Source organism: Pelmatolapia mariae, linkage group LG10_11, assembly GCF_036321145.2.
Source record: "Pelmatolapia mariae isolate MD_Pm_ZW linkage group LG10_11, Pm_UMD_F_2, whole genome shotgun sequence".
NCBI lineage: Eukaryota > Metazoa > Chordata > Actinopteri > Cichliformes > Cichlidae > Pelmatolapia > Pelmatolapia mariae.
Genome location: NC_086236.1, coordinates 65,263,128 through 65,334,832, shown reverse-complemented (window position 1 = coordinate 65,334,832; position 71,705 = coordinate 65,263,128). Strand labels below are relative to the sequence as shown.

Here is a 71,705-nt window from a genome sequence, read left to right as displayed (position 1 = left end):
TCAAAGGAACCTTGGGTGATTTAGCTCTTTGTATTTTGTTCTGCACAGACAGAGGCCACTGCCGTATATTTGGGTTTTGTATTTTATTTCATTTCCTTTATTCCTCGTATTGTACTGGCGCATCTTTTTATTTATCGCTTATTCTGTTACTCTGCCACGTTACCTCTCATGCTGTCGATGTTCAGTACAAGTCCATATGGCTGCTGCTTGACAAAAGGAAAGGTCAAAGGACATTTTTGTTTATTCAGTCGCCATTTACAATAAAAACTGCACATTAAGAACCCCAGTAATTGTGTAATGTGTTCCATTTCCCAGGCTACACAAATGACAAGGAAGGCATCAAATTCAGAAGAAAGGCAGTTTGTTGACTTGTATGGCACAAAGCAGCCAATCTTAAAGGACCTTGAGGTGAATGATGATGATTTGACACTATATGAATATATAAAACTTGTTAGAGCACCATTACTGGAATATCAAAATCTCAAGATAACAGTATGTTTTAAAAAGGTAAATTATTTAATAAACAATGAACATTTTTATAATTATATAGAGGAACTTGAATGTCAGTCTGTATATTTAAGTGGTTTCCTGAGAAACTTCCTGAAATCTTGTTGCAAGAAGGAGGAGGAAGACAAACAGAAGACAGGCGAGGATGAAAAACTTTAGTTTAGAGAGTCAGCAGACATCAGTGAGAAGAGAAGCTTGAAGAATAAAGTAAAACAGGTAAAATTAAAGGTTTAATGTGTTTCAAAATAAGAAATGTAAAGACTTTTTCACATCTGTAGCAGTGATGGTGAATAAGACCATTATTTATGAATTAAATATTATGAATGACCTAATGCTGTCCTCTTATTTGGCAGTTAATATACATTTATTATTACAAATGATTATTTTTGTAATGTATTATTCTATTGCTGCTATTGCTGCACTGTAAGGATATTTTTTATTCATTAAATAATATTTAAGAAACAGATGTCACAAAGGTCTTTATCATAACAACTGTTAGAGTATTGGTATATTTGTGTCACAGTTGGTAAAGAACACATCACTATTAGGAGCTTGGAAAGAAAAGCGTCTGGACTTCTTTAAGTTGCTTAAAGACGTTTCACCTCTCATCCGAGAAGCTTCCTCAGTTCTAAGTCAAATGGTGGAGAGTCCCAGATTTAAACCCAGTGGGAGTTTCCCCCCAAAGAGGGACAAAGGACCCCCTGATGATCCTCTACCTAATCACATGAGTCAAGGTGTGAAAACAGGTGTGGGTCACAATCCCCCCAAAGAGGGGGGAAACTCCGACTGGGTTTAAATCTGGGACTGTCCACCATTTGACCCGTGTGTTCACACCGAACGCGATAAAGGCGTCCAGAGCGTCAGGTTCACATGTAAAGTCAATGGAAAGAGCGCGATGACACGCATTAGAGATATTGCGGGTCCCGCGAAAATTCGGAAGCAGATTTGCGCCGCGAAAACGCGTGAAACGCGAGGCAGTGTACCGTGTCTGACTTGCGAAGAAAACCACGCGCATAAGTTTTTGTGTTGCATTTTGTGCATACGCGCATATCGCGTCAACCGCTCGAGTTGGAAAATCTGAACTCCAGCGTCAAATCGCGCCGCGACAACCAATCAGGAGCCTGGTGACGTGGCTCTGACCTAGGTACTGACACGTACTGTCCTGCTATTTTCCCACTGATGTACAAATACCTTTCCGCTAACAAGATAATGTGTTTATTCAGAGGACATCTGCAGGAGAAAGTGGAAGAGCCTCAGGGACACATAATAAGGAGAAGAGGACAGAGCAGGAGAAGAGGAGTGGGTCTGCAGCAGGATCGGGGAAGAGATGGAAGTTCTTCGCGGTCATGGGGTTTCTGGACCCCTTCCTCACCCCGCGGGAGACTAGCGGCAATATGGTGCGGACCGTGGAGAACTTCCCCCCCGAGGACCAGGGACAGCCCGGAGAGGCAGCAGGGGAACTGAAGAAGCTTCTCGGATGAGAGGTGAAACGTCTTCAAGCAACTTAAAGAGGTCCAGACGCTTTTCTTTCCAAGCTCCTTAGACTATGATGACCTGGATGACTGAGAACCTTCACAGACAAACACATCACTATGACTCAAAGCTAAGCATGCAATATTTTTCATTGAGCTGTGTTATGTGAACTGTTGACTTTTTGTTTTCATTTTTGTTTTGATTTCTGCATGTTTGCTTCATCTGCTGGATAAGTTATTCTGTGGAGGAAGAGACTGAACGTCTCGAGCATCGAACATGTTTGTTCTCATCTGGTCGGCTCTGTTTGTCTCTGTAAAAGGCAGCATTGGTGACACAGGTTTGTATCTTCTCCTTTCCTCTAATTCGGCTAAATTTGAATTTGACTTTTTAAAATATTTGTATGTGACACTCTTTTTATGAAATTTATCCAGATGATAAGGATTCATTATTAACCACAGTTCATCATAAATTCGTACCTTTACTAACATCTGTTGACTTGTGTGCCATTTCAATTTAATCTTTTGCTAAACACATCCCAAGATATTGTTAATCAATATCAGGCAGATTTCATAACCAGGATATAATAGTGAACATTATACTTTTTGTGTAGACTACAGCACAAACAAGCAGCCTGTGTAAAAAATTAACATTACTGTAATATCTTTAATTAGGTATAATTTTTATTGCTCCAAACTAAATATTCCTTTCACCATATATATCTTTCCCTTTGCATTAACAGGTGCCTCAGTCTGGGGACAACAACACTGTGTTGGAGGATACTGTGTTACTCTGAGTGAGCGACAACTAACAGCAGAGGCTGGACTCTGCGTTGTAATCCCGTGTTCTTTCACTACTGCTGATGAGTTTACACCCAACCATACAATTTGGTACAAATGTGAATCTCCAACAAAATGTGGTGATAAAATAATATTTCACAGCAACAAAACCACAGACAAAAAAGCTCAGTCTGGGTTTGAAGGACGAGTGTCACGTTTGGAGCCTGATGTGAGTCAGAACAACTGCAGCGTCATCATTAATGATCTGAAAGAGTCTGATTCTGGATCATATCAGCTCAGAGTTACTGGTGTACAGAATGGACAACAAGATGCATTCACATTCATTCAGATAGTAACTGTCTCTGTTAAAGGTATGAAAATCTATTCCAAGGACAATCATGTAGAAAAAAAAAACATTCAGTCATGTACAATAACACATTTAATATTTTGATGGTCTTATTGAAGTGTTCATTCTTTTGGGGAATTGTTGACCTCTATGGTAGCCGGTAGGAACTGCAGCAGTTCCTGATACAACTTGTGCTTCCCATTAACCATTTTCATTAAATATTTTAGTATTTGAGTCCAGATTAATGATGTGCTAGACCAGGGGTGTCCAAACTTTTTTCACTGAGGGCCACATACATAAAAATAAAGGAGGGGCTGGGCCAGTTATTAGAAATTAGGTATATAGCCTTAACTTTAGTGTATTAAAGTTAGAAAAATCACTTAAAAGTGGTCAAATATGTTATATTGTTGAATATAATTAAAGACAAAACTGCCTTCATCACAGCTTTCCATAAATGGATCATTATTGATTTATTCAGAAAAAGCTTTGGACAAAAATCTGGACAAATGTCACTTGATCAAGGAGCAAATCTGCATGCTCTTGTAGCCTTTTCCTGTACTGTTGCTGACCCTGCAGGATAGCTACCATTTGCTTTACTTTCTGCTCTCGCTCAGCACCAGTGTAAGATGCACAGGCCTGATGTTTGGTTTCATAATGACATTGTACATTATACTCTTTCATAACTGCCACGGTTTCAGTGCAGATCAAACAGACACACTTCCCCTTGAATTCTTTGAAGAAATATTTACTCTCCCACCATGTCTGAAATTTTCTGCTTCTCACTTCTCACTTTCTACCTTTCGCTTCCTTGGTTCTGCCATGTTTAGTAAGTTCGGGTAAATTTCTTCTGTGATTGTCCTCTTTGGTGGAGCAACTGCCTTGATCAACCGTAGCACCCCCTGGTGTTAAAGCTAAGAAGTGCAATACACTCAAGCAAAAGTTGAAGTGCGGGCCATGTTCAGTTGTATTTATAAAATTTCTTGTGGGCCAATTAAATTGGACACCCCTGTGCTAGATGAACCTCAGGTAGTTAATCTGGTTTCATTAATGCAATTTATTTCCAGTAATCAGAAGCCCACAGTAATGATTCCCACACTGACAGAGAGACGGCAGGCCACACTGACCTGCACTGCTCCTGGTCTCTGCTCTGGATCTGTTCCTGAAATCACCTGGACATGGAGAGGAGCAGGAGGGACTGAATCTTACATTACAGGAAACAGCACTGATTTCAAGACTGAGAAGCTGACTGATGTAACACAGAGACACATCTCAACTTTAACCTTTAAATCTTCAGCTGAACAACACAACACCACTGTTACCTGTAAAATCCGCTTCACAGGTGAAACAACTACAGAAGAGGCTTCAACTGTGAAAGTAAACTGTCTTTTACAGTCTCAATGTTTTTGTTTTTAAATCTACTGATGTTAAGAAAGTCAGAAAGTTAAGGAAACTACTGTAATTTATATTTTTTGTCTCACAGATGTGAAGAAAGTTAAAATCACTGGGGTGACAAGTGTGAGGGAGGTGACAAGTGACCTGCAGTGTTGAAAGTTTCCCTCCAGCTCGTATTGTGTGGAAAAAAGTTCCTTCCAACACAAACCTTCAGACCACAAACACTGACCTGTGTGTGTATCAGTGAAGGGTTTCCTTTACCTACCATCAAATGGCCACTCCTAGAAAACCACACTCAGTACACTCTCATTACTACTGTGTCAAACCACACAGTCAACAGCACTGTCAGTCTAACTGTAAAAAACCATGGCAACAGCACTGTTGAATGTGTTAGCAACAATGGAAATGGAGAAGAAAGAGAAAATCTGCTGGTCCATGAAAACTTGTTTGAAAAACATGGTATGTGCTTTTCATCTAAACACGTTCCAGTTTCACATTTTCAGATTTCCGTTGTATGTACTACAACGTAAAAAAAACAACATAAACATTAACTAACGAGTTCAGAGCAACCGTCTAGTTTTAAGCTGGAATTCCTGTAAGTCGTCATTGCCTTTTTGACTGGGGTACTTTTTTAAGTAATCGTGCGCTGTTTGGTCAAAAATTGCCAAAGGTACAGCGTTTACTTTAGTAATTATATCAGGTTTTCTGCTTAGATAATTTGAACATGTATTTGTAAAAATTACTTTTTCTCCAGAAAAAAGGAGCTCCAGAAATTCTGATTAGATTTTGGAGATGGATTTTTTTTTGTTGTTGAATTTTTTAATGACTTGAGTGAATAATAACTACAATCTTCTTTTTTTTTTCAGTAGACCCTATAATTTTTAAATATTTATCTCTACCAAATGGTTGAGTTATCACTTAATTAATCACTTACTTATATGTTATGTAAATACAAGTACAGTAGATAATACAATTGCAATAAATCAAATAATATACCGAATTAAAATGTAATTAATAACAAAAACAAAAACATTCCAGCAAAGGAAAATATTGTATCAAAAATAAAAAAGTGCATTTCAGAATTTTTTTTTTTTTATCTTGACTGCATCTGCCCTAAACTGCAGCAGCAGAAAAGTCTCACATTCAGGACAATGGTGATTGAATCTGATGCTGCAAAATCATTTTTACTTTCAAAAACAAAACAAACAAAAAAATAAAATATAAGAAACTATTTGAAATTATATGGGGGAAACATACAAAGCTAGGTTTGTATCTGTCATCTGTCTGTGCCCCCACATCATTTTAGTCCCTCCACGTGTGTGTGTGTGTGTGTGTGTGTTTACATATATAAAATATGCATGCGCATCTGGTCTCTTCTGTGTTACAGCAGCTCGTGTGAAACCTTGTGGTTCTTACAGTACAGTTCTTCCCTGGATTGTTGCTGGTGTATCTCTCACCTTGAATGCCTTCTGCATAACCTACATATGGTTCCTTTGGTATGTTTCTCCACATGTATTTTTATCTATTTTTGACTCTTTGAATGCAGTCAAGACTTTTAGACAATAATGGACTTCTCTTTCTTCCTATTGAAGGAATTCAAGAAAAAAGGTGAACCTACATCAGGAGGAGAGAACCTACATGTCACTGCAAAAAGCGGATGTGTCACCAGATTATGATGTTATTGCACAACATACAAACTGAAAAGTCAGGTTTCAGATAGCTGTGTGATTGTAAAGGCAGCCTGTTGTCAATACTTTGGTGATGTAATTAATTAGTTTCAATGTCTTTATTAAAGCAGATACTATAGTATTACAAATTTTCATTTAAATTATCTATTCAATTAAAACTTACTATTTGTTAATTATTTTTTACATCGCGTTGTAAAGAATGAGATTGTTTTAAATGTAATATATCACACTTTCTATTTCAATTCATACATAGAGTTTAATAAAATTTTTCACCTGTCTACAGTTGCAAATAGAGCTCTGTCCATACTCATTTTTGTTCTTTTGTTTTATCTTTGAACGTTTAGCAGGTTGTAGCTAACAAGCCTACAGTTATCCTACCTTTTTATCAGCACTTTTTATCAGATCAATTCACTAGCTCTCTGGGGTCAGTCAGTTACAGCACAGTTTTTCTACTGTTCATCTTTGCCATTGTTGTAAAATGTGGCATGGCGGAATAATTGACAGAATCTTCTATGAAACACTGGGTTAGGAATATTTTCCTGTTCAATTATTGCATGCTTTTGTTTTTATTTGTGTTTGTGTAAGATATAAGCCACACACTTGTTGACTGGTGTAGATTTTGGCCCTTCTCTATAAAAGGGAGAGAAAGAAGAAACGGTCAATCCATGGTTCCTAGGTTATTCAGTTAGTTTATTTGATTTCCCCCCTGTGTCCCCCTCTGTGTATCTGAGTTCCCATGCCTTATTTCTCCTCCTTGTGTTTTATTCCATGTTTTCCCCCGCCCGTTATGTCTGTGCTCTCCCCGTGTTCTCTCTCTCCCTCCTGTCTGCATCTCTGTGTACTTTCTGTTTTACTTTGATAGTCTCCCATCAGTGTACGTCACGTTATGTTGCTCGTGCCCTGTCTTGTTGTAATTATTAGTATCAGCTGTGCTCCCTGTGTGCTCCCACGTCCCTCGTTATCCTTCTGTGTATTTATGTCCGCGTCTCCCTCAGTTCTGTGTCACGTCCTCCCTCTTAGCTGTGTGACCTTCCCCGTGAGTTTAGCTTTCCCAGTTTAGATTGATACTAATGTTTGTATTGCAAACATTAGTAAACCTTGTCAATATTCAGTGTTTCACAGAATGATCCATCCATTCATCTTCTTCCGCTTATCGGGGGCTGGGTCGCGGTGGCAGCAGCCTAAGCAGAGAAGCCCAGACCTCCCTCTCCCTAGCCACTCCTACATCTTGTCAAGGGCAGCTGAGAGATTTAATCTCTCCAGCATGTCCTGGGTCTGCCCCGGGGCCTGCTCCAGTGGAACACCTCACCCAGGAAGCATCTTTGTCAGATGACTGAACCACCTCAACTGACTACTTTTCGATGTGGAGGAGCAGTGACTCTACTCTGAGCCTCTACTCTGAGAATTTTCTGTTGTAACCCTCATACTGTATGGTAATGTAACAACACTCATTTTTCACTTTTTCACAAAACTAAAGCATCACTCCTTTCACGTCTATTTGTCCTTAATGGAGGCAGAGCAAACTGGATCCGCACTCGGTGCCCAGCGAATGCTCGCTACGCAGGGGGAACAAATTTTGTCGGTGATACCTACCTTGGCACAACACTGATCCTGCCACAATTTGCTCCTCCAGTTTAAATCACAGACGAACAGTATCCCACAGGAACTTATCCCTGATCTGTAGTGGGGACTCCATCCTTTTTCGGCTGATGACCATGGCCTCCGATTTAAAGGTGCTGATTCTCATTCCCACCCCTTAACACTTGGCTGTGAACCATTCCAGAGTGAGCTGGAGGCCATCACCCGATGAAGCCAACAGAACCACAAAGCAGAGATGAGATTCTGAGACCACCCAAGTGGAAGTCTTTCATCACTTGGCTACACCTAGAAATCAGATACATAGAAATTATGAACAGAATTGGTGACAAAGGGCAGCCCTGGCAGAGCACATCACCCAACAGCTGTGTGGAGTCTCTTCTCCTGGCTCCAGGTGCAGTGTGTGTGTGAACCATATGTCTGGGTGAGTGGCAATGTGTCCTTCAGTGCTATGTGTCTCCTTTTCTGGGCGGAATCTGACCTTGTTTCTCCTCTGGAGAAACTGCTCTTCACACAACTACTCTTCACCCGATCGTCAGCTAACCAGTGTTAGTTCTTACCTATTACCATCCCAGCTACAGCTCCTTCATGGACTCCCCTCTGCACACTCACCTGCCTCCCTCCCCGCCACTCCACCCTGGATCTATTTGTTCACTAACTCACCCAGACATCCACAGTCTAGCTGCCTACTTTCACGTACCTCCACCTGCAAACAAGTAAGATGTTGAATGTTATCTGTTTGGATCAGTCACATCAATCCCCTCTCAACGCTTTCACTTTGCTCTCCCTCTGTGGGTTTGTTCTCCGGCTCACTTACCCCTGTTCCCTCGTCAGGTCCGATACCGTCTCTGGCTCCAAGCTCTAGGTCCGGAGACCCCTTTACATCATGTTCATGGTTCTTCTTCTTCTTCTTCTGACATTTGTATTGGCGGTTGGCAAACAACTGAAAGGTGCATTACCGCCACCAACTGGTATGGAGTATGGTCTGGAACCATGTTCATGGTTATCAGTCCCTAGGTGTTACATCCTATGAGGCTGTGGGAGTGTGTGGGCGTGGTGTTGTCCTCTCCCTCTCCTCCTCCTTCTTTCTTGCCCCTCCCCTTGTCTCTCTCTACCCTTGCCTTCTCCTTTAGGACACACCTGCTGCTCATCTGCCCTGGTTTACCACCAATTACCCTCCATAGGTGATATAAGCTGGAGGAGAGCACTGTGTGGGTGTGGGATAGGCTTCTGGTGGATTTCTTCTGTGCTGGGCAGTGTGTGAGTCTGGTCTAGGTGTGGAAAAGACCTGCTTTGTGTGGCTCTTTGTGAGTAGCTCTGAACTGAGCAGTGGTTTTTCTTAAGTGATGCGGCCTTCATTTCTTAGTTTGGCCTGTCTGGTTTATTGCTAATAGCAGCGTTGCTGTCTTTTTCTGTTGAATCCTTATAATTGTTTTCTTAGTTGAAGCGGCCACCATTTCTTTGGGTTGGCCAAAGAAATAATTTTGATTTATCGTAAGAGCAGCGCTGCTGCCTCTTTGTGTTGATACGGTTTATATGGTTATTGGTTTATTGGTTATAATAAAGACTTATTTTGTGTTAAACACCTCTGCCTGGCGTCCTTTTCATTACAACCCGGATCCAACTGTTACTGTCCCCCACCCTCTTCGCCTAGCCTTCATGTGGGGACGTAACACTAGGTTATGTTCATAGTCATTGTGTATTGTATATAGCGCTTAGCTCACGTTCACAGAATCTAGGTCAAGTACTTGATTTTTTGGCTCTAGTTCATGTTCATTGTTTTGCACCTAACCACGTACTTGTATTTAGCCCCATCCATGTTATTGTTAAACACTGTTATACTCGTTCTTGTAAATAACTTTATTCACATCAATTTGAGTCACAGTCTGAATCTGCATTTGGTTCCATCTCGGGTTCTGGCTTTTCCAGCTGTGACACCATGCCTATGTAAGTTAATTAATGGTAATTATGTAATTTATCAGCTCCCTTTTATCTCAGGGACACTACAGCAGAGTGATCAGCATAGTTGGTGCAGTCTCCTCCATTTATTTGAGCTCAGAACAAGGCTGTGCATAAGACCCGGGAAACGTATTCATACAGTGTTAGTAAGTGTTGCTGAAAGAGTTGGTATAAAATGTTTACATTTAAGTATAAGCTTCTGACCTGCAGTTGAGCCATGTGAGAAAACTACTTCACACTGACCACAAAGACAGAGTACAGTAGAGCTACTTAAGAAAGAGGAAGTGTCAGTTGAAAGCAGAGAAATTCTGTATCATAGTAAAGGAAAAAAAAAAAAAGCACATTTTAATGAATGTATTTAAATATTACATATAAAATATAAACTTGAACTTAAAAAGTACACCCTTGGTTAATTTTAAGGTTTTACATATTAGTACATAAATCCTTGGTCTTAAAATGTTATAATTGCAAGTTGAGATGAACAACACTACACATTACAACATGTCATTATGCATTTAACAAAAAATAAACTGAAGAAGCACTGTTTTTAAAAAAAAAAAAGTATCAAAATATCTAAAATGAAACTAAATCTTAGTAAATCTGTCACATATACAGTGATAGTTTGGCACCTTCAAGTGAGAACAGGAAATTATCAGAGATGTCGTCTTAAGTGATGCCACATGTGAGCATGTTTGAGTAAATTCACTGATCTAGAAGCAAGTATTTAAAGGTATATTCTTAAGAGGAAAACATTTTTCTACTTGCAACAAAATGATTAGTGTTTTAAACACACATCGTCCTTTTATTTTAACTTTAGCTCAACGCTAATTTTGCTTTATTGACTTTTATTATAGTTGGCATTTGCAGAGAGGCTGCAAACACTTCTGCATATGTGGACATGAAATATGCAGAAGTGAATATTCTTAAGCTCTTTAATGCATTCAATCTTTTAATTCAATCATTTATTTTTTTACACTTAGTAAATAAGGAAGTACTTTGATAGCAATATAATCACACTGTAAAGGTTGTATAAAGCTGAGGTAATATAAAAATAAGCTATGTCCTATACAAGTCATGTTTTCATTCTAATATTGTGGGGTCTTTACCTCACAGTGTAAAGTGCCTTGAGTTAAATGATGATGACTTGATGCTATATGAATATATAAAACTTGTTTGAGCATCATTACTGAAATATCAAATCTCAAGATAACAGTGGGTTTAAAAAAAGGTAACTTATTCAATAAGCAATGAACAGTTTATAATTATACAGGAGGAACAAGAATGTCAGTCTGTAAAGTTGAGTGGCTTACTGACAGACTTCCTGAAATCTTGTTGCAAGAAAGAAGAAAACGAGAAGAGAGGCAAGGATGAAAAACTTCAGTTTAGAGAGTCAGCAGTCATCAGTGAGAAGAGAAACTTGAAGAACAAAGCAAAAAAGGTAAAAATAAAGTTTAAAGTCTTTCAAAATATCTTTTTAAAATAGGAAATGTAAAGACTTTTCCACATCTGTAGCAATGATGGTGAATAAGACCATTATTTATAAATTAAATATTATGAATGACCTAATGCTGTCCTCTTATTTGGCAGTTAATATGCATTTATTTATTATTACAAATGATTATTATTGCATTGTATTATTGTATTGGTGCTATTACTGCACTGTGAGGATAATTTGTATTTATTAAATAATATTTAGAAACAGATGTCACAAAGGTCTTTATCATAAAGAATGCTGGAGTATTAGTATATTTGTGTCACAGTTTGCAAAGGACACATCACTATGACTCAAAGCTAAGCATGCAACATATTTTATTAAGCTGCGATGTGAACTGTTGACTTTTTGTTTTAATTTGTGTTTTGATTTCTGCATATTTGCTTCATCTGCTGGATAAGTTATTCTGTGGAGGGAGAGACTGAACATCTCGAGCATTGAACATGTTTGTTCTCATCTGGTCGGCTCTGTTTGTCTCTGTAAAAGGCAGAATTGCTGACACAGGTTTGTATCTTCTCCTTTAATGTAATTCTGCTAAATTTGTATTTGTATTTTTTAAATATTTGCATGTGACACTCTTTTTCTGAAATTTATACGGATAATGAGGATTTTTTATTACCCACAGTTCATTATAAATTTGTGCCTTTACTAACATCTGTTGGCTTGTGTGCCATTTTAATTTAATCTTTTGCTAAACATGTCCTGAGATACTGTTAATCAAAATCCAGGAATATTTCATAGCCTGGATATAATAGTGAACATTATAGTAGTTGTGTAGACTACAGCACAAGTAGCTTGTCTAAAACATAAAAGTTACTGTAATATCTTTAATTAGACATCAGGTTTATTGTTGTAAACTAAATATTCTTTATCACTATATTTGTCTTTCCCTTTGCATTAACAGGTGCCTCAGCCTGGGGACGACAACACTGTGTTGCAAGATACTGTGTTACTCTGAGCGAGAACTAACAGCAGAGGCTGGACTCTGTGTTGTGATCCCGTGTTCTTTCACTACTGCAGCTGACTTAACACCCAAACATACAGTTTGGTACAAATGTGAAACATCTCAAACAAGATGTAGTGATGATGATTATCCTTACATAATATTTCACAGCAACAAAACCACAGACAAAAAAGCTCAGTCTGGGTTTGAAGGACGAGTGTCACGTTTGAAGCCTGATGTGAGTCAGAACAACTGCAGCATCATCATTAATGATCTGAAAGAGTCTGATTCTGGATCATATCAGCTCAGAGTTACTGGTGTACGGAATGAACAACAAGATGGATTCACATTCCTTCAGAGAGTAAATGTCTCTGTTAAAGGTATGAAAATCTATTCCAAGAACAATCATGTAGAAAAAAAAGAAAGATATTCAGTCATGTACAATAACATATTTAGTATTTTTATGGTCTAAATAAAGTATTCATTCTTTTGGGAAATTGCTGACCTCTATGGTAGCTGGTAGGAACTGCAGCAGTTCCAGATAAATCTTGTGCTTCCCATTAACAATTTTCATTAAATATCTTATTATCTGAGCCCAGATTAATGATGTGCTAGATTAACTTCAGGTAGTTAATCTTTCATTAATGTAATTTATTTCCATTAGGTCTTAACCAGAAGCCCACAGTAATGATTCCCACACTGACAGAGGGACAGCAGGCCACACTGACCTGCACTGCTCCTGGTCTCTGCTCTGGATCTGTTCCTGAAATCACCTGGACATGGAGAGGAGCAGGAGGGGCTGAATCTTACATTACAGGAAACAGAACTGATTTCAAGACTGAGAATCTGACTGATGTAACACAGAGACACATCTCAACTTTAACCTTTAAATCTTCAGCTGAACACCACAACACCACTGTTACCTGTAAAATCCGCTTCACAGGTGAAACAACTACAGAAGAGGCTTCAACTTTGAAAGTAAACTGTGAGTTCTTTTACAGTCTCAATGTTTTTGTTTTTAAATCTACTGATGTTAAGAAAGTCAGAAAGTTAAGGAAACTACTGTAATTTATATTTTTTGTCTCACAGATGTGAAGGAAATTGAAATCACTGGGGTGACAAGTGTGAGGGAGGGAAATGTTCTGAATCTGACCTGCAGTGTTGAAAGTTTCCCTCCAGCTCATATTGTGTGGAAAAAAGTTCCTTCCAACACAAACCTTCAGACCGAAAACACTGACCTGCACAATGATACTGGATCTGCTACACTTGTCACCCTGAATGTGACAGCAGAACATTCTAGGCAGTACATCTGTATGGCAAAACATCTGGACAAAACACTGACTTCCTATGTCAATGTGACTCTGACATGTAAGTGGATGATATGAATATTGAATGTGAGTTTGCATTTGCATTAAAATCATACCTTACCTTGTTTATATTTCTGGTTACGTGTTTACAGGGCATACAAAGATACAGAATGGCTCTGGATGTGTGCTTCAGTCAGATGTTTTGACCTGTGTGTGCATCAGTGAAGGGTTTCCTTTACCTACCATCAAATGGCCGCTCCTAAAGAACCACACTCAGTACACTCTCATTACTACTGTGTCAAACCACACAGTCAACAGCACTGTCAGTCTCACTGTAAAAAACCATGGCAACAGCACTGTTGAATGTGTTAGCAACAATGGAAATGGAGAAGAAAAAGAAAGTCTGCTGGTCCATGAAAACTTGTTTGAAAAACATGGTATGTGCTTTTCATCTAAACACTTTTTTAGTACTATCTTTAATACAACCTCTGTATAATTGTACTATATTTAATCAGAAACCACGGACATTAACTTTTGTCCTTTTCTTTATTTTTCCTTTCTACTTTATTTCTCTTGAGTTCAGAATAACCATCTAGTTTTATTTTAGGGCTCCTGAAAGTCTTCACTGACTTTTTGACTGGGGAAATTTTTCAGTAATCGTGTGCTGTTTGGTCAAAAATTGCTGCAGGTGCAGCATTAACTTATATATTAAAACGTAAACATATTGTATAAAACTAACAACTTCTCCAGGGGAAAAAAAGGGCTCCAGAAATCCTGATGAGACTTTAGAGATGGATTTTATTTGTTTGTTTGCATTTCTTATTGACTTGGATGAATAATAACCACAATCTTTTTTTTCAATAGATCCTGTAGTTTTTAAATATTGATCTCTACCAAATGGTTGAGAAATCTTTTAATGGTTTACTTATATGTTATGTAAATACAAGTACAGTAGATAATACAGTTGCAATAAATGAAATAAAAATAACCAAATAATAATGAAAGTAATAAAAAAAAATCCAGAGTATTTATTTCTGGGTAGGATGTTACTGAATATTGTTGATTTTCATTCTAGCAAAGGAAAATATTATATCAAACAACGAAAAAGTGCATTTCTAAATTTTTTTATCTTAAATGCATCTGCGTTGAACTGCAGCAGCAGAAAAGTCTCACACTCAGGACAATGGTAACTGAATGCTATGCTGCAAAATATTTTTTGGCAACCAGCAGCTCACTGGACATATGTGGCTGTTTAGCCTCTCAGCTGTGGTTCCTGGAAATGCTAAAATAAAAAAAAGAAACTATTTGACAGTACATGGAGGAAAAATACAAAGCTAAGCTTATATCTGTCATCTGTCTGTGCCTCCACAGCACTTTAGCCCCCCCCAATGTGCGCGTGTGTGTGTGTGTGTGTGTGTGTGTGTGTGTGTGTGTGTGTGTGTGTGTGTGTGTGTGTGTGTGTGTGTGTGTGTGTGTGTGTGTGTGTATGTGTATCCATATATAAAATATGTGTGTGTGTGTGTGTGTGTGTGTGTGCTCTCTTCTGTGTTACAGCAGTTCGTGTGAAACATTGTGGTTCTTACAGTACAGTTCTTCTTTGGATTGTTGTTGGTGTATCTCTCACTTTGAATACCTTCTGCATAACCTACATATGGTTCCTTTGGTATGTTTCTCCACATGTATTTTTGTGTTGTTTTTTTACTTTGAATGCAGTCAAGACTTTTAGACAATAATGGGCTTCTATTTCTTATCATCAAAGGAATTCAAGAAAAAAGTTGAACCTACATCAAGAGGAGAGAACCTACATGTCACTGCAAAAAGTGGATGCATCACCAGATTATGATGTTATTGCACAACATATAAACTGAAAAGTCAGGTTTCAGATAGCTGTGTGATTGTAATAGCAGCCTGTTGTCAATACTGTGGTGATGTAATTAATTAGTTTCATTGTATACTCTGGTATTACAAATTTTAATTTCAATTATTCAATTAAAACTTACTATTTGTTAATTATTTTTTATATTGCATTGTAAACAATGAGATTGTTTTAAATGTAATATATTACACTTTCTATTTTAATTTATACATAGAGTTTAATAAAAGTGTTCACCTGTCTACAGCTGCAAATAGAGCTCTGTCTATACTCTTTTTTGTTCTTTTGTTTTATCTTTGTAAGTTTAGCAGGTTGTAGCTAACAAGCCTACGAATATTCTACCTTTTTATCTATCAGATCAATTGATTAGCTCTCTGGGGTCAGTCAGTTACAGCAGTTTATTTACTGTTCCTCTTTGCCATTGTTGTAAAATGTGGCATGGTGGAATAATTGACAGAATCTCCCATAGGCATATTTTCTCGCTTGAGAGTTGAATTCCCAGGATCTGGTGTGGAAACACACTCCCTACTAATGCAAGGCCTATTAAGGTGGGTGAAAATGTCATGTGAAGGCTGTGTGCAGGGAGGAGTGGTGGTAAGGAGGACCCAAAGTGCAGACACTCAGAGGCAAAATGTGAAATCAAAACCAGCTTTAATGCTGAAATAAAAAGTAACAAAACTGAAAGTTATAAAATAAACTCACATAGGCAGACAGAACACACAGTATAAAATGAGGGTAAATCACAACACACACAAAAGAAAACACGGGACTTAAATACACAAAGGGAACAATCAGGGAATGGGAGACAGGAGGGAAACACAGCTGGGGCAAATCAGGGCTGACAAGACAAAGGAAGCAAAACCAGACACGCTAACATGAGACAGGGACTTTCAAAGTAAAACAGGAAACACAGACTGAACTTACAGACAGACTCACAAGCAGAAACTGCAACAGAGGGAAGGGAGACGTGGGACCAGGAAAGACACAGACACTGACTGGACACAAAGCAGAGGGATTATGGAAACCCAAACATTAGAACTACAAACTCACAAACCAAGAAGAACCGGGGAAAATAGAAATGCAAAACAGAAACCCAAACCTTCACAGTAATAAACCAAGATGAGAACACAAATAAAAGGTACAAAACTGAAAACACTCGGTCAACGACCCAGGTACCCTAACAGAGAAGTCTTCCTCTGGAAGATGCAAGACTGATAAGTAAATGACTGCTTGTTCTGATGAGTGACCACCTGTTCCTGTTTACAACCAGGCTGATAATTCTGACCCTGGTGGCACTGGGCCTTAAATTGCAGGCCAGAACTACACCTTCATTCACTCGTCTGCTCTGAAAGAAAAATAAACCTTGTGTGCCCTATTTTAAGTGTGAGCGTGGTGGTTTTCTATTGGTCACTGTTAGAACTTCTTCCTTTCTTGTACCGTGGCTGTTTTGTTCTGAGGCCCACTTCTTAACACCATACTTGCACTTTCAGCATGCAAGTTTATAGTACTGATGAGTAAAATGTTAACAAAACTATTGAGTTTTTCAGAGGGATTGTTACAAAGAAGAAATACTCAAATAAACACAACTTTCCTCAGTTTTGTTGCAACAAGTATCCAAGCTGAAGTAGCTGATGGACACAGATACACAGATCAATTAGTGCTTCATCTGATCCACACTTCAGATAAGATAAGATAAGATAACCTTTATTAGTCCCACACGTGGGAAATTTGTTGTCTGCAGTCTCTGTACACCACTGCAGGTCTGATCCAGACAGCAACAGATTTGAGATTTCTCACAGATAATCACAGTATTATTGCTTTTTATTATGATTTGATTGCATTTAAATGCCAATTTGACACCATTCAAGTGAAGCAGACTGCGTCTAACTTTAAATATCAAAATATCTAACACCAAGCTAAAGCTTACAGTAAGTCTGTTACTTACAAAGTGAGAACAGGAAGTTATCTGATGCCACATGTGGTCATGTTTGAGTTATGTAATTTCATGTGATATGTTTTTGATATTACTTGACAGAGTATTGATCAATAAAAATTCTGCTTTTTTCCTATTATTTACTTGGTTTAAATCCTCTTGAGAACTGTTACGTTCCCCTAAAAGTTCCAGGGGATGAGAGAAATTAACAAAAGGTGTCCAGGTTGAAAAAAGGAGACAGGGAAGCAAAATGGTTAAGTTAACAGGTATGTATTAATGTTTCTATTAATAACTAAACACAGAGATGAACAAGCTGCTATCACCTTTTAATGAAAGAAAACTCAGGTGTTGGTCAGTAAACTGAAAAGTACGTACAAAAGGATTAGTCACCAAACACACACTCATCTCCACAGAGCAGGGGCAATCAATCACCACACACACAGCTCACTAGCTACAAACCAACAAGGCTCTCTGTCACTAGAGCTCACCTTTCTCTGGCCTCAAGTACTTCAAATTGCTGATGGGAGTCAACTGTACAAAAAAGATGGGACCTTAGGCAGGAGAGATGTCAGGACACACCCACACCAGGGCAATTTCAGGAAGAGGCCCTGCTAAGGCCGTAACAGGAACAATAGAGGTCAACACTAAATGTTTTATCTTAGACTTAGACCTTAGAATTCTGCGAAGGCAGGCATCAAATTCAGAAGAAAGTCAGTAAGCCAATCTTAATGTGAACAAAACAGAAGAGATTTTTTTATGACATATATAATGTTGGTGATCAAAATCCTCTGGGTCCAGTTATGTAGACGCACACAAACAACAAACTGCTGCACTGATCTTTTTTTAAGTGGTTAAAAATAATTTTCACAAATACACAAATACACAGATGGTGCAGAATATAAATGGATACAAAATAAGGTTAAACATGCAGAAGTGTTTGCAGAGAGGCAGCAAACACTTCTGCATATTTGGGCATGAAATATGACTAAATATGGAGAAATGGGGGAAATGAGAGAGGAGGAGTTTATTTTAAATTCTTAAGCTCTTTAAAGCATTCAATCTGTCTCAAGTGACTTTATTTGTTTTTTTTTAACTGAGTACATAAGAAAGCACTTATATAGCAATATAATGATGTTGTATCGGTGCTATGATGTTGAAGTGATGTAAAGATAAGCTAAATGTCCTATACAAGTTATGTTTTCACTCTAATATTGTGGGGTCTTTACCTCACAGTGTAAAGGGCCATGTGGTGAATGATGATGATTTGATGCTATATGAATATATAAAACTCTTTGAAGCGCCATTACTGCAATCTTAAAATCTCAAGATAACAGTATGTTTTAAAAAGGTAAATTACTTAATCAACAATGTACATTTTATAATTATATATAGCATTCAGAGGAACTAGAATGTCGGTCTGTAAAGTTGAGTAGTTTACTGAGAAACTTCCTGAAATCTTGTTGCAAGGAGGAGGAAGACAAAGAGAAGAGAGGCGAGGTGAGAATGAAATACTTCAGTTTAGAGAGTCAGCAGACATCAAGAGAAGAGAAGCTTGAAGATTATAATAAAACAGGTAAAAATAAAGTTTAATGTGTTTCAAATTATCTTTTTAAAATAGGAAATGTAAAGACTTTTTCACATCTGTAGCAGTGGTGGTGAATAAGACCATTATTTATAAATTAAATAATATGAATGACCTAATGCTGTCCTCTTATTTAGCAGTTAATATAGATTTATTTATTGTTACAAGTGATTTTTATTGTAATGTATGATTGTATTCTTGCTATTGCTGCACTGTGAGGATTTTTTTTTTATTCATTAAATAATATTTAAGAAACAGATGTCACAAAGGTCTTTACGATTGCAAAGGTTAGAGTATTGGTATATTTGTGTCACAGTTTGTAAAGAACACATCACTATGACTCAAAGCTAAGCATGCAATATATTTTATTAAATTGAGTGATTTGAATTGTTGACTTTTTCTTTGTTTTCATTTTTGTTTTGATTTCTGCATGTTTGCTTCATCTGCTGGATAAGTTATTCTGTGGAGGGAGAGACTGAACGTCTCGAGCATCGAACATGTTTGTTCTCATCTGGTCGGCTCTGTTTGTCTCTGTAAAAGGCAGCATTGCTGACACAGGTTTGTATCTTCTCCTTTGCTGTAATTCTGCTTTATTTGTATTTTTAAAAATGTTTGTATTTGAAACTTCATCCAGATGGTAAGGATTTATTATTACTCAAATTTGTGCCTTTACTATCATCTGTTGGCTTGTGTGCCATTTTAATTTAATCTTTTGTTAAACATGTCCTGAGATATTCTTAACCACTATCCAGGCAAATTTCATAGCCTGGATATAATAAGCTGTGAAATGTAAACATTAAAGTAGTTGTGTAGACTACAGCACAAACAAGCAGCCTGTGTATAAGATAAAAGTTACTGTAATATCTTTAATTAGACATCATGTTTATTGTTGTAAACTAAATATTCTTTATCACTATATTTTTCTCCCCTTTGCATTAACAGATGCCTCAGCCTGGGGACAACAACACTGTGACAAAGGATACTGTCTTAATCTCACTGAGCGAGAACTAACAGCAGAGGCTGGACTCTGTGTTGTGATCCCGTGTTCTTTCACTACTGCTGCTAACTTAACACCCAAACATACAGTTTGGTACAAATGTGAAGCATCTCAAAGAAGCTGTAGTGATGATGAAATAATATTTCACAGCAACAAAAACACAGACAAAAAAGCTCAGTCTGGGTTTGAAGGACGAGTGTCACGTTTGGAGCCTGATGTGAGTCAGAAAAACTGCAGCATCATCATTAGTGATCTGAAAGAGTCTGATTCTGGATCATATCAGCTCAGAGTTACTGGCGAAGTGAATGGAAAACAAGATGGATTTACATTCATTCCAAGAGTAAATGTCTCTGTTAAAGGTATGAAAAGTTACTCCAAGAACAATCATGTAGAAAAAAGTTTACAATAACATATTTAGTAATAATGCAATTTATTTCCATTAGGTCTTAATCAGAAGCCCACAGTAATTATTCCCACACTGACAGAGGGACAGCAGGCCACACTGACCTGCACTGCTCCTGGTCTCTGCTCTGGATCTGTTCCTGAAATCACCTGGACATGGAGAGGAGCAGGAGGGACTGAATCTTACATTACAGGAAACAGGACTGATATCAAGACTGAGAATCTGACTGCTTACACACAGAGACACATCTCGACTTTGACCTTTAAATCTTCAGCTGAACAGCACAACACCACTGTTAACTGTAAAATCCGCTTCACAGGTGAAACAACTACAGAAGAGGCTTCAACCTTGAAAGTAAACTGTGAGTTCTTTTACAGTCTCATTGTTTTTCTAATCTACTGAAGTTTACAGGTCCATGCAAGTTTTTCAAGAAAGTCAGAAAGTTAAGGAAACTACATTATTGTGTACTTTATATTTTTTGTCTCACAGATGTGAAGGAAGTTAAAATCACTGGGGTGACAAGTGTGAGGGAGGGAAATGTTCTGAATCTGACCTGCAGTGTTGAAAGTTTCCCTCCAGCTCATATTGTGTGGAAAAAAGTTCCTTCCAACACAAACCTTCAGACCAGAAACACTGACCTGCACAATGATACTGGATCTGCTACACTTATCACCCCGAATCTGACAGCAGAAAATTCTGGGCAGTACATCTGTATGGCAAAACATCTGGACAAAACACTGACTTCATATGTCAATGTGACTGTGACATGTAAGTGGATGATATGAATATTGAATCTGGGTCTATATTTCCATTAAAATCATACTTGACTTTGTTTTAGGATTCTAGTTACATGTTTACAGGGCATACAAAGATACAGAATGGCTCTGGATGTGTGCTTCAGTCAGATGTTTTGACCTGTGTGTGCATCAGTGAAGGGTTTCCTTTACCTACCATCAAATGGCCGCTCCTAGAAAACCACACTCAGTACACTCTCACTACTACTGTGTCAAACCACACAGTCAACAGCACTGTCAGTCTAACTGTGAAAAACCATGGCAACAGCACAGTTGAATGTGTTAGCAACAATGGAAATGGAGAAGAAAGAGAAAACCTGCTGGTCTATAAAAACTTGTCTGAAAAACATGGTATGTGCTTTTCATCTAAAGACTTTTTTAGTACTATCTTTAATACAACCTCTGTATAATTGTACTACATTTAATCAGAAACCACAGACATTAACTTTTGTCCTTTTCTTTTTTTCTCCTTTCTACTTTATTTCTCTTGAGTTCAGAACAACCATTTAGTTTTATTTTAGGGCTCCTGAAAGTTATCATTGCCTTTTTGACTGGGGAAATTTTTCAGTAATCATGCACTGTTTGGTCAAAAATTGCTATAGGTGCAGCATTAATTTTAATAATTATTATCAGGTTTTCTCCGTAGATATATTTTAATATATATTTGTAAACATATTCTATAAAACTAACAACTTCTCCAGGAAAAAAAAAGAGCTCCAGAAATCCTGATGAGACTTCAGAGATGGATTTTATTTGTTTGTTTGCATTTTTTATTGACTTGGATGAATCATAACCACAATCTTTTTTTTCAATAGATCCTGTAGTTTTTAAATATTGATCTCTACCAAATGGTTGAGAAATCTCTTAATGGTTTACTTATATGTTATGAAAATACAAGTACAGTAGATAATACAGTTGCAATAAACAAAGTAAAATACCAAATAATAATGTAAGTGTTGAGTCTGTGTTTACACAGGCCCCGCTAGTTTAGAGACTTATTCCTCATGAAGAACGAAACCAAGACAGAACATCTTCAACCGGTCTTTTACTCGCTAACGAGGAAAGGCTTGGTCAGAACCAGGCTGTGAAGCTAAATGCTCCTCACCTATCTCCAGACCAACTCCTTCAAAGAGCAGCTCTCCTCGCAGCTATTTATTCCCATGATAGTTACAGTTTACACAATACAACACAACACAAGCACCTCCCACCGTAAAACCCCCCAATGGTTCTAAGACAAGTTACTATGCGTGTGTGTGTGCGTGTGTGTGTGTGTGTGTGTGTGTGTGTGACCTCCTGCTCACCAAAAGGATCATAAAAGCAAGAAGCTTACAACACAAGAAACAGATCTTTCAGATAGGATGTATCTACAATAAAACCTCCCCCAGCACAGAGTGGCTGGAGAGGTGGTCATGATCAAAGGAATCTGTTTGATCCTATAGTTTGAACTAAGACTTTAAAAATTTAAGAAACACAATGACAACATTCAACAATTCGACTTAACAGAAAGTAATAAAAAAAACTATCCAGAGCATTTATTTCTGGGTAGTATGTCACAGAATATTGTTGATTTTCATTCCAGCAAAGGAAAATATTGTATCAAACAACAAAAAAGTGCATTTCTAAATTTGTAATCTTAAACGCATCTGCGTTAAACTGCAGCAGCAGAAAAGTCTCACATTCAGGACAATGGTGATTGAATGCTACGCTGCAAAATATTTTTTCCTTTCAAAAACAAAAAACAAAAACAAATAAACATCCAAAACAAGGGAAATATTTGCATTAAACATTTCTCAACAACATTCTACACACTAAGTATCAGTTAACGTGACAGAAATATGTCCAGTATGTACACAACTGTATACATGTAGAGCAGAGGTTGGCAACCAGCAGCTCACTGGACACATGTGGCTGTTTAGCCTCTCAGCTGTGGTTACTGGAAATGCTAAAATTAAAAAAAAGAAACTATTTGACAGTATACGGGGGAAAAATACAAAGCTAAGCTTATATCTGTCATCTGTCTGTGCCTCCACAGCACTTTAGCCCCCCCCCCCATGCGCATGTGTGTGTGTATCCATATATAAAATATGTGTGTGTGTGTGTGCTCTCTTCTGTCTTACAGCAGCTCGTGTGAAACATTGTGGTTCTTACAGTACAGTTCTTCCCTGGATTGTTGCTGGTGTATCTCTCACTTTGAATGCCTTCTGCATAATCTACATATGGTTCCTTTGGTATGTTTTTTTTTGACTCTTTGAATGCAGTCAAGACTTTTAGACAATAATGGGCTTCTGTTTTTTCTTATTAAAGGAATTCAAGAAAAAAGTTGAACCTACATCAGGAGGAGAGAACCTACATGTCACTGCAAAAAGCGGATGCATCACCAGATTATGATGTTATTGCACAACATATAAACTGAAAAGTCAGGTTTCAGATAGCTGTGTGATTGTAATGGCAGCCTGTTGTCAATACTTTGGTGATGTAATTAATTAGTTTCATTGTATACTCTGGTATTACAAATTTTGATTTCAATTATTCAATTAAAACTTACTATTTGTTAATTATTTTTTACATTGCATTGTAAACAATGAGATTGTTTTAAATGTAATATATTACACATTCTGTTTCAATTTATACATAGAGTTTAATAAAAGTGTTCATCTGTCTACAGCTGCAAATCAAACTCTGTCTATACTCTTGTTTGTTCTTTTGTTTTATCTTTGTAAGTTTAGCAGGTTGTAGCTAACAAGCCTACAATTATTCTACCTTTTTATCAATCAGATCAATTCATTAGCTCTCTGGGGTCAGTCAGTTACAGCAGTTTATTTACTGTTCCTCTTTGCCATTGTTGTAAAATGTGGCATGGTGGAATAATTGACAGAATCGCCCATAGGCATATTTTCTTGCTTGAGAGTTGAATTCCCAGGATCTAGTGTGGAAACACACTCCCTACTAATGCAAGGCCTATTAAGGTGGGTGAAAAGGGAAGGTTGTGTGCAGGGAGGAGTGGTGGTAAGGAGGACCCAAAGTGCAGACACTGTGAAAATGTGAAATCAAAACCAGCTTTAATGCTGCACTAAAAAGTAACAAAACCAAATAATTACAGAATAAACTCACACAGGCAGACAGAACACACAGTATACGATGAGGGTAGATCACAACATACACAAAGGAAAACACGGGGCTTAAATACACAGAAGGAACAATCAGGGAATGGGAGACAGGAGGGAAACACAGATGGGGCAAATGAGGGCTGACGAGACAAAAAGCTGTGTCCAAATTCATGGGCTGCATCCTCCTGAGGACCCGGCCTTTGCGGTCTACGTGGGCCGGGTCCTCAGAAGGTCGGGTAGGCCGGAAGTAAACAGCTGGGGAAATTGGACGGTCTAGCCTTCTGATTAGCGTCACCGCTGTCTCGGCCATCTGCTCCTTGCTATCTAAAATATAACAGGACACTGGCGTAACTTCTCGACCGCCTCATACTTCTTTTTAATCAGTTTTCTGTTTGACGTTTAGTCAGCTGTGTGAAAACCAAGGAGGAACCCACTCGGGGGATTAATAAAGTTTTATTTTATCTAATCTAATCTAATAACTTTAATTTCAGCCAAACCAATTTACTCACAAACAAACAAAACACTGAAAAAAGCCAAACAATAACATTTTTAGGTTGTCTAAGTGACATATATTACGTTTAACCTGAGTAGCGAAAGTCCGCGGTGATCTGAAAATGATGTGCCGGGAGTTGTGCCGTTCTCGGCGGCTTCAGTGACCCTCGAGCTCCCGGCTAGCTATCGAGCTGGTGGGTAACAGACGTCTCCGAAAACGTCGAAGCACTTTTGCAAATATGCGATATCTTGATAAACCGAGCAGATATTTGATGTTTACACAGATACTTTCTCGCCTGAAAATATGTTAAAAGTTTATTTTGTGACTCAGAAAGATTAGTAAGAGTAATTTTAAAACTTAGTAGCGGCCGCCATTGTTGGAAACTGGAGTTTGGCTGGACCGTTAAAGACACATGCTGTGTCCGAAATCAGGGGAAAGATGCTCATAAGGACACTACCTACCTACGTCACGTAGGTAGTGTTCTTAGATGGACGGGTAGTCAGGAAGTGAGCGGCTGTGGACAGCCCCCCTTTTTTTCTCCATAGAAACTTTATTGAACAAACAATGAGTATCCAACATAACAGATGGGCTGTGGACAGCCTTCTAGCCTTCAACTCCGCCCTTACTTGCGTGTTTTTCCGGTCGCTAGCGTCACAGCGCGAAAACTTAAAAATGGACCCAGAAATGTCGCTCCGTTGTTTGGACAATTTTAATTCTCGAGGAGCTAGAAAAACCTTATCGTCATCATGTTTTGTACCTTAGGCTCATCAGAGACAATCATATCCAGGTAAAATAATTTCCTTTAATCTACATGCATTTAGGAAGTTATTTATAGCAGGTTAAATAGGAGCAATCAGTTTAGGGCAAAAACCGGAAATCAGTTTTTGGCAGACGATCATTTTTTGGCACAACACCGGTCATTCTTACACATGTACTGTATTATATAAAATATATCAACTAAATATCTTTGAAACGTATAGAATTTAATCTTTTGTTTGTTTGTTTTTTTTACATAGCACTTTATCAAACTGTTGTCTGCTACAGAGTTACAAGTATTATACTAATAATATAGCATCCACCATCTCCTGCTTGCATATTTTTGAAAACATCTTAGTGGTGTGGCAGCCGTCGATTGAGCCAGCCCTGCAAACCCTGTGGATGGACGTGTCACGGCTGGGGCAGCAGTCGTGTTGTGGAATGAAAGGAGGACCCAAAATGCAGGCAGCCGACTGATGATATGAGTGAGAGTTTATTAACAGGTGGCAATGGCAGAAACAGACAACGAAGCATGAGAAATACTAACGGAAACCTAAACTGGGAAAAACTAAAGAGCAAACTTGAAATCCTCAGGAAACGGGGTGAAAGGCAGAGAGACGCAGACCAACGAAGATGAACGCAGATGAACGCAGAGATACACAGACAAACGCAGACGAGCCGACAACGAGCACAGACCGACACCCACTAAATATACACACACAAGGTAATCGGGTAATCACACACAGGAGGGGAGAACAGCTGATCCTAATACACACGATGACTGGAGGACACAAGCTGAACACAATGACAACAGACACAGACCTTCCGAATAGAACAGGAAATCCAGAACACGAGCCTTCAAAGTAAAACAGGAAACACACAGACTGATTTACAACACAACACGGGGGCATGAACAGAGCACCAAGGACAGACACAGGTAGGGCTGATAAAACAATAAACTTCAGGTTCAACCCTAAACTAATACAAAATCAGAATAAACACAAGGCACAAAATGAACTTCAAGGAAACACAAAACGCTGGGTCAAAATGACCCAGGATCATGACAGGACGATGCAGTGGACAGCGGGAGGAAGCATCCTAAAGCTCTCTTTGTAGACCACCCTGTGTGATTCTCCACTCGCCGACCAGAAAAGACAAACCACAGGTCTCAGTTGTAGCAACCCATCCATGTCTGATCTTGCTCGGGCAGATTCAGCAACACTGCCAGAGACTTCCTGTAATCTATTACAGTTGTTAAAAAACGGTCCAGGAACAGGTCACTCAGGTTAATCCTGTGTGAACAACTGTAAATATTGTTTTTTCATCTTTAAAACTGTTGGTGTATTTGAAATATTCTTGTTTAAAGGTTTTTGTTATTTACTTTATTGCTATCAAATAAATATCCATGTAATATTGTTCCAAGTTAGCGTTATGTTCATACATGTTACAAATACCTGTAGATTAAATTGAGTTCAGTGACAATTACTGTTTGTTTTAATTAATTTATTAATAGCATAAAACCTTTACACTAATGCAACACATATAACAACGTAACAAATATATCCAAATAAATAAATTTCTTAATGCATAACTTATTTTGGAACTAATCTTTCTAGAAGTGAAAACAGTCTGTCCATCCTCTCCCTGCTCTCCTGCGCTCTCCTCAGCCTCTCTTTGCTGCCTCATGTCCTCTCTGAGGTCTAGCAGCTTATCATCTCTATCCCTTCGCCTCTTTCTCCCGGAAGAGGTTCACCCTCTTCCTCATCGCTCTCGTTTTGGTCACCCACTGCTGCGCTTATTGGCCCTGGAGTGTCCTCAGGGAGAGAGGAAATTAGGACAGGAGGCTTAATAGAAGGCATCTGTCCTATCACCTCATCCATGAGGGCAAACCAGGGCCAAGTAGCAGCAGTGGGCTTCCCACTGACTCCCTCTCCTGAGCCTGGATACTTGCAATCCTAAAGGCAGAGGAAATCAAAAATGGCAGTAGGCAAATAAAAACAACACAACAACTCTTAGTAATTGCACATTTATTAACTTGTGTTCTTAAGAATTATCTTCTTGATAACACAGATACGTACTTTGTATTTTTTTGAGTTATCCTATTTCTTCTGGCCTGCAAGGGGGTGACTTTCCCCTGCAGGCCCATCTTCTCCAGAATTGTCCTGATCACACACAACAAATAAGAGAAGAAAGGAAACCATGGTAACTATGTTAATCCCTAAATCCAAAAGATTTCACAGCAGAACACCAGAGGAATACCGTCTGGACATCACAGGTTCTGTACAGCAGTGGTCCGTGAGTCGTTTGGTACCGGGCCACGAGAGTTAAGGCTCCTGTGTGAAATTTATGGTTTTCAGGGTTTTATCTTTAACTCTGTTTCCCTGGGTCTTTTCCCTTGTTGTAGTTGTGTGTCTTATTTTGAAAGAAATATTTACACATTACCATAGCGACCATTAAGCGGCAGAGAGGAGGATGTTACTCTCAATGTTGGCGCATTTTCAGGAGGACGCTGCTAATAAAGTTACACAATTACACAGTACATTCACGTTTTAGACTGATAAGTGATTGACTGCTTGTTCTGATGAGTGACCACCTGTTCCTGTTTATAACCAGGCTGATAATTCTGACCCTGGTGGCATTGGGCCTTGGATTGTGTACCTTATTAAGTGTGAGCGTGGTGGTTTTCTATTGGTCACTGTTAGAACTTCTTCCTTTCTTGTACTGTGGCTGTTTTGTTCTGAGGCCCACTTCTTAACACCATACTTGCACTTTCAGCATGCAAGTTTATAGTACTCATGAGTAAAATGTTAACAAAATTGAGTTTTTCAGAAGGATTGTTACAAAAAAGAAATACTCAACTAAACACAAATTTCCTCATTTTTTTGCCCCTAATATCCAAACTTAAGTAGCTGGTGGACACAGATACACAGATCAATTAGCGCTTCATCAGATCCACACCTCAGACATCTGCCAGCAGTTAGCCTCTGTACAGCACTGCAGGTTAGATCCAGACAACAGATTTGAGATTTCTCACAGATAATGACAGTATTATTGCTTTTTATTATGATTAGATTGCATTTAAGTGCCAATTTGACACCATTCAAGTGAACCAGACTGCATCTAACCTTAAACATCAAAATATCTAACACCAAGCTAAAGCTTACAGTAAATCTGTTAGTTACAAAGTGAGAACAGGAAGTTATCTGATGCCACATGTGGTCATGTTTGAGTTATGTAATTTCATGTGATATGTTTTTGATATTACTCGACAGAGTATTGATCAATAAAAATTATGCTTTTTTTCCTATTATTTACTTGGTTTAAATCCTCTTGAGAGCTGTTACGTTCCCCTAAAAGTTCCAGGGGATGAGAGAAATTAACAAAAGGTGTCCAGGTTGAAAAAAGGAGACAGGGAAGCAAAATGGTTAAGTTAACAGGTATGTATTAATGTTTCTATTAATAACTAAACACAGAGATGAACAAGCTGCTATCACCTTTTAATGAAAGACGACTCATCTGTTGGTCAGTAAACTGAAAAGTACGTACAAAAGGATTAGTCACCAAACACACACTCATCTCCGCAGAGCAGGGGCAATCAATCACCACACACACAGCTCACTAGCTACAAACCAACAAGGCTCTCTGTCACTAGAGCTCACCTTTCTCTGGCCTTAAGTACTTCTAATTGCTGATGGGAGTCAGCTGTACAAAAAAGATGGGACATAAGGCAGGAGAGATGTCAGGACACACCCACACAAGGGCAATTTCAGGAAGAGGCCCTGCTAAGGCCGTAACAGGAACAATAGAGGTCAACACTAAATGTTTTATCTTAGACTTAGATCTTAGAATTCTGCGAAGGCAGGCATCAAATTCAGAAGAAAGTCAGTAAGCCAATCTTAATGTGAACAAAACAGAAGAGATTTTTTTTATGACATATATAATGTTGGTGATCAAAATCCTCTGGGTCCAGTTATGTAGACGCACACAAACAACAAACTGCTGCACTGATCTTTTTTTAAGTGGTTAAAAATAATTTTCACAAATACACGTGCAGAGCAGTGCGTTGTTATAACAATGTTAAAATAAGATTGCATAGCAATACTAAGAGCAGCAGAGATGGTGCAGAATATAAATGGATACAAAATAAGGTTAAACATGCAGAAGTGTTTGCAATGAGGCAGCAAACACTTCTGCATATTTGGGCATGAAATATGACTAAATATGGAGAAATGGGGGAAATGAGAGAGGAGGAGTTTATTTGAAATTCTTAAGCTCTTTAAAGCATTCAATCTGTCTCAAGTGACTTTATTTTTTTTAACTGAGTACATAAGAAAGCACTTATATAGCAATATAATGATGTTGTATCGGTTGTATGATGTTGAAGTGATGTAAAGATAAGCTAAATGTCCTATACAAGTTATGTTTTCACTCTAATATTGTGGGGTCTTTACCTCACAGTGTAAAGGGCCATGAGGTGAATGATGATGATTTGATGCTATATGAATATATAAAACTTTTTGAAGCGCCATTACTGCAATCTTAAAATCTCAAGATAACAGTATGTTTTAAAAAGGTAAATTACTTAATCAACAATGTACATTTTATAATTATATATAGCATTCAGAGGAACTAGAATGTCGGTCTGTAAAGTTGAGTGGTTTACTGAGAAACTTCCTGAAATTTTGTTGCAAGAAGGAGGAGGAAGACAAACAGAAGAGAGGCGAGGTGAGAATGAAATACTCTAGTTTAGAGAGTCAGCAGACATCAAGAGAAGAGAAGCTTGAAGATTATATTAAAGCAGGTAAAAATAAAATTTAATGTGTTTCAAATTATCTTTTTAAAATAGGAAATGTAAAGACTTTTTCACATCTGTAGCAATGATGGTGAATAAGACCATTATATATAAATTAAATAATATGAATGACCTAATGCTGTCCTCTTATTTGGCAGTTAATATAGATTTCTTTATTATTACAAGAGATTATGGTTGTAATGTATGATTGTATTCTTGCTATTGCTCCACTGTGAGGATTTTTTTTATTCATTAAATAATATTTTAGAAACAGATGTCACAAAAGTCTTTACCATGACAACTGTTAGAGTATTGGTATATTGGTGTCACAGTTTGTAAAGTGCACATCACTATGACTCAAAGCTAAGCATGCAACATATTTTATTAAATTGTGTGATTTGAATTGTTCATTTTTGTTTTGCTGGATAAGTTATTCTGTGGAGGGAGAGACTGAACGTCTCGAGCATCGAACATGTTTGTTCTCATCTGGTCGGCTCTGTTTTTCTCTGTAAAAGGCAGCATTGCTGACACAGGTTTGTATCTTCTCCTTTACTGTAATTCTGCTATATTTGTATTTTTAAAAATGTTTGTATTTGAAACTTTTTTCTGAAATGTATCCAGATGATAAGGATTTATTATCACTCAAATTTGTACCTTTACTATCATCTGTTGGCTTGTGTGCTGTTTTAATTTAATCTTTTGTTAAACATGTCCCGAAATATTGTTAATCAATATCCAGGCAGATTTCATAGCCTGGATATAATAGGCTATGGAATGTGAACATTATAGTAGTTGTGTAGACTACAGCACAAACAAGCAGCCTGTGTAAAAGATAAAACTTACTGTAATATCTTTAATTAGACATCATGATTATTGTTGTAAACTAAATATTCTTTATCACTATATTTATCTTTCCCTTTGCATTAACAGATGCCTCAGCCTTGGCACAACAACACTGTGACAAAGGATACTGTCTTAATCTCACTGAGCGAGAACTAACAGCAGAGGCTGGACTCTGTGTTGTGATCCCGTGTTCTTTCACTACTGCTGCTAACTTTACACCCAAACATATAGTTTGGTACAAATGTGAAGCATCTCAAAGAAGCTGTAGTGATGATGAAATAATATTTCTCACCAACAAAAACACAGACAAAAAAGCTCAGTCTGGGTTTGAAGGACGAGTGTCACGTTTGGAGCCTGATGTGAGTCAGAAAAACTGCAGCATCATCATTAATGATCTGAAAGAGTCTGATTCTGGATCATATCAGCTCAGAGTTACTGGTGAACTGAATGGAAAACAAGATGCATTCACATTCATTCCAAGAGTAACTGTCTCTGTTAAAGGTATGAAAAGCTATTCCAAGAACAATCATGTGGAAAAAAAAAAGATATTCAGTCATGTACAATAACATATTTATTATTTTTATGGTCTTAATGAAGTATTCATTCTTTTGGGGAATTGCTGACCTCTATGGTAGCTGGTAGGAACTGCAGCGTTTCCTGATAAAACTTGTGCTTCCCGTTAACAGTTTTCATTATATATCTTATTATTTGAACCCAGATTAATGATGTGCTAGATTAACTTTGGGTAGTTAATCAGGTTTCATTAATGCAATTTATTTCCATTAGGTCTTAAGCAGAAGCCCACAGTAATGATTCCCACACTGACAGAGGGACAGCAGGCCACACTGACCTGTGTTGCTCCTGGTCTCTGCTCTGGATCTGTTCCTGAAATCACCTGGACATGGAGAGGAGCAGGAGGGACTGAATCTTACATTACAGGAAACAGGACTGATTTCAAGACTGAGAATCTGACGGCTTACACACAGAGACACATCTCAACTTTAACCTTTAAGTCTTCAGCTGAACAGCACAACACCACTGTTAACTGTAAAATCCGCTTCACAGGTGAAACAACTACAGAAGAGGCTTCAACCTTGAAAGTAAACTGTGAGTTATTTTACAGTCTCATTGTTTTTTTAATCTACTGAAGTTCACAGCTTCATGCAAGTTTTTCAAGAAAGTCAGAAGTTAAGGAAACTACATTTTTGTGTACTTTATATTTTTTATCTCACAGATGTGAAGGAAGTTAAAATCACTGGGGTGACAAGTGTGAGGGAGGGAAATGTTCTGAATCTGACCTGCAGTGTTGAAAGTTTCCCTCCAGCTCATATTGTGTGGAAAAAAGTTCCTTCCAACACAAACCTTCAGACCGAAAACACTGACCTGCACAATGATACTGGATCTGCTACACTTATCACCCCGAATGTGACAGCAGAAAATTCTGGGCAGTACATCTGTATGGCAAAACATCTGGACAAAACACTGACTTCCTATGTCAATGTGACTGTGACTTGTAAGTGGATGATATAAATATTTAATCTGAGTTTATATTTGCATTAAAATCATACCTGACCTTGTTTTAGGATTCTGGTTACATGTTTACAGGGCATACAAAGATACAGAATGGCTCTGGATGTGTGCTTCAGTCAGATGTTTTGACCTGTGTGTGCATCAGTGAAGGGTTTCCTTTACCTACCATCAAATGGCCGCTCCTAGAAAACCACACTCAGTACACTCTCATTACTACTGTGTCAAACCACACAGTCAACAGCACTGTCAGTCTAACTGTAAAAAACCATGGCAACAGCACAGTTGAATGTGTTAGCAACAATGGAAATGGAGAAGAAAGAGAAAACCTGCTGGTCTATAAAAACTTGTCTGAAAAACATGGTATGAGATTTTCATCTAAACACTTTGCACTTCAACATTTCCAGATTTTTACTACTGTATTTTTAATACAACCTCTGTTGTATAATTGTAAAACATATAATCAGAAACCACGGACATTAACTTTTGTCCATTTCTTTATTTTTCCTTTCCACTTTATTTCTCTCGAGTGCAGAACAACCATCTACTTTTAAGCTGGAATTCCTAAAAGTCATCATTGCGTTTTTGACTGGGGTACTTCTTTCAGTAATCGTGTGCTGCTTGGTCAAAACTTGCTACAGGTACAACATTTACTTTAGTAATTATGATTAGGTTTTCTCTGTACATAAATTTTAATATATATTTGTAAACATGTTCTATAAAATTAACAGTTTCTCCAGAAAAAAAAAGAAGTGCTCTGGAAATTCTGAGGAGACTTTGAAGATGGAGACACGTCGAAATGATAAACTGGTATTTATGTTCCTTTGGCTTCTTTAACTGGCTCCTGGCTTTGGCTCCTGTTAAAACTGGATTTTCTGCACAAATGTTTAGACTACTGAAGTATCCACATTTTACTTTTTCGACTTTTACTTTATGTTCACACATAAATCAGCATATCCTGATCCAAGGTTCTGCATTGTTAAGGAAATGGGGACAGATTTATCTCACAATTAATTTGATCCTTTTATATGCCCGCACCTCATCTTTCCACTGACTTTAATGTAGTTCAGCATAATACATATTGTTGCTAAAAGACACAAAAACTAATTGCAAACTGATGTGTTAAAAGAGGAATAAGTGGTTATGATGCAATTAATTTCAAAAATGAAAGAAAATCTGCAATTCTGGTTTAAATGTGTATGACTGAATTAAGACTGGCCAGCAACACTCCGAGTCATTGAAAGTATTCTAGTATCTAAAGTCTTACTTGAATACCTACAACTTTTATATAGCTCAGTCAGTTTTCAATTTATGCTATACTCAAGAACATTTTGGATGTTGCACTGCAAACTGCAAAACCTAGTGGATAACCTGCAAAAGCAGGTCAGTTTCTCAAAATCGATAATCTATTCCTCAAAAGCAAGTATTCATGTCAATGAAACTGTCAGTGTCATCAAAATGAGAAGTCTTGACACCATCTTGATCAACAAGATAATCAAATGGCTTTGTCATGTTTTCATTATGACAGTGTACAGTATTCTCTCAGTGTCTTCCAATGCAAAAAAAGGTCAGAACTCGGTGACACTACCTGAAAATGCTCAAGACAACACTATACACTTTTTGCACAGCCATGTACAGTAAAATCTACAGTAAATTTAGACATTCCTGTAGTTAGGGAAGTAAGTGAGTGCAAGACACTGAACACGTATGTTTCACATTTTTACTGTGTAGGATGTTTGTAATTCTACAACATTGTGCAAAAAAAAAATACTCTACAGTCACGTATTTAGAATAAACATGAGAAAAACCCTTTTGGTAGACCTGTGCACAAATGTGAACAATATAACAGTACATATTGTAACTGAACATACGTAAATCATTCTGGCACATTCAGACGTTCCTGTCTGTCTGGCCACATAATCTCATCTACATCACAACGGATATCATCCTTTGCAATGCAGCGAGGAAAGTATCTCCTGGAGTGGCGAATCCACCCTCTGCATGACTCTGCTGTGATGATGTCACATGCTGCATCCATGGCTGCTAGCAGGGCCATTTGTGCATGTGAATGCCGGTCATAAACCTTCCACCTCCAGGCAGACAAAAACTCCTCTATCGGATTAAGGAACGGGGAGTAGGGAGGGAGATATTCAACAGGCATTCTGTCATGTGCTGCAAACCACTGTCTGACCAGATGTGAGTAGTGAAAAGGGACATTATCCCACACAACAACATACTTGTTGAGTTGACCTCCACCCCTCTCATTCTCAGGGACTATGGCATGAGAGAAATTGTTCAATTTCCAGGACAGGAAAAAATAATGAAAAAAAGGTATAACATTTGCTTGACATCATTTGAAAACTAATTCACCAATTTTGTATGCAATGACTCAAGCAATGAAATAAAGACTATTAGTTTTATTGGGAACGACTATTTAGCATCCAAAAGTATAGTTCATTTTGACTGACATGACATAAGCAAATGATAATGCTGTTGATGGCAGAGAATTGTTTGAAAGCAACCGATAAATGTCCAAGAGCATTTGCAATTTGTTCAGAGGACGGAGAAATTGCTACTATGATGTGCACAAATGACTAAATGTTGTGGAGGTTGCACTAATGGTTTTGAGAATTTTCATTGTGATTTGAGAAAAGCACCAAAGCGACTGAGAAAAACTGTAACAACAAATATTCACAAAACACGCCCAATAATATGAAAAGAAGAACTCTCAGTTTGTTGCCAGAATTTGATGAACAGGTCATTGATGTTGAATGTAGCATGGAAGTGCAAATTCATGCAACATTAATTTCATGTATACAAAGAGTTAAAGCTTAGATCATGTAGCATCTTGTTTCTGTCACACTCTTTTTTCTTCAAGCTGATGCAAAAATAAGCAGAAACTAAAGAACTTTGTGTATGAAGCAGAATATAAATATACAAGAGAGGCATGACTAAGTCATATTATTTACTTTGTACTCAACAGATATATGACGGTCCAGCATTTCAAGACAATCAGATGCTAAACTTAAACAGTGGGAAAAAAGAAGTGCAATATGCTACAATTAATTTTTCCCTGTTGAAAAGAAATGGAAGAAAGCAGGAGAGCACGAAGACAGAGTATGCTGAAATTAAGAAAGCAGTCAAAGAACAAAGTGAAGATGCTGAAGAGGAAGATGAATTGTTAGATGCCAAAGAAGATGAGATGGTGGTGGAGTTGGAGATGAAATACCGTGAACCAGAAAATGAGGAAGGGAGAGACGAAGCAGTGTACTCCAATGTGAATGACATAATCAATGAAATCTGAGGAATGTTTTGTTGTCGAGTTACCTGGGATAAAAGTTCCTTGATCTCATCAGATGTATGAATGATGAGCTTTTGAACAATTTCCACAATGCTGTAAACCTCTACATGCTACAGCAGGGAACATGCAAATTCATTAAGTCAGCAAAGTGAACAAATGAAGCTGGACAGAATTGAATTGTTCCACTGTTATTTTGTGCCAATATAGTAGTCCAACATGCAACCATCGCTGTTATTTTTGCTATGCTTTAATTCAAGTTTTATGTTAGATATTTTATTCATAGTGGTCAACGAGACAGAAAAATTGCTTTTTAAAGACCAATATGGTTCCTATTCTGGGCGAACATTAATCAGCTGAAAAATTCAGGTGTCTTAATGTCAGTTTTTCTGACTGCATGGCGTAATCCTAATATTTATTTTATTTAAAACATTATTCAAAACAAAACTTGTCTATTTTACATTCAAAAATAATGTCAGTACAGTCACAAGACAAAGACAGTAGTCTTTGATTATTTGACCTATCCTGTTCTGTTGCATCCTTTGGCCATTCATTACACTCGCCTGTAGGGGGCAGAGTAAGCCATTTGTGCCACAAGTCAAATGGTTTAAATGGTCTGTTATGGAACTGTGAGTCTGCTTCTGCCTTGCAGATGGCTTTTTGCATGTTGTCTGATTATGCATGATGAATGAATAAAAATGAACATTTTATAAACATCTAATTCTGTTAGTCTGAATCATGTAACACAAGCAGGTTTCTTCAGATATTAAGATATTAAACTGTTCCACACCTATTAAACTAGGTGCGGTTTCTCCCTCTGGGGCGAGGGTACCTGGACCTGGGGGATAGAGTATGTTTGGGGAGTGGGATTGTGTGTACAGTATCCATTTGTGTTTGTCTCCACGTTGGTTAAATGCTGAGTATTTGTATATGTGTGCATGAGGGTGGAAATGCACCTTTGTGTCTGTGTGTGCCTGTTCATCTGTGTCTATATGTCAGGTCTTAAACTCCACCCCTCTGGGAACATCTCAGACACTCAAAGGTATGGAGGCCTATGTCCCCTCACCACACTCCCTGCCGGTGGCTGATGCCCTCAGACGTCGGTGCGTTGGTGGTCCTTGGTGTCCGGGGTTGGGCGCTCAGGTACCGACATACTCCCGGTGGCTGCTTGGCGGGGCCTGGCGCCTGTTGCTCGGTCCACTCTGGCACAGCTGGCTGCCGGCAGTGAAACGGTTGTCCCTCTGATGGTCCTCCTTGGGCTCTCACACTCTGGAAGCCTCTGGATGTATGGAGCCTGGATCTCCTCCATGCATGCTTCATGTCCTGGGGTACGGGCTATTGCTCAAAAGGAGAAACCTTTTGAATAGAAGCGCGCTCATCCTCACAGGTGTACACATGGGTGTACACAGACACAAACTACCTTTCTTGGCTGCTACCTCAAAGCACATTGTGCGCTGTCGGTCTTGTGTGCTGCACAATAACATTTAATATTTAGTATTTACTGTTATTTACAATTAGCTAGATTATTGCGATGGTGATGTGTTTATTATGTTGCTCTCTTTTTTTGCTTGTTCTCTCTTTTTTTCTCTCTCAAAGAGTGATCCAGGTGATTTTTTAAGTGCCCTTTCTCTCTGTCCCTCTTCCCCTCTGTTTTTCTTTACTTCTGTCTCTTTCGTTCTTACTTTCTCCCTTTCCTATCCCCCGGTCATGTCTGTCCTATCTGTAACAACGGAATATAAAATAAAATAAAATAAATAATAATAATAATAACAAATGTCAATCAAATGCACCAATACAGCAAGGCCGTGATGAGCTAAAAAAACAAAAAAACAAAACCTAATCTACAACATTACTCAGCATGACCTGGTCAGATAAAGCATTGCAGTGCATTTAAGGAGTAGATTTGCCAGTTCATTAAAAAAAAGGACACCAGGGGGCATCGGTTAGCATATAGTTCCTTTACTGAAAGTAAGTGCAGATTGGCCTACTGGTTTTGTTTTTTTTAGAGTGGTGTAGTTCTGTAACAAGGAATAAGTTACATAATAAAAGACTGTTATGTGCTGTGTTGGGATTGAAAATGTTTGATTTCTCTTACTAAAATAAGTGGTTATAATCATTTTCATACATTTACTGTAAATGTGCTCATAATGAGTTGGCACTCAGTCTTCTGAAGGTCATACGATTTGTTCGGCGTGACTATCTGGACGGATATATTGTAGGAAATGACTTAGAGTGCAGAGGGGTAACTGCAAACACGCTTTCACACATAGATTATGATTAGAATAAGTCTCCGGGTCAGAGAGTTCCAAATATGATAATCTAAAACCAACTTTAATCACTAGAAGAACAATGGATAATAGCATTAGATTATCAAGGTTAGGCAGGGAAGTGTTTTCCTTTTCTGTCTCTTACAGAGGAGGGAGCGGATACCAGACGAGGTCACGAAGATACGAGGATGCTTTGGAGCAAAAACCAAGACTGCCACGTCCGTGCGGGAGGAAGATAGCTGCTATAATCTATGTTTTTGTCTCACTATATAATGTTGTACAGCCCACCTGATGGTCATCCTTTTTGTGAAACATGCTGCTGGTTCACATAGAGGTCCACAGCGCTGTGTAAACTTAATTTCAACTGCGAAAAGCAAACTAAAGACAAACCTTTCTCCTGAGATTCCTTCCAAAAATTCTGAAGACAACAGCTGTTAAACATGCAGTGTAACATGTGACAGCAAGCCTTGACTGCACTTACAGGTTGCCTGCACTCACACATTCTTGAAAACAGAAATGAAAACAAAGCACCCAATCTAAGAAACAAATCAACATCACAGTCCTTCCACAATGATTCCTTTCCACTTTCCTTTCATTTACCACCAGCAGTGTCCCTCATGCATTCTGATGTGTTATCATTTAACAGCTAATTTAGCCTATTGCAGGAGGATGTCCTTTGTTACATACAGTGTTTCATATTTGAAGTCAAATCATAAAAATCAGTCCATCATCAACACAAGTGCAGTCATACAGCTCTGTCACACCACATGTGACTTACATGTAGTTTGGGACTGGAAGTGCCTTAGATCAGTGTTCCCCAACCTTTTGGAGCCACAGCACATATTTCCCATTATAAAAATCACATGGCACACCACCAAACAATTTATAAATTTTCCCCGTGCACCACGCATAGCGGAATTGGTTTGTCCCGAGTTCACCTTTTTTTACTTTCTTCTGACCCCTACTCATGCTAGGGCCTTCATCTGGGTTGGAATTTTCTCCAGGACTCAGGCCCTACTGACTACTTTTTCTTTTCAAATGTTTATCTTTTGCTATTAGGCGTTGTGTCGTCTCACAGCATGACTATTATGTAATTTCTTCTTTGTCTTCTTCTATTTTACTGTTAGTTGGCAACCCATTTAAATAGAGCAGGTAACTGAACTGCCCTCTAGAGAAAGAGAATGTAATTGTTCTGCATGTTACTCACGGCCAGAGGCGGAGGCAGACATTTGAAACACCCGGGGCTTAGCCCTAAAGGGTAGTATGCATGTGTGTGTGTGTGTGTGGGGGGGGGGGGGGGGGGGGGGGTTACAAATGACTGAAAGATTAATTGGCTCTGTTTTGACTTTTGTTCAAAAAACAATGACTTCATATAGGGAAAAATATATATCACATCTGCAGGACACCTTAAGCTAGTTTTCTAATTAAGCAGCAAGGCAGAACAAAGTCGGGGCTGTATCAAGACACAGGGACTAAACCCCAGTTCGACCAGACACAGAACTGATCCAGAATTAAAACAGGACTACAACAGTTCAAAATCAGGACTACTTAGGACTTAACCAAGACAGAACCAGAATCAGAACTAGATGATAGTAGCACTAAAAATCAAAGTTGAAAACTAACAAACCTAAAAAGAAACACTAGGTATGAGATACATGAGTACCTATGATACGGTGATACTTTTGGTAAACAACCATTTGACTAACATGTGTGTCTCACCTGCTCTTGTTCCATCTCTGTTCTGTCCTCATTCTCCCTCTTTGTGCTGACAATCATCAAATATACAGTTGAAACCAGATATAAACCAGATAAAAACACAAACACTTTTTTAATTGTAACATCAAATCAGACTAAATGTTTATTTTTTTAGATTGATAAATATAAAAAACATATTTGTTAACTTTAAGAGTAAAGAGAGAAACTATCTGTATTTCTTAATTGTAAATGGCACCAAATTGTATTCAAACTGAGCCACAATTATGGATCTCCACAATTCTTTTCCTGGTGTTTTGGTTGATATCTCTTGATTTTCCCATGTCAAAGAAACAGGCTCTGTGTTTTGCCTTATATGCATCCATAGGTGTGCCACCAATTTACTCACATGGACTCTATTAACCTATCAGAAGCTTCTTCAGCTCAGAATGGAATCGTCTGGAGTTTTCTTATTAATGCACAATAAACTTAGTGTATCTGTACTTCTAAATTTGATGAAAGCGATAAAAAATAGACAGCTCTCTCTTTATTCTGACATTTAATGAATTCAAAAGATATTTCAATATTTATTTATCCAAAACAAAACAAGTTTACTCTAAATTGATGTTGTACAGTAAAAAAAGTGTATGTAAATATCTGGTTTAAACTGTGAATAAACTGCTGTGTATTGAAATTCCTCTTGTTTTGCATAGAAATATACTGAACAACATACAAAGCATAATATATAAAATAACATCTACCTGAGTTTTTTCTTTGAAAGAAGCCCCTTATGTCCATTCGTGTATATCAGTACATTACTGAAACCGATTTATTTAGCCGTGGAGGGTAACAACTGAAAATATGAAATAAACACACATGTAAGCTAAGACTCTCTAAAGAAACAGCATTGTTGTTGTTCGGCTTTTCATTTCGCCATTTGTTGATTCACTTGAAGAGCAAGTAACGTAACATGGGTCAAGTGATCAGTTTGATATCAATCTTTTGTGATACACCGTCATATTTACATTATTTGTACAGTACGAATGATTTGCTTTGGTACTTGGTCAAACTTCAGTTCTCCTCTGTCTGCCTGGCTGTGTTTCTCCAACAGCGCACTCACAGGTAGCAGCTGCCCCGCCCCCTCGCTCAGTCGCTTAGTGTCTGAGCTCGGATCATACAAATATTAGGGGGGATTTACGCACAGTCGTAAATTCCCCACAGTGTGTACTACGTGCTTCGAATATTGTGTGTAGTTTTTGTTTTATACAGTTGTCAGCCAGGCATCTAACTATGAAAAAATTACACTCCAAAAGACCCCGGGCTTCTGAAAAAACAACCCGGGCTTAAGCCCAGTAAGCCACCCCCCCGCTCCGCCACTGCTCACGCCGGTCGCTTAGAGTACTAATCAGGTGGAACCAGATAATCTTCCACAGCCACCTGATCATTTTCACGGCACACCTATGTGCCACGGCATAGTGGTTGGGAAACGCTGCCTTAGCTTAATGTCTAACTCTTAAAGACAAAACCCCCCAAAAAATTCCAAAACAAAACATGGTATAGGAATGAGCTAGCCTAATTAACTACAAAAAACACTTATAAAAGGGTAATCGTTAGTTTTACTCAAACAGAAATTAAAAGTAAACATTCATAAATATTAATCGCTTACCTTTTACAGTAAGGATGTGAAGAATTAGCTATCTCTGCAAGTAGTGGCTCTGAAGATGTGTTAGCCTAAAGACTTTCCAACATTCGTTCCAATTTGCTATGATTTAATATATATCTCATGTGCGAGCCATGTAGTTAGCATTGCCAGAGTCATTGTTTCAATGTAGCTGCTTCTCACTGTTGAATACATGTCTATATATCTAGTTAATCAGAATGTTCTTTAATTCAAATGCAACCAACAAGAATGAATAATTTCTTAAACATGAAAACAATGCATTTATATTAAGCAAGCAAGGCCAAGTTAAGGCCAATGTATGCCCCACTCCAACTGTAAATACATGTGTAAATGTGTGTAAATACTTTTACATAAATGTGCACCTGTAAGTATTTTCAAACTGAATTTCCACCTTCAGTACCTTGGTACACAGCCCACACTTTGGGAATCATTGATCTAGCTGATTACATGCAATGAATTTACTTACATGTGGAAATGCTTGAAATATAAGCTTGCAAATAAATAGGCTACCAATTACATTCACAGAACCTGCAACCTGTGGATATGATGAAGATATGCATATATGAAAATGTGCTATTCTTGACAGGGGCAATAATGACTAGCAGTATTTAGAGTAATTTACAAGACACTAATCACAAAAACAGAGGAAGCATATAAGGAGGAAATGACATAAATAACATTTCAGTTTAAAGCAGAGACACTGGGATTGATCCCTCATAATCATCTGACTCACTGAATAATGAAAGTTACATTTATCAGCTCTAGAACAGCTAGATACATGCTGAAGCAAGATATATGGAATTATATAGCAAAGATGAAATTGATTGAAATTTGCGCTGCAAACCCTTGGCCTTCTCAGCTTCATGATCACCTGAAATGGTTTTCAGTTCACAGGTCTGCCTTGTCAGGATTCATTTGTGGAATTTCTTGCCTTCTTAATGGGGTTATGACCATTAGTTGTGATGTGCAGAAGTCAGGTTGGTACACAGCTGACAGCCTTACTTGACAACTGTTAGAATTCAAATTATGGCAAGAACCAATCAACGAACTAAGGAGAAACAACAGTCCATCATTACTTTAAGAACTGAAGGTCAGTCACTCTGGAAAATTTCTAAAACTTTGACTGTGTCCCCAAGTGCAGCCGCAAAAACCGTCAAGCGCTACAATGAAACTGGCTCACATGAGGACCAGCCTAGGAAGGAAGACCAAAAATCACCTTTCAAAAGCCTCACCAATCGCAAGTTTACAGCACCTCAGATTAGAGTGCAGATAAATGCCACACAGAGTTCCAGTGGCATCATTGTGGAGCAAAGATATTTACAGATTACATGTTATGGATTGTGTTAGTTGTAGATATGGTTGAAGCTTTTCCAAGACCATTGCATTGACATGATAATAAGAATAAGCAGTTCATCTATATAAATTTTATTGATCATTAATGATAGGTTTGTAGCATAAACCTATTCGCTGGAACGTTCAGGACAATTTGCTACACAGCAAAGAACAAGACTCAAGTAGGCAACATCCTTGTGTTACTCATGCATGAGGAGGCCTGCCTGGAGCCAAGTGTCGTTCCACCCACTTGACCTCCGTCAGACTCTCAGCCAGGTTCCCCATAGCACTCCTTTTATTGTGGTTACATACATATGCATAAGGTCATTAACATATAACAGCTTACATAGGTATACATGTGAACAAAGAATACCCTGTGTGTGTGTGTGTGTGTGTGTGTGTGTGTGTGTGTGTGTCCATAAAGTGACTTCCTAACCCTGCTGGCCTGGAAGTCCAGCAGTTCATCTAAACAAAATGCACTTAGAGTAAAACAGACATAGATACGTTTATCCTACCATAAAACAATAAGACAAGGTACGACCTCTTCCCATGCTCCCAGGATGTGGGTGTGAAAACCAGAGTGCTCTGGAATGCACACAACGTGTGTCTGCAGACTACTAAGGATCAAACCTCTATTAATCTACAACTAATTATAAAACTCTAAGCATATATGAGTAGATATTTCTAAGCATAAATGACAATCAACAATACAAAACCTAACATTCCCTCCTTTTTGGCAGTTATGCTAGAAAAGTACCCAGTTATGAATACCTCACGTCTGACAGTGTCAATGCAACCATTTTATACTCAGCATATGTCAATGTACACCGTTTGGCAAATGTATTAGAAGTTATCCAAGTTTTCATTGATCTCATTCAATGGTAACCTGCATCCTAAAAGCAAACAAATGAATTGTTACTGCTCAAAAGAGAAATTAACATTTTCAAAAACACTCCAGCTTGGTGGTGCTCCTCTGCAAGACATGTAAATCACACGTCTCTCTGCAGAGTGGTTTAAGTTCTGCATAAATGTCTCTTCCAGTTGTTCCCATCACTGTCCATAGGACCAGAGTCCAAATGTATGTAGAATAGACATTCAAACATACCAGTTGAGTTTGTTGTTTGTCACCATGGGTCTCAGCTATCGTGAAAGCTGCAGACCTCTTCAGCACTCTAGTTTTATGGCCTCTGCCAACCCCCATCACCTCACTTCAGGCCTCTGTCCTGTGGGGATACATATCCTCCATTGTCCATCCTCTGCAGGAAAAACCCTCTGTGGAAAGGGTGCTGGATCCAGTTATCTTACTGCTGTTTATGATCCCAGCAGTCTTCAGGGTGTCATTGTATACACAGTATAGTGACACAGCATTAGGTGATGTTCATAGGAAACTGCTGTCATCACGACCATAGCTTCTGGTTCCTGTGCTTTTCACAGAATCATGATGCCATCCTTGGACTCCGCCTGCGCTGTCGATGGAGCTTGGCACGCTCCCCTTATCCTTCAGGTGCCCGTCTGTCGTCCACAATCTCCTCTGTTGGTCCCTGGAAAGCCCCCTTGGCACAGCTCTCATTCCAACGCAGCTTCGTGGTCCTTGCTCTGGCTCCAAAGTCTGATCTCATGATGGGCCCCAAACAGCTCGACCTTTGACCTCAACCACTGCCTTGGCTGTCAGCTATGCCTGGAATGGGTTCGCTTCTCACTGGGCCTCAGAAGATTTCTCAAGAGATTCCTTTCAGCAATACCCTGGACTGCTGCACCTGTATTTCCTTGCTAGGAGGAAAAAAAACTTCTATCTGGAAAGCATGTCAATCATCATCAAACCACATTCTTTAGTTCAGTGAGCTCCATCTATGGACCATCAAAGCCTCATCTGAACATGGATGCACCAATTGCATAGGTTTAATACCCGTTGATGAACTGTTAATCACACAAATCACACAAAAATCCTAAAAACATATTTTAGAAAACATAAAAAGATAGTTTCATGTAACTCTGTAATTCTGGACCCCTCCTCTTGACGCATGGACACTCCCATGAGTCAACTCATCAAACCTAGATTCCTGTCTGAAATAAAAAGTTAGCGAGATCATGTCCCAGGCAACATCGGGGTGTCTCCCCCTCTGGAGCAGCACCACCCCGGACCTATAACCCTGCAATAAAAGATGTTAGTGTGTTTTGCATATTAGGTTTGCTTAAAACCCCGCTCCGCCAGGAGCCTGCATACACACCATCATGGCCTGGAAAACAAGATCTAGAAGTAAAATCAACCTTCACACTTATAAACAATTGTATAATACGAGTATGAAAGCATTCAGCATCAAGAGGACAAGTACCATGTGCAGGTTTTCTCAAATCAGTAAACTGCAATTATTGGCATAATTTGCCTCAGACATGGATCATCCCATGTACTCAGTTAACATTAATGTAATCGGTGACTTCCCTTAAGCAAAGTCACTCCACTTAGCTATCACTAGGAGCTCAGTAGTGGCCAGCTAATGTGCCCCATATTAAACTATTCCATAAACACTGTATCTCTCATTTGCTTTCTCATGTTACTTGTCCGTCTCTGCTGAATCCTCTACATGTACTCTTAGAAAAACAAACATTAGCAACACACATGGACAATCCTGGAGGTCAGGCACAAATTGACAGGGTCCAGAGGTGCTGTAAAAAGAGCATAAAGTTAGCCAACCATAACTGTGGACACAAGTGACACTAGTTTCAACACAGGAAATGTTTCACATGTTATTCACATCGTCAAAATAACCTTCACATTTCCCCAACAACACAGTGTAACAGCATCACCAACTCATAACCTGTAAACACAGTTTTCTTCACACATAAACCCAGAAATCCTGTCGTAGAAAAACATCAACCAGCTATCCTGGTATAAACCACATGATCAAATCACATGAAGAACTGTAATGCTGTAGAAATGTTAGCGCTGCGCAGGTGTATACACACTTTCTCACAGTTACCTCTGTGAGCAACACAAGGTAGTGAATAACACCCTTGGTAGATGCAAACACAGAAAGTGGCATTTAAAAGGCCAAATTGTCATGCAACCTCGGATGGTGCTATCATCTTCCTGCTCCTTGTAAGAAGAAACACACATAGATTTATCTGCACCTTTGTCAGGTGGGGGTTAACTTTGCACAGTCGTGTTACATCAGTAAAATCGTGTCAGCTTTTGTCAGCTGTTGTCAATCAGTCAGTTTTATTTCTCTTACTCATTTGTTATTCACTCATTCATGCATTCATTCATTCTTTGCTAAAAGTGGAACCCATCGACGCATTCAGTTTCCACACATAGCAAAATGACGTCATTTTAAAAAGAAAAAGAAGAAAATTTCAAAAGAATTTAGGCTGGATTATCTCGCTCAATCCTTTTTGACAGGGACTTTCATTTTAATTATCCCAGATAAGTGACTTTCTCCGGAGCCCATTTTAATTTTTTGGAGAAAGTCAACGGTTTGCAACGGTTTTCTCGACATGTCGTATAGCGCTTTTGTTCCAATCGTGCAGATCTGCTCAAACAGAGATTATCAAACAAAACTTTCAGTGCACTGTGAAAGTATCAAAATAAAAAGGCCTCGTTCAGTCATGACACACACTCCTCATCTCAGGAGGGTAAATCATACCATTAGCATGATTTATCAAACCATCATACTAATTGGCAGGCTCAACGTCACAACAAAAGAAAAATCATCAGCTAGATAAACACCAAACCAACCATCAGCCACACAACACACAACATAACCCTAATGTCTTATTAGCTATGAATTTAATCTGTACTTTTTTACTCATTTAGGCCAAAGATCTCATTTAGTTTTCCTTTTTTCCCGTCATCATAAAACATGTGACATGTCATCAGATATTTCACAAAAGAAGTTTGTTATGTATTCAGAGTTGTGTATCTGGGTGCAGGATTCATTCACACATCACAACAGGAAACTCAGTGTTTTAGAGTCTCCACACTAATAAACTCCAACACATCCCATTCACTCGTGCTAGAATTCAATCACCTTGCATTAATCTAAGAACGATCAACTAATTTGCATATCAGCTATTAACCCACTAAGATGGCAGGACAACAGAAATGCATGTTCAAAATATTATCACAACAATAGAATTTCCCTCATACAGTAAAATATTTTGTGCTGCATCAATCAGGCAGAAAGCATCTCCCAATTTACTATATTAACAACTAAATTTGTCTGATCACTGGTTGGTCAAACCAGAATCTTGTTTCCCACAAAAATTAAACTGTTGTCCTGTAACCTAGAGAGTTAACTGTCAGCATTGGGTAAATTCAGCATTTGATAACAAGTGTCTGTTAAATTTACACTATTTTAGCACTGATGAGAGATAAGAAGCTGATTTTCATTGCACGTGTGTTTGTGTTATTAAGCAGGTTTAATCAATGTCTCTGGAGCTGCATCTCCAGCAGAGCATGTTCTTAAAGCTGCCTTTCCTACACACTTCTCTGCTATTAATTGATCCTTTCTTAACTAACATGCTATGAGTCCACTGGTCTTTGCATCACACGAGGTGACTTGGACAAGATGATAAACAGACTCACATGCTCAAGATGCTGTCTAATCTTCATGAGCTCTCTTTTGGTTGTGTTAGTAGGGTTAATGCATGTTCTGCTTGTGTGTGTGATTTTGTATACGTTTCTTTTTGTAGTGGTTCAGATTCCTTCACAATTTTCCTACTTAAGCAGTCAGTATTATTTTGCCCAGATTTGCTAACCCAAATTTTGATTTCCCACATTAAACAACAGCTTTCCTCTGTGTTCTCACCTCCTCTCACTCTGTTGTCCTCTCCCACTTCAACAGTCCAACAGCCGGCAGTTCTTCTTCAGCTTTGTCCTGTGTTCCACTGTCTCTTCTTGCCATTTTCTCCAAAGGTGGCAAATGTCAACTTCCAACAGTCTCCTCAGTTCTTTTCACAAGCACAGTGAAGTTGCAGCTTGTTGGAAACACAGTGCCATTCATCAATCAGTCAGGATGATGGTTTGCTCTTCTTCTGCGATGCTGTTTGTCCACACTGCTGCTGCTTGCTGGGTCTCTTTGCTCAGGACTTTGCTGCTGTCTCTTTATCTGCCATGTTATTGCTCTTGGAGCTGCATTCCTTGTCTTCAGGGAGGAGTGAGAGCTCGCTTGTGAGGTTGAGGGACACATGGTGCTGTAAATAAGTTAGCCAAAAACTTGGCCTAAACGTTTCCAATGATGTTAAACTATAACTTTATTCCGACTGCTGCATGTGGAAAATCGATCCAGGTCTGCTTTTCACCTGAAAGTGACAAACTAAGACATTTTCATTATTATCATCACTGCTTAACCGACACACAGAACTCTCTCTCTGTCTTTCGTAAACTCTCCTTTCTTAAAAGCAGAAAATGAGATTGTAGTTGTTCTTGGCTGATAAACACATAACCTTTTTCCTATGATTATTTTTCATCTACAACGTAAATTTCGTCTCTTTTTACTCTTTTTTTTTTTCTTTACAATAGCTGGTGACCTGCAGAATCACCGCTCTCACAATTTGTGACAATTACGTTTACACAACGCACACACACACTGCGACGTCAGACACATTCACACTCACTCTTTGCATCTGCATAAATAAACCATATGGCTGATGATATGTGCCATGGTGATCCATAAGTATGATCACAAGTTTATCTAGTTATTTTTCAACCCAACAAAACAAATAAACAAAAACATGATGCTGATGCTATGAACACTCTACACACATGAATCAAGATCCAGGAAAACTGCTGCGCATCTGAAAGAAGAAGCTGAACTCACGGATACGCTACATACTCGAGTTATCATAGTTCTCTTCCCCTTTCTTTGATGAGTTCTCAGCCAGCTCCTGATCTGATAATGTGTAGCTTGCTCATCAGCTCAGAAGAGACAGCAACGCAACCTCACACAGTGGTTGTGTGCTTCGCCCACTGTGGCAAAGACTTGCACCTTCATATTTACTCAGCTTCTCCATCATGTAGTTTTCAACTGCTTCATATAGGGTGCAGCATATTAGTTGTTTTCATAGGTGTGCTCTATATCTCAACAATGGCTCATATTAGAATGACAGTTTTTAAACAGGTCAAGTGCCTCTATGCACGTCATTAGTTTAAATATTTACCTATTTTACTTCATCTCATATGTCATTGTACTGTATTTGAGCAACCTTACGCTTAATGCAGATTACTGTTAACAACTAGTTAAATTAATGGTCAGGAGCACAGGCTGTTGTTGATCAGGGCAATCTAAAGAATCATCTAAACATTTTGTGTCAGCAAGGGGTGGGGGAAGCCATTCACCAGAGCATAGCTTAAATGCTGCTGATGTGGGCTGGCCTTCTCCACATGCTCTTCAAGGCTGCTGTTTTCCTGAAACCGTCAAACATTTGAATCTCTTCTATTTATAAGCCTGCGATTAAACGCACGGCTAAGGTCCGCGTGAAACCCGCGCGACCGTGCTCGCGTGAACCCGCGCAGCTAAGGAGCCATCGCTCTCTTTTGTTTAAAAACTTTGCGCTGCCAGCAGCGAAGTCCAGTCTGTCAACCTCTGATGCACTCTTGGTTGCTTTGGAACCCATGATAACAACAACAACCGTGTAAAAGACCTCGCCTGCTCCGCAGTCATTCACACAACAACAACAACAACACAAAATAGGCCTATAATTTTCCCCAGCCTGCGCGACCCCGCACGGCTCAGGCCCGCGTGCAAGCCGCGCGACCGTGCTCGCGTTAACTCGCGCAGCTACACTTAATTAAGGAGCCGTCGCTCTCTTTTTTTTATAAGCCTGCGTCTAACCGCACGGCTAAGGTCCGCGTGCAAGCCGCGCGACCATGCTCGCGTGTACCCGCGCAGCTACAGCGCTCTCTTTGTACAGTACTTACTTGGTGTTGCTCTTGTGTGTAGTATAGCCTCGAATCCCGCCGATCGTCATTCATCGAGGAGAAAAGACAGACAGCTAAACCACAGGAACTTCCTGGCTGACGTCTTCCAGCGTGTCCCTTCTCCCCTCGGTGAATGTCGATCCAGAGATCCGGCTCTCGAAGGACCAATTAATGATAGGTTTGTAGCATAAACCTATTCGCTGGAACGTTCAGGACAATTTGCTACACAGCAAAGAACAAGACTCAAGTAGGCAACATCCTTGTGTTACTCATGCATGAGGAGGCCTGCCTGGAGCCAAGTGTCGTTCCACCCACTTGACCTCCGTCAGACTCTCAGCCAGGTTCCCCATAGCACTCCTTTTATTGTGGTTACATACATATGCATAAGGTCATTAACATATAACAGCTTACATAGGTATACATGTGAACAAAGAATACCCTGTGTGTGTGTGTGTGTGTGTGTGTGTGTGTGTGTGTGTGTGTGTGTCCATAAAGTGACTTCCTAACCCTGCTGGCCTGGAAGTCCAGCAGTTCATCTAAACAAAATGCACTTAGAGTAAAACAGACATAGATACGTTTATCCTACCATAAAACAATAAGACAAGGTACGACCTCTTCCCATGCTCCCAGGATGTGGGTGTGAAAACCAGAGTGCTCTGGAATGCACACAACGTGTGTCTGCAGACTACTAAGGATCAAACCTCTATTAATCTACAACTAATTATAAAACTCTAAGCATATATGAGTAGATATTTCTAAGCATAAATGACAATCAACAATACAAAACCTAACATTCCCTCCTTTTTGGCAGTTATGCTAGAAAAGTACCCAGTTATGAATACCTCACGTCTGACAGTGTCAATGCAACCATTTTATACTCAGCATATGTCAATGTACACCGTTTGGCAAATGTATTAGAAGTTATCCAAGTTTTCATTGATCTCATTCAATGGTAACCTGCATCCTAAAAGCAAACAAATGAATTGTTACTGCTCAAAAGAGAAATTAACATTTTCAAAAACACTCCAGCTTGGTGGTGCTCCTCTGCAAGACATGTAAATCACACGTCTCTCTGCAGAGTGGTTTAAGTTCTGCATAAATGTCTCTTCCAGTTGTTCCCATCACTGTCCATAGGACCAGAGTCCAAATGTATGTAGAATAGACATTCAAACATACCAGTTGAGTTTGTTGTTTGTCACCATGGGTCTCAGCTATCGTGAAAGCTGCAGACCTCTTCAGCACTCTAGTTTTATGGCCTCTGCCAACCCCCATCACCTCACTTCAGGCCTCTGTCCTGTGGGGATACATATCCTCCATTGTCCATCCTCTGCAGGAAAAACCCTCTGTGGAAAGGGTGCTGGATCCAGTTATCTTACTGCTGTTTATGATCCCAGCAGTCTTCAGGGTGTCATTGTATACACAGTATAGTGACACAGCATTAGGTGATGTTCATAGGAAACTGCTGTCATCACGACCATAGCTTCTGGTTCCTGTGCTTTTCACAGAATCATGATGCCATCCTTGGACTCCGCCTGCGCTGTCGATGGAGCTTGGCACGCTCCCCTTATCCTTCAGGTGCCCGTCTGTCGTCCACAATCTCCTCTGTTGGTCCCTGGAAAGCCCCCTTGGCACAGCTCTCATTCCAACGCAGCTTCGTGGTCCTTGCTCTGGCTCCAAAGTCTGATCTCATGATGGGCCCCAAACAGCTCGACCTTTGACCTCAACCACTGCCTTGGCTGTCAGCTATGCCTGGAATGGGTTCGCTTCTCACTGGGCCTCAGAAGATTTCTCAAGAGATTCCTTTCAGCAATACCCTGGACTGCTGCACCTGTATTTCCTTGCTAGGAGGAAAAAAAACTTCTATCTGGAAAGCATGTCAATCATCATCAAACCACATTCTTTAGTTCAGTGAGCTCCATCTATGGACCATCAAAGCCTCATCTGAACATGGATGCACCAATTGCATAGGTTTAATACCCGTTGATGAACTGTTAATCACACAAATCACACAAAAATCCTAAAAACATATTTTAGAAAACATAAAAAGATAGTTTCATGTAACTCTGTAATTCTGGACCCCTCCTCTTGACGCATGGACACTCCCATGAGTCAACTCATCAAACCTAGATTCCTGTCTGAAATAAAAAGTTAGCGAGATCATGTCCCAGGCAACATCGGGGTGTCTCCCCCTCTGGAGCAGCACCACCCCGGACCTATAACCCTGCAATAAAAGATGTTAGTGTGTTTTGCATATTAGGTTTGCTTAAAACCCCGCTCCGCCAGGAGCCTGCATACACACCATCATGGCCTGGAAAACAAGATCTAGAAGTAAAATCAACCTTCACACTTATAAACAATTGTATAATACGAGTATGAAAGCATTCAGCATCAAGAGGACAAGTACCATGTGCAGGTTTTCTCAAATCAGTAAACTGCAATTATTGGCATAATTTGCCTCAGACATGGATCATCCCATGTACTCAGTTAACATTAATGTAATCGGTGACTTCCCTTAAGCAAAGTCACTCCACTTAGCTATCACTAGGAGCTCAGTAGTGGCCAGCTAATGTGCCCCATATTAAACTATTCCATAAACACTGTATCTCTCATTTGCTTTCTCATGTTACTTGTCCGTCTCTGCTGAATCCTCTACATGTACTCTTAGAAAAACAAACATTAGCAACACACATGGACAATCCTGGAGGTCAGGCACAAATTGACAGGGTCCAGAGGTGCTGTAAAAAGAGCATAAAGTTAGCCAACCATAACTGTGGACACAAGTGACACTAGTTTCAACACAGGAAATGTTTCACATGTTATTCACATCGTCAAAATAACCTTCACATTTCCCCAACAACACAGTGTAACAGCATCACCAACTCATAACCTGTAAACACAGTTTTCTTCACACATAAACCCAGAAATCCTGTCGTAGAAAAACATCAACCAGCTATCCTGGTATAAACCACATGATCAAATCACATGAAGAACTGTAATGCTGTAGAAATGTTAGCGCTGCGCAGGTGTATACACACTTTCTCACAGTTACCTCTGTGAGCAACACAAGGTAGTGAATAACACCCTTGGTAGATGCAAACACAGAAAGTGGCATTTAAAAGGCCAAATTGTCATGCAACCTCGGATGGTGCTATCATCTTCCTGCTCCTTGTAAGAAGAAACACACATAGATTTATCTGCACCTTTGTCAGGTGGGGGTTAACTTTGCACAGTCGTGTTACATCAGTAAAATCGTGTCAGCTTTTGTCAGCTGTTGTCAATCAGTCAGTTTTATTTCTCTTACTCATTTGTTATTCACTCATTCATGCATTCATTCATTCTTTGCTAAAAGTGGAACCCATCGACGCATTCAGTTTCCACACATAGCAAAATGACGTCATTTTAAAAAGAAAAAGAAGAAAATTTCAAAAGAATTTAGGCTGGATTATCTCGCTCAATCCTTTTTGACAGGGACTTTCATTTTAATTATCCCAGATAAGTGACTTTCTCCGGAGCCCATTTTAATTTTTTGGAGAAAGTCAACGGTTTGCAACGGTTTTCTCGACATGTCGTATAGCGCTTTTGTTCCAATCGTGCAGATCTGCTCAAACAGAGATTATCAAACAAAACTTTCAGTGCACTGTGAAAGTATCAAAATAAAAAGGCCTCGTTCAGTCATGACACACACTCCTCATCTCAGGAGGGTAAATCATACCATTAGCATGATTTATCAAACCATCATACTAATTGGCAGGCTCAACGTCACAACAAAAGAAAAATCATCAGCTAGATAAACACCAAACCAACCATCAGCCACACAACACACAACATAACCCTAATGTCTTATTAGCTATGAATTTAATCTGTACTTTTTTACTCATTTAGGCCAAAGATCTCATTTAGTTTTCCTTTTTTCCCGTCATCATAAAACATGTGACATGTCATCAGATATTTCACAAAAGAAGTTTGTTATGTATTCAGAGTTGTGTATCTGGGTGCAGGATTCATTCACACATCACAACAGGAAACTCAGTGTTTTAGAGTCTCCACACTAATAAACTCCAACACATCCCATTCACTCGTGCTAGAATTCAATCACCTTGCATTAATCTAAGAACGATCAACTAATTTGCATATCAGCTATTAACCCACTAAGATGGCAGGACAACAGAAATGCATGTTCAAAATATTATCACAACAATAGAATTTCCCTCATACAGTAAAATATTTTGTGCTGCATCAATCAGGCAGAAAGCATCTCCCAATTTACTATATTAACAACTAAATTTATTGTCTGATCACTGGTTGGTCAAACCAGAATCTTGTTTCCCACAAAAATTAAACTGTTGTCCTGTAACCTAGAGAGTTAACTGTCAGCATTGGGTAAATTCAGCATTTGATAACAAGTGTCTGTTAAATTTACACTATTTTAGCACTGATGAGAGATAAGAAGCTGATTTTCATTGCACGTGTGTTTGTGTTATTAAGCAGGTTTAATCAATGTCTCTGGAGCTGCATCTCCAGCAGAGCATGTTCTTAAAGCTGCCTTTCCTACACACTTCTCTGCTATTAATTGATCCTTTCTTAACTAACATGCTATGAGTCCACTGGTCTTTGCATCACACGAGGTGACTTGGACAAGATGATAAACAGACTCACATGCTCAAGATGCTGTCTAATCTTCATGAGCTCTCTTTTGGTTGTGTTAGTAGGGTTAATGCATGTTCTGCTTGTGTGTGTGATTTTGTATACGTTTCTTTTTGTAGTGGTTCAGATTCCTTCACAATTTTCCTACTTAAGCAGTCAGTATTATTTTGCCCAGATTTGCTAACCCAAATTTTGATTTCCCACATTAAACAACAGCTTTCCTCTGTGTTCTCACCTCCTCTCACTCTGTTGTCCTCTCCCACTTCAACAGTCCAACAGCCGGCAGTTCTTCTTCAGCTTTGTCCTGTGTTCCACTGTCTCTTCTTGCCATTTTCTCCAAAGGTGGCAAATGTCAACTTCCAACAGTCTCCTCAGTTCTTTTCACAAGCACAGTGAAGTTGCAGCTTGTTGGAAACACAGTGCCATTCATCAATCAGTCAGGATGATGGTTTGCTCTTCTTCTGCGATGCTGTTTGTCCACACTGCTGCTGCTTGCTGGGTCTCTTTGCTCAGGACTTTGCTGCTGTCTCTTTATCTGCCATGTTATTGCTCTTGGAGCTGCATTCCTTGTCTTCAGGGAGGAGTGAGAGCTCGCTTGTGAGGTTGAGGGACACATGGTGCTGTAAATAAGTTAGCCAAAAACTTGGCCTAAACGTTTCCAATGATGTTAAACTATAACTTTATTCCGACTGCTGCATGTGGAAAATCGATCCAGGTCTGCTTTTCACCTGAAAGTGACAAACTAAGACATTTTCATTATTATCATCACTGCTTAACCGACACACAGAACTCTCTCTCTGTCTTTCGTAAACTCTCCTTTCTTAAAAGCAGAAAATGAGATTGTAGTTGTTCTTGGCTGATAAACACATAACCTTTTTCCTATGATTATTTTTCATCTACAACGTAAATTTCGTCTCTTTTTACTCTTTTTTTTTTCTTTACAATAGCTGGTGACCTGCAGAATCACCGCTCTCACAATTTGTGACAATTACGTTTACACAACGCACACACACACTGCGACGTCAGACACATTCACACTCACTCTTTGCATCTGCATAAATAAACCATATGGCTGATGATATGTGCCATGGTGATCCATAAGTATGATCACAAGTTTATCTAGTTATTTTTCAACCCAACAAAACAAATAAACAAAAACATGATGCTGATGCTATGAACACTCTACACACATGAATCAAGATCCAGGAAAACTGCTGCGCATCTGAAAGAAGAAGCTGAACTCACGGATACGCTACATACTCGAGTTATCATAGTTCTCTTCCCCTTTCTTTGATGAGTTCTCAGCCAGCTCCTGATCTGATAATGTGTAGCTTGCTCATCAGCTCAGAAGAGACAGCAACGCAACCTCACACAGTGGTTGTGTGCTTCGCCCACTGTGGCAAAGACTTGCACCTTCATATTTACTCAGCTTCTCCATCATGTAGTTTTCAACTGCTTCATATAGGGTGCAGCATATTAGTTGTTTTCATAGGTGTGCTCTATATCTCAACAATGGCTCATATTAGAATGACAGTTTTTAAACAGGTCAAGTGCCTCTATGCACGTCATTAGTTTAAATATTTACCTATTTTACTTCATCTCATATGTCATTGTACTGTATTTGAGCAACCTTACGCTTAATGCAGATTACTGTTAACAACTAGTTAAATTAATGGTCAGGAGCACAGGCTGTTGTTGATCAGGGCAATCTAAAGAATCATCTAAACATTTTGTGTCAGCAAGGGGTGGGGGAAGCCATTCACCAGAGCATAGCTTAAATGCTGCTGATGTGGGCTGGCCTTCTCCACATGCTCTTCAAGGCTGCTGTTTTCCTGAAACCGTCAAACATTTGAATCTCTTCTATTTATAAGCCTGCGATTAAACGCACGGCTAAGGTCCGCGTGAAACCCGCGCGACCGTGCTCGCGTGAACCCGCGCAGCTAAGGAGCCATCGCTCTCTTTTGTTTAAAAACTTTGCGCTGCCAGCAGCGAAGTCCAGTCTGTCAACCTCTGATGCACTCTTGGTTGCTTTGGAACCCATGATAACAACAACAACCGTGTAAAAGACCTCGCCTGCTCCGCAGTCATTCACACAACAACAACAACAACACAAAATAGGCCTATAATTTTCCCCAGCCTGCGCGACCCCGCACGGCTCAGGCCCGCGTGCAAGCCGCGCGACCGTGCTCGCGTTAACTCGCGCAGCTACACTTAATTAAGGAGCCGTCGCTCTCTTTTTTTTATAAGCCTGCGTCTAACCGCACGGCTAAGGTCCGCGTGCAAGCCGCGCGACCATGCTCGCGTGTACCCGCGCAGCTACAGCGCTCTCTTTGTACAGTACTTACTTGGTGTTGCTCTTGTGTGTAGTATAGCCTCGAATCCCGCCGATCGTCATTCATCGAGGAGAAAAGACAGACAGCTAAACCACAGGAACTTCCTGGCTGACGTCTTCCAGCGTGTCCCTTCTCCCCTCGGTGAATGTCGATCCAGAGATCCGGCTCTCGAAGGACCAATTAATGATAGGTTTGTAGCATAAACCTATTCGCTGGAACGTTCAGGACAATTTGCTACACAGCAAAGAACAAGACTCAAGTAGGCAACATCCTTGTGTTACTCATGCATGAGGAGGCCTGCCTGGAGCCAAGTGTCGTTCCACCCACTTGACCTCCGTCAGACTCTCAGCCAGGTTCCCCATAGCACTCCTTTTATTGTGGTTACATACATATGCATAAGGTCATTAACATATAACAGCTTACATAGGTATACATGTGAACAAAGAATACCCTGTGTGTGTGTGTGTGTGTGTGTGTGTGTGTGTGTGTGTGTGTGTGTGTCCATAAAGTGACTTCCTAACCCTGCTGGCCTGGAAGTCCAGCAGTTCATCTAAACAAAATGCACTTAGAGTAAAACAGACATAGATACGTTTATCCTACCATAAAACAATAAGACAAGGTACGACCTCTTCCCATGCTCCCAGGATGTGGGTGTGAAAACCAGAGTGCTCTGGAATGCACACAACGTGTGTCTGCAGACTACTAAGGATCAAACCTCTATTAATCTACAACTAATTATAAAACTCTAAGCATATATGAGTAGATATTTCTAAGCATAAATGACAATCAACAATACAAAACCTAACACATATAGTATCATTTGGAGATTATTCCACACTTTAATATCATTATCCCAACTCATACCTTCACATCAAGAATGAAATACAAATCCATGAGTAGTTTTTTTAAGTAACAATGTTACTTAAATTTTATAGGAAGGGAAACTTGCGCGTGTGTCTTGCCAAACACAGCCACAGCATTGAAGCACAGTTGGACAAAATATGTGACTTGCAATCATTTTGCCAACATGGAAGCCAGTGGCAAGCTATTTCTCTGAACTACTTTGGTGGTTCAAAGAAACAGCTAAACACACACAACTGCCTATTCAACACTTTTTTTCTCTTTCAGCTTAAAAGAGGATGTGAAAACACCCTTTGTCTTGACCATTAAATTTACTGTACATGTTACTAATTTTAGTTATTTTTGGCTTACTGAATATTGGTATTAAAATAAAGCGATAACATAGGCATTCTGACATTTCCTTTTAAATACAACTTATTTTGATGCACGTAAAAATATTACTTACGTGAACTCTGCAATATGAATGCGTGTATGAAACTTTGAAATCTGCTAAATCCCCAAAAATGTCAAAGTATGTGATGTGCCAGGCAGGATGAAGAACCCAAAAGCAGGACTCATACACAAAGGAATAAACTCAAGACGGCAGCTTTATTGCTGTAGAAAAATTTAAAAATAAAATACAAGAAAACTAAACTAGAAACTCAAAATGTGTAGTTCAAACTAGAAAACCAGGAAACAGAGAACCAGAACATTACCAGGAGCATGGAAGAAAAACACAGCAGTGTGAGGGGACGACACAACAAAGAGCAAAGGAAGACACAGGGCTTAAATGAGAGAAAGAGAAACAGGAGGGAAACATGTTTCTTATGTTTCTTGAATTTACACACCACTGTTGCTTGTGAAGCTTTCACTCACATGTGCTGTACTAGTGTACCAGTAATGTGATTTCAGATCATTTGTGGCCTACAGTCGGGTAGTTGCCTATGGATTTGTTGCTACTTATGTTTTTAATGTATACATACAGTGAGACATTAAATGCAAGTGACAGCAAAAGATCAGCAAAGTATATGAAAAAGAAACTTTATGCCACAGCCAAAACTTGCGGCCACGACTGTGCATGTACCACACACTGTCAGTAACATGTGGTTTCTTCACCAGTTCCAATTCCTTAATCTTTACCAGCTTCAAGTTATCGAGAGAGACAGAAAAATACTCTTCCTGCAGAGATTCAGCAGTAGAGGGTGTTTTTTAAGCAAATGAAACAGCAGTATTTCTCATTGCTTATGTAGTGAGAAAAACATTTACACAGTTTGATATAAGATGGTGCTTTTACAGAAGCCAGTCTTGCTCAGTAAAATTTAAATGTGTGCTGAGAAACTTCCTGAAATCTTGGTGCAAAAACAAGGAAGAAACTAGAGAAGAAACTAGAGAAGAAAATAGAGACGACGAGGGCAGTCAACTGAGATTACTGTGGAGGGAAGAGTAAATGAGAAAGACAGCAAAAAGGTAAAAAATAAATAAAATTCCACCTTTTGCTTCTATATGGCACTGCTGATAACAGTTAATTGTGCTGGATGAAACAACTGGGCTGACTGGTGGACTGTTGTTTTGTGTCTGTTATTACATTAGTGAAATGATACAGCTATGTTTTAAGACAGAGTTTATACATACAACCGCAAACAAATTATGTGATATCCTTTAAGATATATGATGTAAAATTTGGAAAATCCCTTGTTCTAATTCTGCATATTTACATTATCTGCATTAAAGTTTATCTGTGGAGGGATAAACTGAACGTGTCACACATCAAACATCGAACATGTTTGTTCTCATCTGGGAAATTCTGGTTTTCTCTGAGAGCAGCAATGCTAAAAAAAAGTTTTGACTCTTCTCTTCTGTAATCTTGTAATTAGGTTTCAAATCTGGTGGAAAACGGCAATCTCAAGAATACTGTGTTATTCTTAGTGGAATAAAACTAACAGCAAAAGCTGCTCATCTGCTGGATAAGTTATTCTGTGGAGGGAGAGACTGAACGTCTCGAGCCTCGAACATGTTTGTTCTCATCTGGTCGGCTCTGTTTGTCTCTGTGAAAGGCAGCATTGCTGACACAGGTTTGTATCTTCTCCTTTGCTGTAATTCTGCTATATTTGTAGTTAAAAAAATATTTACATGTAGTAAAAAAAAAAAAAAAAGATGATAAGAATTTATTAGTATCTACAGTTGATCATAAACTTGTGCCTTTACTATTTACATCTCTACTATTATCATGTGTAGCATTTTAATTTATTTTTTTCTTAAACATGTCCAGAGATATTGTTAATCAATATCCAGGCAAATTTCATAGCCTGTATATAATAGGCTATGAAATGTGAAAATTATAGTTGTTGTGTAATACATAAAAGTTACTGTAATATCTTTAATTGTGTGGATGCTGTAGGCAATTGAGTTCCTGTTTCTCTTTATTCTTTATCCTTTATTATTCTTCTAGTTACATATAATTGTTATTGCTGCAAACTAAATATTACATTCACTGTTTATCTTTCCCTTTGCATTAACAGGTGACTCAGCCTTGGCGCAACAACACTGTGACAAAGGATACTGTCTTAATCTCACTGAGCGAGAGCTAACAGCAGAGGCTGGACTCTGTGTTGTGATCCCGTGTTCTTTCACTACTGCTGCTAACTTTACACCCAAACATATAGTTTGGTACAAATGTGAAGCATCTCAAAAAATTTGCAGTGATGCTGACATAATATTTCACAGCAACAAAACCACAGACACAAACACTCAGTCTGGGTTTGAAGGACGAGTGTCACGTTTGGAGCCTGATGTGAGTCAGAACAACTGCAGCATCATCATTAATGATCTCAAAGAGTCTGATAATGGATCATATCAGCTCAGAGTTACTGGAGAACTGAATGGAAAACAAGATGGATTTACATTCATTCCAAGAGTAACTGTCTCTGTTAAAGGTATGAAAAGCTATTCCAAGAACAATCATGTGGAAAAAAAATATTCAGTCATGTACAATAACATATTTAGTATTTTTATAGCCTTAATGAAGTATTCATTTTTTGGGAGAATTGTTGACCTCTTTGGTAGCTGGTAGGAACTGCAGCAGTTCCTGTTAAAACTGTTTGCCTTGACAATATCTTACTATTTGAAAAACAGAATGATGTTCTAGATGAACTTCAGGTAGTTAATCTGTTTTTACAAATGCAATGTATTTACATTAGGTCTTAATCAAAAACGCAGAGTTAAGATTCCCACACTGACAGAGGGACAGCAGGCCACACTGACCTGCACTGCTCCTGGTCTCTGCTCTGGATCCGTTCCTAAAATTACCTGGACATGGAGAGGAGCAGGAGGGACTGAATCTTACATTGCAGGGAACAGCACTGCTTTCAAGACCGGGAATCTGACTGCTTTCAGACAGAGACACATCTCAACTTTGACCTTTAATCCTTCATCTGAACAGCACAACACTAGTGTCACTTGCAAGATCAACTTCACAGGTGGAAAAAGTACACAGAAGACTTTCACTCTAAATGTGAACCGTGAGTTCTTTGCAAACTTTCTTTTATATAAATTTTTTTAATCTATTGAATGATCACTAGAGTCTTAAAAGGAAATCACATTATTGTAAAATGTATATTTTTATCTCACAGATAAGAAAGAAATTACAATCCGTGGTGTTACAACTGTTAAGGAGGGAGATTTTCTGAATCTGACCTGCAGTATTAAAAGTTTCCCTCCATCTCTGATTGAGTGGTCTAAACTTGGTTCTGACACAAACCTGCACAATGACACTGGATCATCCACAATTTTCATTCAAAATGTGAAACCAGATCATTCTGGACAGTACATCTGTACAGTTACATATATGAACAATACCCTAAAGAATAACGTCACCATAACAGTAATATGTAAGTACCACACATTGTCACATTACTGGTTAACATCACCAGTGATGTCATCAACAGCCTTATCATCTTCCAGGTTAACTTTGCAGTTGAAGCTGTGAAGAATGATTACATGCCAGTGTTGTTTCCGAACTCCTTAAATAAACCACTGAAATATATTCCACAGATAACAGGGCTGCTCGGATCATTGGGAATACAACTGTGAAGAAGGGAGATGTTCTGAATCTGACCTGTAGTGTTGAAAGTTTCCCTCCATCTGTGATTGTGTGGTCTAAACTTGGTTCTGACACAAACCTGCACAATGACACTGGATCAGCGACACTTGTCATCCCTAATGCAACAGCAGAACATTCTGGACAGTACATTTGTGCAGTTACATATTTGAACAATACCCTGAAGAAGGATATCAGTGTCACAGTGATATGTAAGTACACAACTTTGTGCTTTTAAGCAGAACATTTTTAGCAGTGGTCATATTCGTTTCATCTGGTACCTGAAATGGTGAGTTTAGATTAGTGTAATTATTTTAAATAACTCTTACAGCCACACCTCATTAAATATGTGATATCATCAACATTTGTGTGTATTTGCTTTGAAATTTTTAGATAGTGATACCAGTGACTACTTGTATTATTTTTAAATGTCAAAATTGTCACTTAAAATAATTTTGAAAAGGTGAAGACGATGTACAAATGTATGTTTTTTTATTTATAGATGTAGAGTAAAACTTTATTCAGAAAGAGGAACACTGTCGACTGCACTATACAGGGGAAGTAAGAGGAAATGTCTTAGGAGCCTTTTGAAACATGTAATGATATTGTGCAGTGATCAATTGTAATTAGCACTTTAATGACATTTGTGGCATTTTACACTTTGCATTAATTAAACTCGCGTATTTATTATTCTTATCCTTCAGGGGTTTTTTTGTGTTGAATCATTACATGGCAGTGTAACTTGCCCTCTCCTTAAATATACCACTGAAATCACTGAAATGTATTTTACAGATAACAGGGATGCTCAGATCATTGGGAATACAACTGTTAAGGAAGGAGATGTTCTGAATCTGACCTGCAGTGTTGAAAGTTTCCCTCCATCTCTGATTGAGTGGTCTAAACTCGGTTCTGACACAAACCTTCACAATGACACTGGATCATCCACAATTTTCATTCAAAATGTGAAACCAGATCATTCTGGACAGTACATCTGTACAGTTACATATATGAACAATACCCTAAAGAATAACGTCACCATAACAGTAATATGTAAGTACCACACATTGTCACATTACTGGTTAACATCACCAGTGATGTCATCAGCAGCCTTATCATCTTCCAGGTTAATTTTGCAGTTGAAGCTGTGAAGAATGATTACATGCCAGTGTTGTTTCCGAACTCCTTAAATAAACCACTGAAATATCCTCCACAGATAACAGGGCTGCTCGGATCATTGGGAATACAACTGTGAAGGAGGGAGATGTTCTGAATCTGACCTGCAGTGTTGAAAGCTTTCCTCCATCTGTGATCGTGTGGTCTAAATGTGGTTCTAACACAAAACTGCACAATGACACTGGATCAGCTATACTTGTCGTCCGTAATGTGACATCAGAACATTCAGGGCAGTACATCTGTACAGTAAAACATCTGGACACAGCTGTGACTTCATATGTTGATGTAACTGTGACTTGTAAGTAGATGGCATGTATTTTTAACCTGAAATTCATTAACATTAAAGCTTGCAGCGTCCCCTGTATTATGATTCTGATTACATGTTTATAGGGCATACAAAGATACAGAATGGCTCAGGATGTGTGCTTCAGTCTGAGGGTTTGACCTGTGTTTGCATCAATGAAGGCTTTCCTTTACCTAACATCACATGGCCTCTGTTGAATCACCACACTGAGTACTCTGTCATTACTAGTGTATTAAACCACACAGTCAACAGCACTGTCAGTGTAACTGTAAAAAACCATGGCAACAGCACTGTTGAATGTGTCAGCAACAATGGAAATGGAGAAGAAAGAGAAAACCTGCTGATCAATAACAACTTGTCCAAAAAAGATGGTAAGTTTTGTTTGGTTGTTGTTGTTTTAAATTAAAACCCTTTCTGTAACACTTAACCACTTGACATTTTTACTACCATTTTTTAACCCATGTAATCTATGACCTATGCAATTAAGACAATCATTAGACTAGCCATTAGGTGTGCTGTATATAATTCAATATGTGAGTTAACAGGTTTTTCATGTTGTTTCCTTCGAGTGCAGAGCCGTCATCGGGTCTTAGGTGGAGATTTCTGGAAATTATCATTGCATTTTTGATTGGTGCAGTTCTTTCATCAGGTGTTTGCTTTTTGGCCCAAAAGTGCTACAGGTACAGAATTTATTTTTGTAGTTATTATTAACGTTTCTGTGTAGATGCAATTTAACATTCATTTCAACATTGTTTCTGTAAATATGCCCTTTTCTACAGAAAAGAAATGACGAGTTCTGGACATTTGAATGACACTTTTGTGATGCTGACACGTCCAGATGATCCACTGGTATTTATGTTAATTCATCTTTTTTGATATAACTTAAAATAATAAAATGGGTTTCTGCACAAATATCTCGCATACATTTGGAGGAAGTCTCACTGCTGCTGGTAATCCACACCCAGTACAATACAGCTAAAGAGAGGGGAGAAACAAAATTAAAAATCATTGAAATAATCATTAGCTGGATTCAGTGGATTAACAGCAGCTGGTAACTGCACATAACCAGATAAAACTAATCTTTTCAAGGCATCAAAATAAAAATCTTTCACATCTCTGTGCTACTTAAAGGCAGATGTATATGCATAGTATGTAGATAGGAATCTCTCTCACACACACACACACACACTGAACCATGTCTTATATTAAAACAAATCACCCCACCAAAGGAACCGCACACTGCACAGCGCTATCAGGTGAAACAATAATAAGTCAGCTCAGTCCACCAGGACAACACTAAACAACAACACAAGCCAGCTTCAAGCAAGGCAGTTTCAGGAAAGATGATTGTTTTCCAGAAATGAAAAGCCAATCCTTTAATGGACACTACACATTACACAACTTTAGATAGGTGCATCATTGAAAACATGGGCTGACAACAAGGCATAGCTGTGATGGTAGGTAGAGGTTTCAGAATAAAGTGACCCTGCCTTTATTCTGCAAGGTGCCATTTAACACTGCCTAGCAATTTACAGGTGCACCCCCTACACCAGTACAATGCAGGAAGGGACAGATGGAGAGAGAAACCAAACAAATAGGATAGATTGACTTAGAATATGGCGCAGAACTCACACCCTTTGAAGCATGAAAGAATATACACTAGATAAATGGATAGTATGCACAATGTTGGTCTGCCTGTAACTGATAAATGACTGAAACTATTTACTTTGTACCTAACAGATATATGACGGTCAAGCATTACAAAACAACCAGACCCTGAACTCAAACAGTGGGACAAACGAAGTGGAATATGCCACCATTGATTTTTCCCTGTTAAAAACACACATTGGCAGAAAGGCAGCAAGGACGCAAGAAAGCACAAAGACGGAGTACGCTGAAATCAAGAAGATAATAAAAAAAGAACAAGAAGATGATGGTGGAGACGACGGTAAAATGTTGGAGGGGGAGATGAAACACTGTGAACCAGAAAAGAAGGAAGAGGAAGATGAGGCAGTGTACTCCACTGTGAATGATATAATAGATGATAATTAAGGAATTCTTTTGTATAGTTGCTAAGGATAAATATTGATCTCATCAGATGTAATGGATGGATTGATGGATAGATGGATTTCCATTTTGTGTTTGAATGAAAACCTTTTGAACAATCTCACAAATATTAACAAATCAAATCTTACAGGGATGAATATGTTAGCTCTGAATATAGTGCTCTGCAATAGTTTAATGACTGCGAATATTAGAAAAATGTCATGGTTAAGCAATTTTTAGATATCTATACTTCTTTACTATAAAATCTTACCCATGACATTTAGCTGTAGTAGTAAATATAGTGGTTTATCTTTTTCTTAACTTTATTCTTGATGTATTTTGCAGGTTTTTAAGGGTTTAAGTTTCCAGGTGGCAGATGGCCAACACTGACCTTGTCTGGTCAAATATATTTGAAAGTGTGCCAAATGACCTTTGGAGTTTTCTTTTAGTGCTTTCACAAAATGACCTTTTAAACCATGTTTTGTGTTTTGTCTTCTTGCTGAAAAGTGTATGTCTTTTTGCTTAGTAAATGTATTTTCTTCCCTGTCTTGCATACGATCATTTATTTTCTTTTTCAGTTTTTATCCGACACATTCATCAAGTCAGAATGATTTTGACCAAATCATTTGTTCTACACCATACAATCTATTTCAAGCTAATGATATAACTAGCTTCAGTGGATCTAATGCTAATGTCAAAAGTCCCCAAACACTCCTTAAGTACACAATAACAATGCATCTGTAACGGTGTGTTCACACCGAACGCGATAGAGGCGGCCAGAGCGTCAGGTTTACATGTAAAGTCAATGGAAAGAGCGCGATGACACGCGATTGCGGGTCCCGCGAAAATTCGGAAGCATATTTGCGTCGCGAAAACGCGTGAAACGCGAGGGTTCCTAAAAACAACATACAAAAGTCTTTACAGCTTAAAATTACAAGTAGTGTGCTTGTCAGCAAGCACACTACAGTTCACATATTATTTGGGGCTGTTTTTGTGTTGCTAGCTCAGGCAACAGTTTTCTCATTCCAGCAGTCAAAATCAGGTTATGACAGTAATGATGAAATTTCCTTTTTTCAGTATGATAATGTATTTCCCTACAAAACAAAAAGCGCTAAAGGTTTTCTTCAGGAAAGGTATATCAGCTCTAAGACATGGCCAACAAGTGCTTAAAGTGCAAAGAATATAAACATTTTTTGATTTTATGGCTACAAAATATCAACACTCTTTATATATTCATATACGATTTATTTTCATTTACTTGCCTCTAACAAGGTTTTGCATTCATTCTGAGCAGTATGCACCATCTAGTGGCATCTTTGAGTAACATAAGTCAAGTACAACCAAACCCGGCATCTGTACTTAAAGACACAATAAAATAGAAAAAACTCATCCCGGACTACCTCTGCATCCTCACTAAGGGTGGTTCTTTTATGTTTGTTTCAGTTTTCAGCCCCTGAAGTTGCTGCTTAATCTTTGCTTATAGCTCCTTCTGCAATGGTCCTCATTCCCATCTCCACCATGTGTATTTTAGGAACTGGGAATTCCTTTAAGGTGACACACTGAGATACATTTCCAAATTCCAGGCAGAAGGATGGAGAGGAAAGAAATGGAAGTATAAAATGTGAGAGAAATGAGAAAAGCCCACACTCCCAATAACATCCATCTCCAGATTTAAATGTCATGAAAATGTTATTCATGCTTTTGTTTTCTCTAAGCTACTGTAGATTACTTCAGCTCTGTTCAGCAGCACATTTTCTCATTGGTATTAGCAAATAGACCTACATACTGCAATCCTGGCTATTGACTTGGAATTGTCACTCATTCTTTTTAAAGCATGTGGTCTCTTGGCTCCAAGTTAAAAGCAGCACACATGTTAACCCTATAGCAATCTTACATTCTCCCCTCAAGCATTGCTTTTAAGGCTGTTCCAAAATAAAGGCCTAAACAATTTTGCCGTTAGGGCTCCTAACTTTGGAATAACCTGGACATAACATTGTGTCGCTACCCCAGTTTTCCTCTTTTTAGTCCTTCTGTTTAGTTTTATTCTTTTTTTTATTGTTTTATTTCTTTTTTACTTATTTTATTTTAATTGTACTTGTCAGTCAAAGCGCTTTGACTGACAAGTACAATAACAATCTTCTGCATCAAACAAATATGACCCGATTTCCGTAAAGTAGCTAACATATATGAAAATTTACACAGCACCCATCACTTTAAAAACAACAGCAAAAAAAAAAAAATTGTTGACTAATTTCCAAGTAGCTGTAGCACAATGCTGACATTTTTGTGCCCAAGCAAATAATATGCTGTTCCAGTAATTTTGTATTTTCTTCTTGTTCCTTTCTAACTTTCAGTTGCTAACACGATAACTGTGTATCATAAAGAAAATGCTTACATTGTCAGTTTGAACTGCAGGTTACCATTGGACAAATACTCTCATTGTCTTGACCTACGACAGATGCAGGAAGATAGATACAAAAACTGTGCTATCCTTCCTGAACTGAATATAATCTTCATAATCTCCGTTGTGTTTCTTTGGTGAGATATTACATCTTCATTTACTATTTTAAAGGCTCTTTTTCATGCAAGTGATATCATCCACTTTTCTACTTTCTTATACAAGAACTCAAGAAAAAAGTTAAACTCAATCAAGGAAAGGAAGAAAACTCTGGCCTTTCTGTTCCAGAAGGAGAGTTCATTTAAACCCTGAGTCAGTCACCGGGGTACTTTAGATCATCTGAAATTGTCCAATGATTCACATAAATTTTATCTGAGATTTTAGATGCTGCCTTCTGGAAAAAAGTACCAGAGCATCCGGGCCCTCACTACGAGACTACGGAAAAGTTTCTTCCCCCAAGCCATCAGACTCCTGAACACTCAGGGACTGGAATGACACACACACACACACACACACACACACACACACACACACACGAATTGTTACATTATTCTTACAATGTTGCACCTCAAGCTTAACAGGAGGTTTCCATAGATACAGCGAGCACGTCAGTGCCTTATATGGTGTTAAAATACACAGTACAGCAGTTACAATACAAATACATTAAAAAAAAATCCAAAAATTGCTGAAGTATTTGCAGAGATGTTGTATGCAGCTGAAATGGGGAAATGCTGAGTGGCATTCTTTATTTTATTTTGGACATTTTAGTCCATTTCATCTGACTCGGGGATTTTAATATGACCATTTTAATACCTGCAGATGTTAGTTTTTGACAAAGCCCATCAATGGCAATATAGTTGTTCTATTTGTGGGTTACTCTGTTGAAGTCATGTAAAAAAAATTAATTAATTAAAAAAACACACAAAAATCTCAATGATATGGTTTTACTGGTATTTAAATTCTTCAAAGAATATTTTTCCTACTCAACACTAATTATTCAATCAATGAAATGAAACATATGTATGTCATACAGAGTGTGATATAATAATAACTTTGTGAAAGCCAGTCTGTAAAGTTCAGTGTTATGCTGATAAACATCTGGAAATCCTGTTGCAAAACAAAAGAAGAAATAGAAAAAAGTGAGGAACAGAAACTTTGAATTAAAACGTCAGCACAGATCAGTTCACAGAAGAGTGAACAAGAACAAGACAAAAAGAGGTAAAGATGGTTTTCAAGTATATACTTTAAACTGCAGATGAGCCATACTTTGTTATACTTTTTTATTTTATACTAAAATGTTATAGATCTCGCTGCTGTAATAGTTATGAGTTAACTGTGTATAATACATTGATACAGATAACATAAAACTGTCCTGTTAAGTGCTTAACTATATAAAGATTAAGTCTTTGGAGCAGCCGTAGTCCTCGGTAAAGGATGTACACATCATAATTACAACATAAATAAACATGTGACATGAGATCTGACTTTCATGAGATGTGTGACGGAAGCTGGGGTCTTTCCTTTGATGTAATTTCTGAATGTTTATTTTTAGCATTAATACAAATTTGTCCTGTGGAGGAAGAGACTCAACGTGTTGAGCATCGAATATCAAGCATGTCTGTTCTCACCTGGGCAGCTCTGCTTTCCTCTGTGACATGTAGCAGTGCTGACATAAGTTTGTATCTTCTTCTAACTAACCTCCTAATTCAGCTGATATTCAATAATCTTTTAACATTTGCATATAAAACTGTTTCATAACATGTATCCAGATTATAAATTATCTATTACCACCCAGAATTTATCATAATTTAGTATTACTACTGTCTCAAGTAGTAATTTATCAAGGATCAGACACAACCTTACTGTTTGAAACTAAAAACTGTCTATTTTTTATATTTCCCTTGCATTAATAGGTGCCTCAGCCTGGGGACGACAACACTGTGTCAGTGGATACTGTGTCACTCTCAGTGAGGGAGAAGTAACAGTAGAGGCTGGGCTCTGTGTTGTGATCCCGTGTTCTTTTAGTACTGGTGATGGCTTTACACCTAAACATATAGCTTGGTATAAATGTGAAGTATCTGAACCAAGATGTGGTAATCCTATCATGATATTTCACACCAACAACAGCATTAAAGTTCAGTCTGGGTTTAAAGGACGAGTGTCCTTTTTGGAGCCTGATCTGAGCCAGAACAACTGCAGCATCTTCATTAATAAGCTAAAACAGTCTGATTCTGGATCATATCACCTCAGAGTTATTGGTGAACTGAATAGAAAACCTGATGGATTTTCATTCTCTCCCAGAGTGACTGTTCATGTACAAGGTATGAAAATGTAGACTAAAACACAAACATACTTGAAGTCTTAAACACCCAAAATGTTTAACCAAAAATCAAAAATGTATTGTTTTCCCATTAGGTTTTAATCAGAAGCCCACAGTAATGATTCCCACACTGACAGAGGGACAGCAGGCCACACTGACCTGTGTTGCTCCTGGTCTCTGCTCTGGATCTGTTCCTGAAATCACCTGGACATGGAGAGGAGCAGGAGGGACTGAAATTTACATTACAGGAAACAGCACTGATTTCAAGACTGAGAATCTGACTGATGTAACACAGAGTCCTGTCTCAACTTTGACCTTTAACCCATCAGCTAAACACCACAACACGAACGTCACCTGTAAGATCAGTTTTACAGGTGAAACAATTACAGAAGAGACTTCAACCTTGAATGTGAACTGTGAGTACTTTGCTATAAACATAAAATGTTGTGAACCTTGTTGAATTGTACAACTTTTTGGGGGCAAATGTAAGAAAGTTATTTTTTGTCTTCTTGTCTTCTTCTCATAGACTTGAAGGAAGTTAAAATAAGTGGTGTTAGAAGGATGAAAGAGCATGAATCACTGAATCTGACCTGCAGTGTTGAAAGTTTCCCTCTATCTCTGATTAGGTGGTCCAGACTTAGTTCAGACACAAACCTGCACAGTGATTCAGGATCAGCAACATTTATCATCCTAAATGCAACAGCAAAACATGCTGGACAGTATGTTTGTACGGCTGAATATATGAACAATACTCTGAAGGAGAAAGTCACTGTAAGGGTGATGTGTAAGTTCACAACTTTGTGCTTTTAAAGAAAAAAATACATCTTTTAAAAAAACTGTCTTCTGAAAAAGAGACAGCACTGGTTTACATAAAGAACATTCCTCGAAAATGAATGTAGTCATGGAAATGGAAACATTGTAAATATTCTGTGTATATTCAAGAGAAAACCTCCAGTGAGATTCTACAATGATCAAATTGTCCTTTAAATGCTGATTAATAGAAAATAACTGTGCACATGTTAAAGACACTGTATCAGTTTAGTTTGTTGTTAACATTAGCATCTACAATTTAGAGCAGAAACTCATTCATATTTTTGTGGTAAACAGTTATATGTTATTGTCTCCTTCCTCAAATAAACCAAGTAAATGTGCTGCACAGATTACAGGAAACCTCAGATCACTGGGAGAACGGTCGTTAAAGAGGGAGATGTTCTGAATCTAACCTGCAGTATTGAAAGTTTTCCTCCAGCTCTTATTGTTTGGAAAACATTGACTTCCAATATAAATCCTTACAATGGAACTAACACTGATCTGTACAATGACACTGGATCAGCTACACTTGTTATCCAGAATGTGGCAGCAGAACATTCTGGACAATATGTCTGTGCAGCAAAACATCTGGATACAGTTCTAACTGTAAATGTCAACGTAACTGTGACTTGTAAGTAGACAGTAATAATCTTCTCAAATCTGCAGTTCACTAATACACATAAGTGTATAAACCTGACAGGTAGTCAGCTTCAGTATCGTTTCTGATAGATGAAAGACCATTCTTCCAAAAGATTCTACCTCTTTTTGGTGTTTCAGTGACTATAGTGGAGAGCACTATTAGTGAAAAATAAAGCCAAAACAGAAAATTTCCCTCAGTGTGAAAAATATTGGATCCCATCACTGTATGGGTCAAAGGTTATTTTTTTATGTTTTTTTAGTATTACATTCATTGTTTCATCCCACTTTACTTGTGTGTCCCACAGATAAAAGGAAACTGCAGATCACTGGCAATACA

The 71,705-nt window shown here is 38.6% G+C and overlaps 4 protein-coding genes and 2 pseudogenes across 4 annotated transcripts; all 6 read left to right on the top strand.

Annotated features, from left to right (window-relative positions):
- The first annotated feature begins 2,256 nt into the window (after window positions 1-2,256).
- LOC134635522 (myeloid cell surface antigen CD33-like) lies at window positions 2,257-4,650 on the top strand. Its single transcript, XM_065471720.1, has 4 exons — window positions 2,257-2,308; window positions 2,729-3,135; window positions 4,171-4,441; window positions 4,583-4,650. The coding sequence occupies exons 1-4, from the start codon at window positions 2,257-2,259 to the stop codon at window positions 4,648-4,650; spliced, it is 798 nt and encodes a 265-aa protein (XP_065327792.1).
- Window positions 4,651-11,672: 7,022 nt separating this feature from the next.
- On the top strand, window positions 11,673-14,673 carry LOC134635521 (sialic acid-binding Ig-like lectin 14; annotated as a pseudogene).
- Window positions 14,674-19,364: 4,691 nt separating this feature from the next.
- Window positions 19,365-27,266, top strand: LOC134635520 (sialic acid-binding Ig-like lectin 14). The gene is made up of 6 exons (XM_065471719.1): window positions 19,365-19,425; window positions 19,810-20,223; window positions 20,308-20,628; window positions 20,757-21,035; window positions 21,128-21,412; window positions 27,085-27,266. Exons 1-6 carry the CDS (start codon window positions 19,365-19,367, stop codon window positions 27,264-27,266), a joined length of 1,542 nt encoding a protein of 513 aa, XP_065327791.1.
- A 3,415-nt stretch (window positions 27,267-30,681) lies between these two features.
- LOC134635519 (sialic acid-binding Ig-like lectin 14) lies at window positions 30,682-35,883 on the top strand. Its single transcript, XM_063484896.1, has 7 exons — window positions 30,682-30,742; window positions 31,140-31,553; window positions 31,839-32,159; window positions 32,287-32,565; window positions 32,658-32,942; window positions 33,115-33,220; window positions 35,664-35,883. Exons 1-7 carry the CDS (start codon window positions 30,682-30,684, stop codon window positions 35,881-35,883), a joined length of 1,686 nt encoding a protein of 561 aa, XP_063340966.1.
- Window positions 35,884-59,578: 23,695 nt separating this feature from the next.
- LOC134635518 (sialic acid-binding Ig-like lectin 14) lies at window positions 59,579-65,207 on the top strand. Its single transcript, XM_063484894.1, has 7 exons — window positions 59,579-59,654; window positions 60,102-60,515; window positions 60,780-61,100; window positions 62,892-63,149; window positions 63,242-63,526; window positions 63,828-63,835; window positions 64,896-65,207. Exons 1-7 carry the CDS (start codon window positions 59,594-59,596, stop codon window positions 65,205-65,207), a joined length of 1,659 nt encoding a protein of 552 aa, XP_063340964.1. The 5' UTR covers window positions 59,579-59,593.
- Window positions 65,208-69,213: 4,006 nt separating this feature from the next.
- The window catches only part of LOC134635517 (sialic acid-binding Ig-like lectin 14), a 7,446-nt pseudogene continuing 4,954 nt past the window's right edge, over window positions 69,214-71,705 (top strand).

Coding starts and splice junctions, on each gene's coding strand:
- LOC134635522 (XM_065471720.1), top strand. CDS start 2,257: ATGTTTGTTCTCATCTGGTCGGCTCTGTTTGTCTCTGTAAAAGGCAGC. Junction 2,309..2,728: donor CTCTGTAAAAGGCAGCATTG/GTGACACAGGTT, acceptor CAGGTGCCTCAG/TCTGGGGACAACAACACTGT. Junction 3,136..4,170: donor TCTCTGTTAAAGGTATGAAA/ATCTATTCCAAG, acceptor ATTTCCAGTAAT/CAGAAGCCCACAGTAATGAT.
- LOC134635520 (XM_065471719.1), top strand. CDS start 19,365: ATGTTTGTTCTCATCTGGTCGGCTCTGTTTGTCTCTGTAAAAGGCAGC. Junction 20,224..20,307: donor AGTAAATGTCTCTGTTAAAG/GTATGAAAAGTT, acceptor TATTTCCATTAG/GTCTTAATCAGAAGCCCACA. Junction 21,413..27,084: donor AAACTTGTCTGAAAAACATG/GTATGTGCTTTT, acceptor CGCTCTCCTCAG/CCTCTCTTTGCTGCCTCATG.
- LOC134635519 (XM_063484896.1), top strand. CDS start 30,682: ATGTTTGTTCTCATCTGGTCGGCTCTGTTTTTCTCTGTAAAAGGCAGC. Junction 31,554..31,838: donor AGTAACTGTCTCTGTTAAAG/GTATGAAAAGCT, acceptor TATTTCCATTAG/GTCTTAAGCAGAAGCCCACA. Junction 32,943..33,114: donor AAACTTGTCTGAAAAACATG/GTATGAGATTTT, acceptor TCTCGAGTGCAG/AACAACCATCTACTTTTAAG.
- LOC134635518 (XM_063484894.1), top strand. CDS start 59,594: ATGTTTGTTCTCATCTGGTCGGCTCTGTTTGTCTCTGTGAAAGGCAGC. Junction 59,655..60,101: donor AGGCAGCATTGCTGACACAG/GTTTGTATCTTC, acceptor TTGCATTAACAG/GTGACTCAGCCTTGGCGCAA. Junction 63,150..63,241: donor TGTTGATGTAACTGTGACTT/GTAAGTAGATGG, acceptor ACATGTTTATAG/GGCATACAAAGATACAGAAT.